General features: G+C 36.5%; 4 protein-coding genes, 1 long non-coding RNA gene and 3 pseudogenes across 7 annotated transcripts; 5 read left to right on the forward strand and 3 right to left on the reverse strand.

Annotated features, from left to right (window-relative positions):
* Window positions 1-303: 303 nt before the first annotated feature.
* Window positions 304-6092, forward strand: LOC143547221 (carbamoyl phosphate synthase small chain, chloroplastic-like; annotated as a pseudogene). Its single transcript, XR_013137737.1, has 11 exons — window positions 304-402; window positions 712-853; window positions 948-1073; window positions 1165-1253; window positions 1327-1387; window positions 2088-2155; window positions 2235-2359; window positions 2445-2517; window positions 4232-4579; window positions 5372-5537; window positions 5618-6092. The product of XR_013137737.1 is annotated as a carbamoyl phosphate synthase small chain, chloroplastic-like (transcript).
* Window positions 3055-4125, forward strand: LOC143547228 (ethylene-responsive transcription factor 3-like; annotated as a pseudogene).
* Window positions 6093-10314: 4222 nt separating the features above from the next.
* On the reverse strand, window positions 10315-12171 carry LOC143547179 (putative indole-3-pyruvate monooxygenase YUCCA8 pseudogene; annotated as a pseudogene).
* A 9203-nt stretch (window positions 12172-21374) lies between these two features.
* Window positions 21375-26457, forward strand: LOC143547180 (uncharacterized). Its single transcript, XM_077038664.1, has 14 exons — window positions 21375-21475; window positions 21577-21693; window positions 21785-21869; window positions 21962-22070; window positions 22218-22285; window positions 22554-22679; window positions 23317-24008; window positions 24092-24289; window positions 24360-24420; window positions 24632-24745; window positions 24869-24982; window positions 25079-25165; window positions 25561-25617; window positions 25953-26457. Exons 1-13 carry the CDS (start codon window positions 21375-21377, stop codon window positions 25576-25578), a joined length of 1890 nt encoding a protein of 629 aa, XP_076894779.1. The 3' UTR covers window positions 25579-25617; window positions 25953-26457.
* Window positions 26458-27724: 1267 nt separating this feature from the next.
* On the reverse strand, window positions 27725-30001 carry LOC143547201 (uncharacterized). The gene is made up of 3 exons (XR_013137734.1): window positions 29810-30001; window positions 28522-28608; window positions 27725-27994 (listed from the first exon to the last, which is right to left on the reverse strand). It is a non-coding gene; the product is annotated as an uncharacterized LOC143547201 (long non-coding RNA).
* A 4022-nt stretch (window positions 30002-34023) lies between these two features.
* On the forward strand, window positions 34024-36658 carry LOC143547181 (uncharacterized). The gene is made up of 12 exons (XM_077038665.1): window positions 34024-34354; window positions 34533-34626; window positions 34709-34885; window positions 34948-35037; window positions 35115-35177; window positions 35264-35338; window positions 35425-35475; window positions 35592-35669; window positions 35734-35868; window positions 36058-36165; window positions 36256-36321; window positions 36450-36658. The coding sequence occupies exons 1-12, from the start codon at window positions 34161-34163 to the stop codon at window positions 36513-36515; spliced, it is 1197 nt and encodes a 398-aa protein (XP_076894780.1). The 5' UTR covers window positions 34024-34160; the 3' UTR covers window positions 36516-36658.
* A 141-nt stretch (window positions 36659-36799) lies between these two features.
* LOC143547222 (uncharacterized) lies at window positions 36800-41177 on the reverse strand. The gene is made up of 8 exons (XM_077038703.1): window positions 40666-41177; window positions 39935-40147; window positions 39658-39858; window positions 38991-39098; window positions 38770-38907; window positions 38428-38679; window positions 37537-37857; window positions 36800-37442 (listed from the first exon to the last, which is right to left on the reverse strand). Exons 1-8 carry the CDS (start codon window positions 41164-41166, stop codon window positions 37275-37277), a joined length of 1902 nt encoding a protein of 633 aa, XP_076894818.1. The 5' UTR covers window positions 41167-41177; the 3' UTR covers window positions 36800-37274.
* Window positions 41178-47760: 6583 nt separating this feature from the next.
* LOC143547223 (phenylacetaldehyde synthase-like) lies at window positions 47761-52276 on the forward strand. Of its 2 annotated transcripts, XM_077038705.1 has the most exons (12): window positions 47764-48049; window positions 48860-48932; window positions 49011-49241; window positions 49919-50082; window positions 50171-50311; window positions 50414-50473; window positions 50553-50717; window positions 50809-50865; window positions 50935-50999; window positions 51108-51231; window positions 51527-51664; window positions 51986-52276. In XM_077038705.1, exons 1-12 carry the CDS (start codon window positions 47876-47878, stop codon window positions 52103-52105), a joined length of 1512 nt encoding a protein of 503 aa, XP_076894820.1. In that variant the 5' UTR covers window positions 47764-47875; the 3' UTR covers window positions 52106-52276. The 2 variants fall into 2 exon arrangements, with proteins under 2 accessions (XP_076894819.1, XP_076894820.1); XM_077038704.1 differs by having other exon boundaries at window positions 47761-48049; window positions 50809-50999.
* The last annotated feature ends 3208 nt before the right edge of the window (window positions 52277-55484 follow it).

A 55484-nucleotide genomic window follows, 5' to 3' on the forward strand; every position in this document is an offset into this window, starting at 1 on the left:
CATACCCCGGGTAAGACCCGCGATAGCTGAACTAGCTTAGACCTTGTTATTTACAACTGGGTCGGTTCTCGGGTCCGGGTCGGCTCTCGCGGGTCTGACCTATTTGCTTCTTACATAATTCGTGTAAGACTTGCGCGACCTCAACATGATTAGACCAAGGTCGATTTCCGTGTATTGAGAATACCACTAAAAAGTCCCGGGTTGGATTTGCTCACCTCTAACTTCCAGAATATTTAGCCCATTAAACAGCAAAATGCAATGCTCACCACAATTTAGCCCATTAAAACGTGTAGTGAAACTCACACGTCCACTTACACCGAAACCCTAAACCCTACTCAATCACTTCACCGAAGCCTGCGATTATCTTCGTCAATTCAAAATTTGATTCTACTCAACTCAATAGTAAGTCACTCATCTTCAGTAATCTGTTCAATTCAAATCGTTTGTGATGTTTCATTTCATTCAGTAATTATGATGCTAGTTAATTGAATTAGTTAGTTAGCTAGCTAGCTAGCTGATTCAGTTATGATGCTAGTTAATTGAATTAATCGTTATGTTAGTTAGCTCTTTGTAACGTGCTGCTTCTGTCCTGTTAAATTAGGGTTTTTTCGGTTTAATTTTTGTTAAATTCATACTTCAAGTTTATATGTCTACCGGTCAATGTATAATATAATAACATTTTGATCATTTTTGAATATTTTCATTTTTCAGCAAAAATGGCTGTCAATGCAATGTACCTTTCTGTGACTAATCAGCCTTTACTTTCGAGTCCGGCTTCATTAAAGCCACTACAAGTTAGATCATTTACTGTCAGATGCTCTACTGGTTCTGCCTCCACGGGTGCTACAGTTCCGGTACTCTATCTTATAAAAATTCCAAGTTTCATTTCGTGTTTATGACTCTAGACATTTGTGATGCTTTAAACCTTCATTTAATGTTTACGTGTATGTAGCTCCTTGGAAGCTATCGGATGCTAGACTTGTGCTTGAAGATGGGTCTGTTTGGAGAGCCAAGTCGTTTGGTGCTTCGGGGACCCAAGTTGGTGAAGTTGTATTTAACACTTCGTTAACAGGGTGGGATTGAGTTACACTTTTTAACTTAAAAAGATTAATTGTGTGTCGTGTTTATTTTCTTGATGATGTGTATTTGTATGTGGATCTGTAGGTATCAAGAAATTCTTACGGACCCTAGCTACGCAGGCCAGTTTGTGTTGATGACAAACCCGCACATTGGCAACACAGGGGTAAATATAGGTGAGTAAGATGTAGGATGTTAACTTGGTATTATAAGTTTTTTGTCATTATTGAAACATGTTCGTGTTTGTAGATGATGAAGAGTCAATACAATGCTTTCTGGCTGGTTTGATTATCAGAAGCTTGAGTATCAGGTATGCTTACATCTTAGGATGTGCATGATACGAAAATGATAAACTGTAACTAGAATAACTGAACCTAATGAAAAACAAAGGTTTGGTCTTACGTTTTTAAAATACCAATTTTTCAGTTTTGTAAACTGAACCCAAAAATCCGGTTTTAAATAATTTATCAATTAGTAAATGTCGTAGCCCAAAAAATTTAGGTCCAAATGTGTAATAATCAATTAATCATTTATGAACAAAAACAATTTTTAGTTCCAAAGTTTTAGGCCCAGGCTCATAATTTTGGGCCTTTTTTCAGTCTAAATGGTTAAACTGAAAAAACTGAACTCATTGTGAAAAACGAAAACCGAAGAAAACAATTTTGAAGTAATTTGTAAGAAAATAATAAATGGTGTAGCCCCAAATTTTATGTCCAAATATGTAATATAATCAATAATTAATAAAAAATCTAGGTTCAAAGCTTGGGTCTTTGTTGGGCCAAAATTTTAACGCCCAAATGATAAAACCGAAAAAATCGAACTCATTGTGAAAAGTGAAAATCGAAAAAATCAAAACCGAACGGTTTTCAAAAACGCAAAAAGAGAGTTTTCAGTTTCTGGTTTGGTTTGGTCTGAAACCAACCCATATGCCTACTTACATCCATGATTTATGATCTTGCTTCAAAGTCAACCCAATCTGACTCTGGTTGACTAAATATTTTCGTTTCCAGCACTTCAAACTACAGATGCACGGAATCACTTTCCGACTATTTATCAAAACGAAACATCATGGGAATATGTAAGTTCTCCATCTTATATTACATAACCTGTCTACCTACCTAGTATTCGATTTCATGGTTATTCCTTGTATTTAACAGATGATGTTGACACGCAATCACCCGTCGGTTACGAGAAGATGGAAGCCTGATTGGTGTCTTGAGCACAGAACAATCCAAAACCGATGAACAACTTTTGGAAATGTCCCGCACATGGAACATTGTTGGTAATTTATAATGACCTGTGTTGACCCGTTGACTAATTTAAGTAGACCCAAATTGACCGGTTGACTTGTTTGACATTTTGTTTAGGTGTGGATTTAATTTCTAGCGTGTCCTGCAAGAAACCGTATGAATGGGTTGAAGAAGCGAGGAGACTTTCCATGTTAGTATTTCTCTACTATTATTATTGACAGAATTACAAATTTTGTCCTTTAAAATAAGACGAATTACGGTTCGTGTCCTTTTCTAAGTTTCCTTGCAGGCGGTGTACTTTAAACTTTTTTTTCCTACAAGTTTTGTCCTTTACGCTAACTGGGTTAGAAAAACTCAGTTAAATACCCTCACGTGAGGCGCATGTGAGGGCATTTTTGTCTTTTCGCCTGTAATTTGTCTAATATATATTAAAATGATTCTCTCTCTCTCTCTCTTCCCATCCTCTCTCTCTCTCTCTCTCTCTCTCTCTCTCTCTCCACACCAACACCACCACTTCTTCTTAAATCCGGCACCATCTCCTGGAAACAAGCCGATGAGGCCATTCCGCTCCGGCGAGGAAGACGACAACACCATCTCCGGTCTTCTTCTCCGGCGAGGAAGACGGCAGCTTTCATGAAAATCATGACTAACCTGATTTTGACTTTAAGGTCAATTACATGCCTGCATAATTTTACATGAAACAAAAACCCATTAAAGCAGCCAAACAAAACAAACCCGGATCGGAAGAAAATCATCAAAATGATAGATTTTATTATTATTATTGGTTTCTAATATGAATCAATAATATTCATATTCACCATCTAATAATAATAATAATATAAACATCAGATCTACCGGAAACCAGTCATGCGACGAGCCGGAAGACCCAAGACCGTCGCCGGAGATCCGATCGGACCGCCGCCGGGCGAGCCCCGGTACCGCGGCGTCCGTAAGCGTCCCTGGGGACGGTTCGCGGCGGAGATCTGTGACCCGTGGAAGAAAGCCCGTGTTTAGTTAGGTACGTTTGATTCCGCCGAGGACGCCGCACGCGCCTACGACTCCGCCGCACGTGCCCTCCGTGGATCCAAAGCCAAGACTAATTTTCCTCCTTTAACAAACGAAACGATTGATGATATGATGATGACGTCAGATCGGCGTCACGGTCACGCCAACCCCGTGCTGACGATGAGCGGCATGAGCAGCACCGTGGAGTCCGCCACACGGCCGACTGTGAACCCGGTTCATAGATTGAAATTAAAGCCGGTTCAGGTGGATGACGATTGCCATAGTAATTGCGACTCGTCGGAGTCGGTGGTGGATGATTTTTACTGTGACGTGGATCTGACGTCATCTTCGTCACGGAAGCCGTTACCGTTTGATCTGAACCTGCCTCCGCCGCCGGTGTCTGATGAGTATGGACTTTGTTCTAGAGAGAGAGAGAGAGAAGATGGGAAGAGAGAGAGAGAGAGAATCATTTTAATATATATTAGACAAATTACAGGCGAAAAGACAAAAATGCCCTCACATGCGCCTCACATGATGGGATTTAACTGACTTTTTCTAACCCAGTTAGTGTAAAGGACAAAACTTGTAGGAAAAAAAAGTTTAAAGTACACCGCCTGCAAGGAAACTTAGAAAAGGACACGAACCGTAATTCGTCTTATTTTAAAGGACAAAATTTGTAATTCTGTCATTATTATTTATGAAAGTGGCCACTGTAGTCTAAATTCACGAGAAAATTGCAAAGTTGATTCTAATATTTTAAAATTTTCAAGCTTCATGTGGACTAAGACACTAAGTTTGCAATTTTAAAACCCAGAGACCGAACTTGCAATATAGTCAAATTACAGGGACCATTTGTGCAACTTTTGTTAAGTTTAATTAAGTATATTTTTTTAATGAAGGTGGTGGCATATGATTTTGGTATCAAGCACAACATATTGAGGCGGTTGGCGTCTTACGGTTGTAAGATTACTGTTGTACCCTCAATGTGGCCAGCATCTGAGACCCTTAAAATGAACCCAGATGGGGTTCTTTTCAGCAATGGGCCAGGCGACCCATCTGCGGTTCCTTATGCTGTGGAGACAGTGAAGGAGATTATTGGAAAGGTTCCTGTTTTTGGAATTTGCATGGGGCATCAGTTGCTTGGTCAAGCCTTGGGTGGGAAAACATATAAAATGAAGTTTGGTCATCATGGTGGAAATCATCCCGTTCGTAACCTTAGGAACGGTAGTGTTGAGATTAGCGCACAGGTATTTAACTATTTAAGAATAATAATAACTTTTTAATAGTTTCTAGTTTCTAAGTTCTAACATATCATTATGGCAAATACTACAAATAAACAATTTCCCTTTCTGTTTTTTCTTGTAGAAGTAACAATTTTTTTGCACGTGTAAAACCAACATATTTTATGTGGTTCTCTCATAAAGGTTCTTTTAACAGTATTTAGCACAAAAACGTGTCTCCACATGTTATAATTATACAGATCTGTGATTTTTTTACTTGTTAATATTAAACGAGGAAAGAATTGAGATGAATGAATGTTTTAAGTTGGACTATGAGTGGGATCTACTGGGTATGATTGTATTGTATATAATGTTTTAAGTTGGACACGTGGCAAGGCATAGTCGGTTCAATGTTCATCTTTTCTTTTCCATTTTATATTCAATAAGTTGATAATAACAGAATAATCTTTCAAAAACAATATAATAAAAGTACATGAGCTTGGATGACCCAACTAAAAATAAATAAAAATAACTAAAAACATATAAAATTGCTTGTATAAATTTAGAATCATTACAATGTTATCAACCAATGATTTGTATTGCTATTATATTGTAGTCAAATAAATGAAATATTTTGATTTTCAAGTTTAACTTGCTAAGTGACTTTTATGATTAAAAAAACAGAAAATACGTTGGTTTTTAATGCGCAAAAAATTGTTAATAAGAAAAAACAAAAAGTATGTTGCTTTTTATGGTACTTCTACTATTTATTGTGATTTTATAATATATTTGGTTTTAATGCGGGCAAATGGGTTGCAGAATCACAATTATGCTGTTGACCCGGAATCACTTCCGAGCGGGGTGGAAGTAACACATGTGAATCTTAATGACGGAAGCTGTGCGGGTCTTGCTTTCCCTCAACAAAAGCTCATGTCTCTTCAGTACCATCCTGAAGCGTCTCCTGGACCCCATGATTCAGACCTTGGCGCGCCATCTTTAATTCTTTATGATTTTTTATAGTCTCAGTATCAGATTATTATTAAAATGCTTCATATTCATGTGCAGTGTTTGATCAGTTTGTGGAGCTAATGAGAAAAGAAAAGCAAAGTTCATGATGGAAATCTTGATAAACGGCCCGTATGGAAAGAGTTTGTATTGACTGGGGTACTTGTGTGTCTATGGCTAAGTATTAGTTGTCGCAGGAACATGGAGTACTTTAATAATGAATGTTTTTTTTGAGACCTGTATGCATTACATGTTTTTATGCGTATTTTTTGACCACCATGCCAAGACAGCAAGTCGCCTCTGGACCCAGATGGTTTTTGATTTGCCAAGGCTGACCCAACCGGGTCTGGCTTTGACCGATGTTTTTATGCTTCTTGACCAGTGGCTTAGGGTGTATTGGTGTAAACAAGCTGAGTGGAGCAGAGCTTGTGCTCATCTTAAGCTCTTTTCGAGCCGTCTTTCTAAGATTATGCTCGGGTTGTTTATTATTTTTGTATTAAGTTGTTAGTTTATATATATAAATTATAATTTTTAATCAGTTAGTATATATATATTATTTAGTTATTTTATCACTTTAATATATAATAGTAAACATTTAATGTATCAAATAACAATGAATAAATTGTAGGCTTGTTTAGACTTGTGAGGCTACTCGAGATTGATCAATGAAATTTGGCTCGAGCTTGTTTTAGTTTGACTGGATTTGGGCTTTTAATGTATCTTCGAACTTGTAAATAAATTGTGTCGTCTTCACCTCTAGTATTGCTTGATCGACATTAGTTTGGTGTAGACCAAAGCATTATACCAGGTTTTATCAGGACACCTCTGTTTCCTTGTGTCTTTCTTTTACTAACCATCATATCCAAATCAATCATGAACCCTAAACGTTGCATCCAGGTTGATGTGAAATTGTTAAGAGCCATAATCTTTGATTCCAACTTGATCGTCCATGAACTTGTTTCAACCACTGTTGACCATCTTCGCCATCGTAAGAACAGTAGTGCAACATCACCTTTTGATTCATGTCTTTTAATCAGGTTTCTAAATTTGTTAGTTGTAAGTAGTGTTGTTTTAAATTCGAGATTCTGAAATGCCTTGGTTAAAATTTTTTTAACCGATTTGAAATCAGTACCATTTTTGATTTAGAATCCAATTCATTTTGTTTAATGCGGCTTACAAACATAAAATTTATCTTTCTTATGATGACAATTAATTTTGTTTCCATGAAATTTGGGATCCAAAACATACCATTACAGGTTTTTACATGGGATTGGGATATCATACAAGATTTGTATAGCTTAATCAAATTTATGAAGAATTGCATGACGTCAACATATATATTTTTTTTAATTTTAAATTTTAGTTTAGTTATGTTGTTGATGATAATAAGGTTACTCACAAGCATACCATACTTATTGTAATGATTTAGCTAATATTAACTTTGTAGGGTAAAGTTAAAATACAAAGGACAACAAAAATGAGAAGGGTGAGAAGAAATTCAGTCCATTGATCTTAGATTTGAATGGCTGAGATTAATTTAATAAATTAAAATTGATGAAAATGGCATTAAGGTAATAACCCATATTTGTTGACTTTCTCTCTCCACATGCAAGGCACATGCCAGTTCCTCCATCATTTTAAAATGTCCATAACTTTTTCATACGACATTATTTTTTAAAAAAAAATTCACCATAATAATAAGCGTTTTTTTATCTTTAATATGAGTATCATATTGTTATATAAAAAAAAAAATTAATGGGTTTTTTTAATTGTGTTTTTTTGTTGTTCATTGTGTCATTGTGTAATATGCTGTTTCTATTGTGTTTTACGTTTCAAGTCATTGTGTTATATGTATTCACCATTATGTCTTACGTTTTAGGTAATTGTGTTATACGTATTCACCATTGTGTCTTACGTTTTAGGTCATTGTGTTATACGTATTCACCATTGTGTTTTACGTTTCAAGTTATTGTGTAACATGTATTAAGCATTGTGTTTTATGTATTAGATAAAAAGACACAATGGTGTGCGAAAAGACACAATGACGGAAAAAGACACAATGATAAGCGAAAAAACACAATGGTGTTCGAAAAGACACAATGACGAAAAAAGACACAATGGTGTGCGAAAAGACGCAATGGCGAAAAAAGACACAATGACGAAAACAGACACAATGATAAGCGAAAAGACACAATGGTGTGCGAAAAGACACAATGACGAAAAAAGACACAATGGTAAGCGAAAAGACACAATGGTGTGCGAAAAGACACAATGACGAAAAAAGACACAATGATAAGCGAAAAGACACAATGGTGTGCGAAAAGACACAATGACGAAAAAAGACACAATGGTGTGCGAAAAGACACAATGACGAAAAAAGACACAATGGTGTGCGAAAAGACACAATGACGAAAAAAGAAACAATGATAAACGAAAAGACACAATGGTGTGCGAAAAGACACAATGATGTGATTTTTGTTTTAAATTTTATATAACAAAAATTATACTCATATTAAAGATAAAAAAACGCTTGTTATTATGATGAACTTTTTTTTTTAAAAAATATCATACGAAAAAGTTATAAACGTTCTAAAATGATGGGGGTATTAACATGTGCATTGCATGTGGAGAGAGAAAATGTGTACAATTACCTCTATACCCTTTTTCTTTTGGTCTCACTTGACACATGTCAATTATTTATGGCTTCTCACACTTCTCATTTTTGTTACACTTTGTAGAATAACTTGTACTTATTTTTCCGGCAATAACGGAAAATTTTGTGATTACATACGCTAATGGTCCATAATTAGTAATCTATCCATGAAAGTACGTTTCTTTTTTCTAGGTAAGATATCCTTCCGTAACTATCGACATATAAATATATATAAGCGGTCAATTCGTGTCTTAAAGTGTTTAACATGTTATAAACTAGTGGCGGTCCAATGATTTTGTCCCAATGGGGTCCCATATTTTCGAAGTTCAGAATTTTCACAACCAAAGATTAGAATTTTCGGGTTGCCCGCCGTTCTGGTTGGGACGAGAAATGTAATAAAATACAATATCATAATAAAAAGTTTTATACACCGGTTCCCTTTGCTATTAAATTTTGATGCCAATTTCCAATTGATAATATGCAACTATGGAAGGTTTAAAAGAAGATTATATATGAAAAAAAAACCCAAAAAATGGGTTTAGTTGAAAGAACCCAAATATTAGGTTTCGTGGGAATCGAACCAACAACTTAGGATGGATAGCAAGGGATTTACCACCACATTAAAGTTGATATTGATACTATGAGTTTCATCTACTTATTCTTATAGGGTCCTTGAAAAAAACTAATACCTCGTCTCTAAAATTTTTTTAAAAAACATTGGGTCCCGGGACCCCGATCCACTAAGAGTGGTCCGCCCCTGAAAACGATGTGCTTAACACAAGTATCAAATATGAACACGACTCGTTTCAAATACTGTATTTTTGTATTAACATGTTTTGTTGTATCTTAAACAAGTGCCCAATTAACAGCTCTATATAGTCATATCATTCACTTTTTTTGTTTCTATTTTAAAGCGCCTCGCTGTTTCGTTGAACAATACTGACAGGCATGAGTGATGTTATAATACATGGATAAAATTCAATTTTATAGTAAGGTGACATATTTTTTTTAGTGAAATTGTGCCCCTAATTAATATAGGATGGAAGATTATTTCTATTTGGCGTTCACATTTGATGTTATTAACTAATGTGGATGATTAAGAAACAAACTAAATATATAAATAAATAATTTAACTATATCAAGTAAAAGTAATAAATTTCATTCAAAGAATGCATGAAACACACTCAAAACATTCTTCATAAACTTCTTATGTGTGCTACACATGCACTTTATTTTTATGAAACTAAATTGAAGAAACACGGATCTGACCCTCGGGTATGGGTCCTGGATCAATGATTCTACAGGGTAAAGTACGATAATTACAACTAAGATATGAGTAAAGCTTCCCAAAGTCCAATGACTGGAACCTGCAAAACAGACACCGTGAGTCTCGTTACGGGAAGGACAAGAGGGGGATCTTCCTGTAACCACCCTCTGGCGTGAGAATCAGTAACCTTCGTAAATGAAGAAAGTACTGAAGTAAGCAGACTAAGTGTAGTCAGAATGCAAGTGAGTGAATGAATACCTCATTCCTTTTGACAAGGTATTTATAGCTGAAGGATGTAGGAAGATGATTGGGCCAGCTGTCCTCTTCCAAAAGATCTTTGATAACTTCCTGGACGCGTGTCCTCTTGTGATAGGTTGAGCTATACGTCCCATGTGCATGGGCATAACAACCTGGACACGCGTCGCCCGATGATAGGATGGATTGCACCTGGCCATGTGCACGGTTATAACAAACTGGCCAGGTGTCCTTTATTTATTGGCTGTTCAGTCACGTATTCTCCAAGTAAGAATCATGAACCTTCTTCTAGAGAGTATTTGAGTTCTGACAGCTGTCCCGCTGGCCTTGTCTTCCGGATGGTTAGGCGGATAGATATCCTATCCTACGGATGACTTTTGAGGAAGCCGGGATGCTTCCGCATGTGTTATGAGGACGTTCCTCCTTATTCGTGATATGCGGGTGATCCATGTGTCCCGCGGGTGGTTTATAAGAGGATTCTCTGTAACCCGCGGGTGATACTTAAGGGTATTTGGGTCTTTTTGGTATCCTACCTCTACATAAATAAATAGTAATAGAGGAAAATGCATGCAACTTGTAAATTTAAAAATCAGCTGAAATGCATCTTCTGTGTCTAAGAACCTTCTTTTTTTTCAGGTTCCATTCTTTATTCCATTTTATTCCTATATCTTTTGATATTTTCATTGCATCAGCAGTAGCACCAGCCAGCCCTTTCCTTGTAAACCCTGATGCATATAGCCCTCCTTTTCCCTTCCAATTGTTCGGAAACGATGTTTTCGGTAATCCATTTTCAGCGAAGAATTCATTCTCCAGTATGTTCAAGAGAAAGCGTAAGTTTAAAAATTCGTTTCAAAACTAGGGGTGATATATATAAGGGTGAATGGATACAAGTCATTTTCAGGCGGAACATAAACGTGTCGTGTTCATGTCAACAACTAGATGAATATTCAAGTGTTAACATGTTTAAACTATCTTTTTTTTTTATTTATAAAAATGTGTTTTATCTAAACTTTTTGTAATGGATATAAGTTAAAGTATAAGTAGACATAAGTACATAACTACATTTGTATTTTATGTTCTAAAATCATAATTTTAGAAAATTAATATGCAAAATATATAAGACCCCTATGAATCAAAATGATGACACAAGTGTTAAATTTTAACTCGTAGAGAGCTCACGGTGTTATGTTTTGCATGATATACTCGTCTGCGCTAAGAAGGTTTATTAACCCATCGTGAGGAATACTTAACCATAACCCTCGGACTAACGTGTTATACCTTGAGGGGTGGATTTGTGTTTCTTCACTTACATGAAGCCAAAATGGGACGTTGCTGAAATAGCCAGTTGCTAAGATTACCGAGTCGATCTTGAGGACGACACCACTGACTAGTTCGACTGTATTTCCTGAGAATCTTTTGATTCCAGGCACCACCGCAATGTCACCCGACCGGATTTTCTCAAGTGTTCCAATGTCAAGAAACGGGGTTTTCCCATGGTTGTTTTTGAGTGTTAATGGACCTAAGGCTGGTTGTGTATACCGTAACGCTACATGCTTCCGATCTTGAACCTAGCAGAGGTTAATATTATTTTGTCAACCATCAACAGAGGAAGCCATTTCATCAGCGTCATGGCTAAATCAAATGTGGATTTACCAAACATCTCTCTTGGTAAAACATGAAACTGAAAACATATATGTAAAATAAACAATGAATTAGAATCTTAATTTTTGTAGCTTTAGGGTTTTTGAATGTTAACTTAACTACTTAATTACCGAGCTTCGAACAACCATCGATGGCTTTGCATTATGGTTTGAGAGGTCAAGAGACACTTCCATGCCGGAATTCCCACAACCGACAACCAAAACTTTCTTTCCAGCATTTTTCACACCGGACTTGTAATCTTTTACATGGATTACTTCACCAGAGAAGTCTTTTAAACCTTCTATTTCTGGTATTACCCCCTCGGCATTTTCTCCAGTGGCCACCACAAGCATCTGGCAGGTATACTCCGTCTCAGACCGGATTAACTCGATTGTCGAGACGGTTGTAACCCACCATAGCTAGGTTACAACGTTCGTCATATTTAGCTGATTGAACACACTCGTTGAATTGTGGTTTGATGTCAAAGTGTTTAGCATAGTTTTCAAGGTAAGACACAAATTGTTTCTTTGTAGGGTATTCTAGGTATTCATTAGGGAATGGTATTTTTGGAAGTTGACAAAATTTCTTTGGGAGGTGGAGTTTGAGGCGATCATAGGTGCTTTTTTGCCATAGAGAAGCGATGTAGGTAGATCTTTCGATGACCACAAATGGAATCGTTTGGTCTCTAAGGCCAGCTAAGATGGCTAGCCCAGACGGGCCAGCTACTATTATGACTGGCCCGTTCACCCACACACATTGACGGTCAAGCAAGTTATTTTTTCGTGAAAAGCTAAACATAACTTGGAGATTTCTTGGGAAAATTGATTAATGACTTTGGATGAGAAGAAATAAAGGATGTTGACGTTTCGATACACTAAGATTAAAAGTTAAAGAGTCAGATCATAGCCAAGAGGTTGTGGGTTCTGACCTTGTCTAAGGTAAAATTAAATATTCTGTCGTTCAAAAAAAAAGGTTCACTTCTTGAAAATGTATAATACACTTTTCAATTATAAAGATATGAGCAATATAGATTACTAGTTTTTATCCCCTGTATTACGGGGTCGTTTTATATTATTTTTTTAATATTTATCTATTTTTTGAATTTTTATTTTTTTTATTGTATGAAAGTTAATAATATTCTTATGGTTTGATATTAAATTGTTTCACAAACAAATGAGATGTTATAACCTGATTTAAAAGCTATATGAGTTTGATGAGACCCAAGACATGTTTATTTTTTTTACTATAAAATTGGTTTTCTAATTATAAATAACATATATCTTTTTTAAATAAATTAGATATTAATTTTTAGTATTTCCTACTTTATAGGATTTTTGTATCAAATATTTGGTGAGATTTAATTTAATGAGATATTGTAACCCATTTAAGAAATATATGGGTTTGATAAGACTCATACCCGTAAATTCGGATCAAATACATGAGAAGTCTTCATTTAAAAATCAAGCAAATCCGGTGACTCCAAAAAAGGGGGAGCGACCACATCGCGACACATAGGATTTTTATGTTTTCGTTTATATATATTATTATAGATAGATATAGATTTGACTATGTATAACTTTATCAAATTACTTTTGCGTATATGACACTTGAATCTCACCCGCACGATACTTGTAGAGATATACATTGCATGTAATAATATACTCAAATCGTAATATCATAAATAAATGATATGCGAGTCTAGTTAATTCGAGTAAAATATATTTGCTAATTTAGTAACATCTAAAACGGATTTACAAGCACTACATAGGACGAATTCAACAATCAACATTAATAAAATAAAAATGTTGCAAGTGATAGTAAATCGAAGGATATACATGCTAATGAAGTAAATCCATAGCTAACCATTTTAAGAAGCAAATAAACATATATGTGGAGAAAGTAGAAACAATGCTTAATTAACAACAATAATGGAAGATGTGAATTAAGATTTAAGTGTAACGGTCCCAAATTTAACTAATTCCCTAATTTCAATGTATATGGTCTAATATTATCTCTGCAATTCACTCAAGTGCTAGAACTTGGCTGCATATACAGACAAATCGATCATGTCATTGTTAAGGACAAGTTGACCACTCGCAGGCGCATGAACAGGTGATGGGACGTTTTTTACGGCTGTCACTGTATCTGACTGTACAACTTTTTTCTCTTTTTCGAATTTCCCGTGTGACGTGGCAGTCACTGGTTGGATGATGTTTTTCTCTCTCTACTGTTCATATAGCATTGCATTAATTGCGATTGGTATAAATAGTGGGAGTTATCTTCTATTTGAAGTTTTATCGTCTTTATTCTCTAGCCATGTTTTTGCTTTTCTCTCTGATAAAGTATCAAACTTTCTTATATGTCGAACGTTCAAACAGAGGTTGACGAGATAGAGATTTTATGGGATTATTCTGACTATGAGAAGTTGTTAGAGACTTATGGTATTCCATTAGAGTGGGAACCAGAGTTCCCAGGCCCTGGTTCAATAGCCAGTTTCCCACCTCCTGGGAAAATGGCTTTGTATTCTGATTACTTTGTTCATGGGAACTTCCGTTTACTTATAACGAAATTCCTTGAAAAAGTGTTAACCGTCTATGGGATCCATATATCCTAACTGCATCCACGTGCTATGATGCGAATTCGTCACTACGAGTTCGTATGTATAACACGTGATATTGTACCTCATGCTGACCGACTTCCAGTTTTTTATCGTCTTGTTAATCGTAATGGCTGGTACGTATGTCAAGAAGTTTCCGATCGGCGTATCGGATACGAAGTTGAAAAGCTTTCTACGGACTGGCGGAGCAAATTCTTCTGGATTTCTGAAGACGTTATTCCTTTATCTATGATCCGCCGTCTGGTAAATTCTGCTCTCCCGGATGTTGTGACGGCTGCTCACGAAGGTCGTGACTGGTATCGTATTCTCATGACGGAACCAACACCTATGCGTGCATTGCCAGAGGAAGCCCTAGTGTGGGCAGGCATGAGCCGTTTGTGGCCGTCAGAATTATGGAACCTATTTTTGTGGACCTACATGAACGTAAGTTATTTGTTATCGTGTTTTTTCTTACTCGAGTATTCTTATAGATCAACTTTTATGTTTTCAAGTTGGAGTTCCATGCTTAATGCCCTTTTTGAGGACAAAGGGTGTGTGCGTAAAAGCATCCGCGAGGCGGGGGATCAACACATCCTTGCTAAGACTAAGTCTCGATTCCTTTTTCCAAAAAAGGTTCGGGCTGAGCCTATCACTACGGATGCCACCTTCGAAACAGGTGCGTATGTTTTAAACCCTCCTCCCCTTACTGCTGTTACTTCCGGCGGAACGATTGCCATCTTATCATCTAGTGATGATGATGAAGATGATTCTCGGTTTTCTGCTTCGGGATGAGGAAGAAGATTCTGATGAGGGTGCTTCTGAACTTTCCTTTGTCTCATCTTTATTAGCAGAATTGGAGAAAAAGAGAGCTTTTGCAGCTTCTCAGACGGAGCACACAAATGTGAAGGTTGTGGATACTGAAGCGGGGCCATCGATGAAAAAACGAAAGGTGCACCGTCCCAAGAAACCACAATATAGCCTTTCTGACCGCATTGATACCGTTGAAGGTATGTGTCTCTCTTCAAATACTGTATTCTTTCTATGAGCGTTTGGCTAAGTGTAGCTTTTTATGTAGATCCATTGATCTTTAGTGAGGATATATCTGAGAAGCTACCTACGCCAACTCCTCATATTGAAAAACCATCGTCTCCTTCTCCGAGGGAAGATGCTGAGGTTAATCTAACCACTCCGCCGAGTGGCCTTAATGTAGAAGGTCAATCGACCCTTCCTCCCAGTGAGACTGTTGTGGAAGACAGGGTGCCAACGCCGCCAGCTGATACTGCGACGGAGGAAATTCATACCCAATCTGGACGTGATACTCGTTTTGACTATCTGTTTCAGGCTGGGGGTGGTACTGGCGAGCAGGAAAACAACCCTGTTGTTAATGAGGAGGGTTTTCGGACTGAAGAATCTCCTCCTCGTCCTCCTCCACAACAACATTTTTCTACTCCAACTCGTCTTAAACCTTCGGGTTCCCGTTATTACGGGGATACGGGTCTGGGTAACACACATGAACTGTTTGTCCCTTCATGGGGAATTACTAATGGGTCTCGATTTTCTCGCCCTGGAACTTGCATGGATTTTCTCGAACATTGTATGCCACCTACTGAGATGGCGTATCAACGCGATCTTTCCCGTTATGATTTTCATACCAATGTGGCCTATCACCTGGCCAATGCTTTAGCCGGTAGCCAAGAAGTCCTGAGTGAGTGGCGCACCTTAGGCGGGAAAGTGGGAGAGGCTCGGCGGGCCACTGAGGCTGCCTAGAAAGAGGCTGAGGAGCACCGTATTGCCGCCCAAACTGCTAAGTGGAAGTAGGCTGATGCGGAGAATGCTCTTAAGAGCGAGCTAGATCGTAATGCTAGCTCCGCTCGCCGATGGAAAGAAGCTTGTGAGAAGCAAAATGCCATCCGTGAAGCTAATCGGGCAAAAGCCCAAAAGGACAAAGATGACTTAATCCGTGCTCAGGAAGCCAACTCTGCATTGGAAAATCAAGTGGCCCTTCAGGGTGCCCGAATTCATGATCTTGAGGCGGAGCTGAAGTTGCAAAAAGAGCAGGCCAAACTTAAGGATCAGAGTGCTACTGAAGTTCAAGGTGCCTATGACTCTCTTCTTCAAGCCCATGAGGAAGCTGTCGTGAAATCAAAGGAGTTCCAAACACGGTCAAACGTGCGGAGCAGGACCGTTAATGGTTCCTTACTCGGGGCGTTGATGCTGTAAGTTTTCTATATTACTTGTTATTTTACTCTCGCTTTTTGATACTGGGAACTTAAGTTTTTGTCTTAACAGGTAATCCGCCATATCAAAGGGAGTAAAGAGCTGAATGATAGTTTCGCCAATGTGATGACTGCTTCTTCTTCCCTTGGGCGTGTTGCGGGCTTTCATGAAGGAGTGAGTTACACCCGAAGTAACCGTACATTCAAAGATCATCCGCTTTATGGAGTTGATGTTAAGCAAGCCCGAATTACGCGGGTAAAAGAACATTACGATCTAGTGTTCCCGCTGCAGCACATGCTTCCGGAGTTTGCGTCCGCTGATGACGGCTTACAACTCTTGAAGATCTATCTTGGTGAAGAGTCTGAGGACGATTCTTCGGAAGATACCTCATCAAAGGGTCCAGAAGGTGAAACTTCCACAAATCCGTAGAATGGATTCGTAGGTTTTTGTAACTTGTAACCTTTTCTTTTCTCTTTTTGTAATTATTTTTTGAATAATGAGAAAAAAATCTTATCTTCTGTGAATATCCTTTTGTTCAAAGAAAATATCTTTTTAGAAGATATTTTTGAAATCTTCAATATTTTGAAATATTTGAAAGTTTCGGATAAATATGCTGATGTGGCGGAGGGAGAAATTTCTTGAGGGCAACTGATAAGACGTGTATGACGTCGTTGACAGTCTGGTTGCACTATCTTGAATTTCCCGCCTGACGTGTCAGCCATCTGGTGGTCCGCGGTTTCTCTCTCCTCTGGCACTTAATGGATCGCATTTATTGCGATGGGTATAAGTATGACCCTTGTGATTTCCATTTAAATCTTATCGCTTTCAGATTTCTCTCAAGCAGACAAAACTTTTCATCATTCTCTGAAATTTCTTCCCCTTTTCTGTGATTTCTTAATTTTCTTGAAATTGAAATGGCGAAAGAGAAGAAGAATACCCCTACTATCAGCGACATTGTCGTATGCCTTAAAGAAGAGGACTATAATGACGTCGTTAACGTTTACGGATTAACGACGGAGTGGGAGCCGGAGCGTCCTGCTAGTGGTTCTATCGCCACTAGTCCTCCTCCGAATAAAATGGCTGTCTACGTGGATCATTTTACCACGGGGAACTTCCGGGTTTCGATTACCAAATTTGTCGGATCGGTCTTAACGACTTACGGGATTCATCTGTCCCAGATCCATCCCTTTGGGATGTTGAGGATTCGACATTTTAAGTTTTGTTGCCAAACTCATAACCAAGAACCGACTGTTGGCATGTTTGCCGTTTTTTATAAGATGACTTTTCGCGATGGGTGGTACAGTTTTGCACCCATCGAAAAGAGGACCATCAGAACGGAATGGCTCCGCAGTCTTCACGGCTGGAAGCCCAAATTTTTCTAGATTCATGAGGACGTCATTCCTTCAAAATGACCAAACGCAAGGCGGACGCCCCCATGCCTGTGGTCCCGCTAGTGCCCATAAGGACCAAGCGTGGTATAAAACGCTGACATCTACGTCAACTTCCCTGCGCCCAATTCATGAAGGGGCAATAGTGAGTGCCAAGATGAGCTGCTTGTGGCCATTTCCAAGTCTGGAACCGTATTACAAGGAGACCAACAAGAGTAAGTTTGTTGTTATCTCTGTTTTGTCATTAAGCATTTTCTAACTTTGTTTTTTTTTGTTTTTTTTTGTGTGTAGGTGAAGGTTCCGCCTTTAGTACTTTGTTGGATCGCGAGGGGGTATGATGGTGCGACGTCCAATCGATACGAGGGATGCGCCTTTCCTTGAGCGCACCCGTTATAATTTTATATTCCCCCACAGCTTTCCGCCCGGAACCTAAAGTTTCTGAGGCGATGTATGCCAAAGGTGAGGCATATGTTAAAGATTGTATCCAGAAAGGTGAGGGCATTTTGAAACCCAAACCTATGACTGCTCTTTCTTCTAGCGGAGTGATTGTGCTCTTCTCGTCTAGCGAGGAGTCGTCACTTTGTGAAGAAGTTTGTTCAACTGATTTTAACAGAGCTGGGGACTCATCTGCAGGTCTTACTCGTCAACGTGCTGCGTCCCACCAAATGGCGGAGTAAGACGATGCTACCACTGTAGCAGAAGGTAAGAGACCTGTTGCTGAGGACGTCACTTCTGAGGGTGATCGTCCAGTTGTTGATGCAGGTTCTTCCAAAGTGGCGGGCAAGAGCAAGGTTAATCCCGTAAAGATTATTTCTAAGAAGAACAAATCTAAAAAGACAAACCCTTCCGCCTTGGGAGCGCGCCTGGACCAGCTTGATGCTGAGGATCCTTCGTTAGGTATGCAAAGTTTACCTTACGTTCTCTTTATTTATTTTTGAGTTGGAATATTTCTAACCCACTGTTAATGGTCTTTAATGAATCTGGATAACCTGTCTGAAGGTATTTCCTGTTTAAAGGATTCCCCTGTTCGTCCGCCACCACCGCCTCCTAATACCGCCGAGGACCCGGTAGTTGTGACGGATGATTCGCCTTTGAAGGGTAAGGGGGTCGACACGACTGATCATGCCAAGGTGTCGCCCTCTTATAATGTTCACCGTTTTAGGGATCAAGGGGGGATAAGCACGTTCCCTTATGCTTCCCAAACTTCCCCTACTCATGAAGAGGAAGACCCTACCCCGCATCAACCTAATTGGACCTTACGTCGGGATTCTACATTCCGTGACATGAACACATGTTATGAATTTCTGCGGGAGGGTCTTCCGCATGGTGAAAAGGAAAGACGTCGCCTCAGCGTCCGCCAGGAGTTGCTGAACTCTCGTACTTACTATGTGGCAAATTCTATTTCCACTACCCATGAGATAACCAGAGACTGGCTGGGGATGAATGAAGAATGAGATGAACTGGCGGCCTCTGCTTCTGATGCTAAAGAAGAAGCCCTTAGGGCTATAAACGAAGCTAGAGAAACCGGCCAAGCCCTGGAGGCGGAGAAGGTTGCTCGCTCCGCAGCCGAGGAAGCTAAGGTTGCCCTCCAGGGACAACTGGAAGAACATGCCAAAGCAATGGCTGAACATGCCAAGTTGATTGGGGCTCTGCAGGCTGAATCAGCGGCCAAAGACAAGCGTCTTTCTAATCTTAATGCCAAAAACTGTGACCAAGCTTTGGAGTGCGCTGGTCACAAGATGGAGCTTGTGTGAGCCAAGGCAGACCGAAAATGGCTATTGGCAGAAGCTATTCCCAAGGTACGTATTCTATTATAGCCACAAATAATCTAAGTGTTTAGAGTTATTTACACTAGATGATTTTGACATGTCATTGCTGATGTCCGGGCTAGTGATGAGCTTGGGAATTGTGTTGCTATCCTTCTCAAAGCTTGTACGTCACCAGCCCAGTTGCCTGGTGCACAATGTGCCATTGCTTGAACTTCTACGGGCTTGGGTTCGAACCCGATTTCACTCACTCAAATTTTGGGAAACTGTAACATCCTAAAATTTATAATGTTGAATAAAGGAAGTTATGTTTAGTGATTTCGCGTAATTAATTAAGGTCGGGTAAGGAGCGGACCATGGACTTGGATTAATTGAGATGGGTTAAATGAGAATGGGATCTAAGGGATATAAATATCCCCTAAACCCAAAATATCTTCATTTCCATCTTATCCTTTCACACTTCCAAAACACACACACACCACACACTACAACCGCCGGCCGGCCGGAAGAGAGAAAGGCGGCAGATCCGAGGGAGAGAGAGAGAGATTAGTTGTGATAACGAGTAAACAAGACCCAAACAAGCTCAAAAAGGTATGATTCTTGATCTTTGAAGTTTAAAGATCCGAGCTTTTAGTGTATAAACGACCGAAAATGGTCGGGAAGCGTAGTGGGTGATGTTGGACCGTAACAAGGGTGTTAAAATCGCTCGAAATGTTGGACAGAAACCGAAACAGCGGCTATCTGGGCAACTTCGCCCTCATATGGGCAACTTCGCCTTCAAAGCGATGAACTTCGCCTGCAAGCCAAGTTCGCCTGATGAACTTCGCCTGCAAGCTAAGTTCGCCTGATGGCAACTTCGCTGTAAAGCTAAGTTCGCCTAACTGGCAACTTCGCCTGAAGCTAAGTTCGCCTGATGGCAACTTCGCTGTAAAGCTAAGTTCGCCTGATAACTTCGCCTAGAGCTAAGTTCGCCTGAGGTTTAACTTCGCCTAAAGCCAAGTTCGCCTGATAACTTCGCCTAAAGCCAAGTTCGCCTGATAACTTCGCCTAAAGCTAAGTTCGCCTAAGGTTTAACTTCGCTTAAAGTCAAGTTCGATTAAAAAATAAATTAAAAATCTAATGAAAAATGTGTTAAGACAGTTAATGGAAATAAAATTTTTCCAAGCTGACCTGGCAGCTCGACCCCAGCCAGGGGCTCTGCCCCTTGGACCCTGCTAGGGGCTGCCGCCCCTAGACCCCGCTGCCAGGGGCGCTTCCCCCGGACCCCCGTTCGTTGTGGGTCATATAAAGATAGAAATACATTATGAGAAGTGATAGTTAATTGATACGTATACTTGTTATACAGTCAGCCGTGCACAACTGAAGAAAGGGATTACGATTAACGGTGAACGTAACCGTGTTCAGGTGAGTTTCTAGCCCCATTTATGTGTTACGTTTTCGGGGCTGTGTGCATACTCAATATGTTTGTTAATACACTTATCCTAAGAGATAAGTGTATGCCTTATGTGGATAATGTGAAATGTATGAATGATTGCTTGATGGTACGTGAACGATCTTCGGATATTGCACGTACTGTCAGGTTGTAACGCTATGTATAAGGTAAGTATGTTATGTATGTTTATGTGTATGAACATGATAGGGATAATAGAAGAAAGAAATGATAATGTATGGTTGTATGGTTACGAAAAGGGTACCGAGCCCTAATAATACTCGAGGTATGATGTATGGTTGTATGGTTACGAAAAGGGTACCGAGCCCTACTAATACTCGAGGTATGATGTATGGTTGTATGGTAACGAAGAGGGAATCGAACCCTACTAATATTCGAGAACTAGGGAACCAAACCCTACTAATATTCGAGGAAAGAGGGTACCGAGCCCTAATAATACTCGAGGAAAGAGGGTACCGAGCCCTAATAATACTCGAGGAACGTAGGACGTAATGCTCTTTATAACGTAAGATATGAAAGTAAGTTAATACAAAAGAAAGTAAGAAAGTATGAAAGTAAGAAAGTATGAAAGTATAAAAGTATGAATGAAAGGATATAATTTTATATCCTTTCATAAGAATCAGTCATCTGTTAAAAAACCTGAAAGTGGAAGAGTGAGGAATCCCAAAAGTGAACTACTTTCATGGTAGTACTTCAGTTATTCTTATATAACAGTTTGATTCTTTTGAACTAAAAACTGAAGCTTAGTTATTAAGTATTTTAAACTACATGTTTGTATGGTTTCAGGGTGGAGGCTGAGTCATTGAAGTGTTTATCAGCCAAATATTGTCCTTTAGTTCCTTCTCCAAGGTCAACAATTGCAGTAGCGTTTTGTGCAGATGGCAAAATTCTTGCTTCTACTCAGTATGTTATTGCTTATTAGTAGTCTTTGTTTTCTTCTTTTCAACTTGTAGTTGTTATACTTACTGAAGTCACTTGTTTTTTAATTTGTTAGTGGTGATCATACTGTTAAAATAATTAACTGCCAAACTAGAAAATGTGAAAACGTTCTGACTGGGCATCGCAGAACTCCTTGGGTGGTAAGGCATTAATTCATTAGTCACTATTTATGTTATTGTTAGAATTTGTTATGGTCTTTTTTTCTATTTATGTGCTAATTATGCCTTTACAGGTTAGATTTCATCCATCGCGTTCAGAGATACTTGCAAGTGGAAGTTTGGATCATGAAGTTCGACTTTGGAATGCAAGTACATCAGAATGCATCGGGTCTCGTGATTTTTGTAATCATTAACCATATTTCCTCTCTTCTTTTTCGAGAACAAGTTATATTTTATTAAAGAAAATCCTTTTTTATTGTCATTTGTATAACACAGTTTTCGATATGCATATGTGCATGTTCTTATATATGTGTTCTTGCTTTGTGGCAGACCGCCCTATTGCTTCTATAGCTTTTCATGCTGAAGGAGATTTTCTTGCAGTTGCTGCAGGGCATAAGGTGTTATCGAATTTTATATAAATAGTTATATAAATTATTGAATTTTATAGACATGTTAGAATGCGTTCAAAATTATTAAATTTTATATAGTACAAGAAGTTTGTTATTATAATCATAATCACACCCTTAAGAAAAAGCGATTTAAGAGGTTTTATTCATTAATAATACGCTAGGGGTGACCTGTTCGACCCCTTTCTTTCTAATTCAATTCGACTCATGTACATTTGATTAGATTGACATTAGTTTTATTTCTTTCTTTATTTTTCAGTTGTATTTTTGGCATTACAATAATAGAGGAGAGGCTAACTCACCTGCTATTGTATTGAGGACAAGGCGCTCTCTTCGTGCTGTGCACTTCCATCCACATTCTGCTCCATTTTTGTTAACCGCAGAGGTAAGATTCTTTTCACGAAGGGTCATGTAACAAAATGGGTTAAAACATGCAGTTTTTTGGATCACTCAAAACGGCTCAGGTTGACACAAAACACTTTCTTTGTCCATTTCTCAAAACTGTTTATAAATAAAAGTTCATTATATATGATCAAAAACTTCGTTTTAAAATGTGCGATGCGCTCCAATGCGTCTTAATCCAAAAAGCCAATGCGTGATGCGCACGCATCACATATACATTCCGTTTAGTTTTAAAAAATACTTAAAATTATATTTTAACTCATTAAATTTTAAATGCTAAAAATAAGAGATTAAAGTAAATAAAGTAAAAACTAGCTATAGTACCACCAAAGAAGTCCTATGTATAACCAAAATAAGTTTTTTTTACCAAAGAGGCTTTATGTGTACATGTAGTCTATGTCTAAGGTACAAGTAATCTATGCAGGAATTCACTTTAACTCAGAAATGTGCGCATCAGACTGCATCACGCATTATGCGTTTTAGAGCGCATCATCCTCGCATCATGGAATTGGAGCCTATCGTATCATGCGCTCCTGATGAGCGCATTTTAAAACCAAGATCTCAAAAACTATATTATTACAATATATTGATAATCTGATATTTGACTTGTATTTTAACAGGTTAATGATCTTGACTCTTCCGATTCTACAATGGCACCTGCAACATCTTTGGGTTATTTGCATTATCCTCCTCCATCTGTATATATGGGAAACATGCATTCCATTGATCGTTTAAGTTTAGCTGGAGAGTTACCATTGATGCCTGTACCTCTCTTCTGCTCTCCTCATCCAAATCCTGATTCAACGCCCCACCTACAAATCGCCAGTAGACCCGTTGGCCCGGTCAACACACAATTAGAATCCTCTGATCGACTTCAAGTTCTTGCAAGCGCAACAGAACTGTATGAACAAATTATGGCCTCTAGCATGGATACTTCTGGTGGCGGGCCCACAGACGAGACTAGGCAAGTAATTTTTACAGACCCTGTGTGTTTGGAGTTACCCTTTATGCAAGGATGGTTAGTTGGTCAAAGCCAGGCTGGCACTTCATCGACCACATTGCCATCTGAGTCAGCCGAGGTGCCATATGGTTCAAATGGTGCATCGACATCTGCATCACAATATGATGGTGATTCATTTCCGATAACGAGTCGAATACAGTCTCAACTTTCTGCATCATTAACCGCAACTGCTGCTGCTGAATTACCTTGTACTGTAAAGCTAAGAATTTGGCCTCATGATTTTAAAAACCCGTGTGCATCTCTTAAAGCTGAAAGATGTCGGTTAATAATACCACATGCAGTTCTTTGTAGGTAAGGTTTACAGGCAGTTGAAGTGTATGAACTGAACTATTGTATGGTGAGATGTTGGTTTATGTTGCAAAGTGTTTGAACAGTGAAATGGGGGCCCATTTTTCACCTTGTGGGAGATATTTAGCTGCTTGTGTCGCATGTGTGCTTCCTCAGTTTGAATCCGACCCGGGATTACCAACCCAACTTCTTCAAGAACGGGCTGCAAGTTCGCCAACAAGGCATCCGCTTTCTGCTCGCCAAGTTATGTATGAACTTAGGATATATTCACTTGAGGAAGCAACGTAAGAATCAAATTTCTAAGTTTTTAATATTTTTTATTGTAATCTGAAAAATTATTATCATCTCATGTAGTTTTGGTTCGGTGCTTATATCAAGGCCGATTAGAGCTGCTCATTGTTTAACATCCATTCAGGTTATTTACTTACAAATTTGAATCACTGTCATTAGTCAGATAATCTTATAATAACTTTTAGGGCAAATACTATATAAATTCATATACTTTCTATATTTTCTCATAGAAGTCCCCTATAAAATATTCAACATATTGGTTTTTTATGTGCAAAAAATCATTGAGGGACTTTTACGAGAAAATATAACTATAAAAAATCATTGTGTTTTTGCAGTTTTCGCCCACTTCTGAGCACATATTGCTTGCTTACGGTCGACGTCACAGTTCTCTTCTTAAAAGCATTGTTATTAATGGGGACTCCTCATTATCTATTTACACCGTTCTAGAGGTAAATTCGTATTTAACTTTGCACATATCATCTCTTGAGATCATTATTATGCTAAATTGAAGATCTAGTGTACATGTTCTTTATAAGTTATATGGTTATTTACACTTTGAAATTGGGTTTTAGGTTTATAGGGCCTCAAATATGGAACTTGTGAGTGTGCTTCCAAGCGCAGAAGATGAGGTCAATGTGGCTTGCTTTCATCCTTTTGCTGGTGGTGGTCTTGTTTATGGAACCAAGGTCTGCATGTGGGCCCGCCTCATTTTTAAAAGTGTTTGAAGTCGACCCCTGTTTTGACTCGTGTTAAATATGATTTGTTTCAAATGATGTTTGCAGGAAGGCAAGCTTAGAATTCTTGAGTATGACGGTACTCATGCTACCAGGCCTGATCACTTTTCTGAAGCACAACTACAAGCAGTTGAGGTAGAACCGTAATACAGGTTGTCTGAAATTCTTAATACTTCAGTTATACGTTTTTGTTTTTGAAACCCGTCTTTTCTTCAGTATTGGTCCTGTTACTGGAAGTCTGAAATTAGTTTTTGTTTTTTTAAAGAAAGTAAAAGTAATATCATTAGTTTCCACATAATGATGACTTTTTATGCTTATTTTATTTACTGTTAACATGGAGGGAATATTGTGCATTTTCTTATTGATGTCTGAATTTGTACCTGTTTGATATATTGAGGGTATTATAGTAAAATCGACGGCTTTTCTTCACTTTCTCTCAAACAAGTTTAGCAATTACAAACTTTTTAATTCTGTAGGTGCAAATGATTGAATCTTTTGGTGATATAGTTTTGTATTTGATTATGTTGCAGGTTCAGGCATACGCTTAGGAATGTTAAAAACACCCACAGTGAGATTTCACATCTGAGGTATATTATCATAACCGAATAATTTCTTTTTTACTTTGCATAATTCGGTAGTTAAAATATTCAACTAAAAACACAAACACACAAACACATGTAAAATTATTATAAAACTATAATACATGGTGCTCATTTCTCTTTTATCTTTTAAGTTATGACACTAAGAATTTTTTTTCAAAAATTTTAAAATAAACAGGCCTGGCTCGTTTTTAAGATAAATTTAAACCGACGAATTTCATGTTGCATTACAAAATTCACACTCATAGCGTAAAGATGTGCTTAGACCGTTAGTTAAACACAAAACGCCCCTTTTAATGACGATGAAACGATTGACCTTGTAGGTCAAAGTGAGCACTTTCAGTTTTATATTTGCGGAATCAGCGCCTAGTATTTTGAAGGCAATGCAGATGAAGTCAGGTTCACCGCTTTTTGTTATTTTTTTTACGCCTCACCCATTCTGTGCATTATACAGTGAACAGTAATCACCTTGTTGTATACCTATAAGGTAGTCATTTCTAATGGCTAAAGTTGTATATCATTGACAATACTTGCAATTGTAAACATTTCTTGGTCTTGGTCACTGTTTTAAGTCAAGAACATCCAACTTTTGAGTTTGTGTTCCAAGACACATCAATGAAATGAAAAAGATTGATTTTTCAAGAATGGTTGCATGAACCCATGAGTCATGTGTTTTAGGTCATCCCAGTTTATATTTACTTATGAATATTAGTTGAGTTTAGTGATTTAGACAACTTCAATACATTTTATATACTTCTCTCCCATTATCAATTAACCAACACAGATTTTTATATATTTAGCTCGAGAATAGAATAAGCAAATAAATGAGAATAATCAAAGAGATTTAAAATGAAATTAATTTCCTGTTTAGAATTCATAGTTATAAAAAAAAAGCTAAAAATCAAATAATTAACTTTAATCATGTCAAGAGTTATCACCCATATGGGTAAAAAAAAAAGATACATCATGAATATCCTTAAACAAAGCATTCGTTGAATGCTGAGTGCTTCACCATTCTATACCAAGCAAAAAAACATTAGGAATCAAAAAAGTCGAAAATCGGGCCTGTCCCTACAAAACCAGAATCAAGTGAGTAGTCACCGAACCCCGAGTCAATAGGTGGGTCATCACAAAACCAATGATACTGATGGTCAGCTAACCCACCCACCAATGATGAGTTGTCTGTTGAACCTTGGCCCGTACCGCCATCTTTCAAATTCTGAGCTTCATTACGGGTCAAATCTGAAACAGTCTTACCAGGAGCATGATAACGGTGGCACCGGGTGGGGTATCGAAGGAAATGGTGGGGCCGATTGGTAATGCGTGGCTCCCGGAAACAGGTTAAAGTTTGAATGATTGGAGACTTGAGGTTGTTGATGATTAACAGATGCATTTGGTTGTACAGTACCTAAAGATCTATTGACATTTCCAAAACTGCCCCTAATTGGGTTTTGATTGGCTGTTGGTGTATCCGTAACGACATCTGTTTGCGCAACCGCTCGTGCAACCCTGCCGCATTTGTTCGTGCAACCGCAACTGTCCGTGCAGCCCTAGCTGCATCTCTTCGTGCAACCGCAACTGCTCTTGCAGCCCTAGCCGCCTCTCTTCGTGCAACCGCAACAGTTCGTGCAACCCTAACCGCACCTGTTGGTGCAACATTAACAGCATCTGCTGGTGCCACCCTAACCGCACTAGGTGCTGCCACCCTAACCACACCTGCTCTTTTGAAAACCGGTTTATTAACCGTAGAGCCGAGGTTAAACTTCTGGTGAGTCCTAATTAAAGCTTGAGATGTCGAATCAGGACGTGATTTGTTTCTTGATGTAAATGGGTTGTTTCTCTGGTGTTGAAGGTTAGCCGCGTTTGGAATATGAACCGGAGGTGGTGTGGGTTGAGTTACGGGTTGGGCAATTCTAGAGCCTGGGTTTGGAATGTGAACCGGAGGTGGTGTGGGTTGAGTTACGGGTTGGGCAATTCTAGATCCCGGGTTTGGAATGTGAACCGGAGGTGGTGTGGGTTGAGTTACAGGTTGGGCAATTCTAGATCCCGGGTTTGGAATGTGAACCGGAGGTGGTGTGGGTTGAGTTACGGGTTGGGCAATTCTAGAGCCCGGGTTTGGAATGTGAACCGGAGGTGGTGTGGGTTGAGTTACGGGTTGGGCAATTCTAGAGCCCTGGTTTGGAATATGAACCGGAGGTGGTGTGATTTGAGTTACGGGTTGGGCAATTTTAGAACCGTTTTTGACAGTTTTCCTCTCATTTATCCAAAACTCGTCTTTATCAGTGGCGTGACAATGGTCTGTAGCGGCAGTGCCATTGCCCCAATAGACACATGGAGCAAGCGAGTCACAGACATAACAGTAACACTAAAAAAACAAACAAAGGTCAAAAGAGCTTAATGGTAATAGTGCAATTTGTTTGTCATTATGATAAAAAAAATTCATTTTTCTTATTTTTCATGAAAAGATCACTGTAAAAAGCTAAGTAAATTGGAAGCAGGACTAATTTTTGTATAATAAAGCCCTTGAGTCTGAAAAAAAAAGCCCTTAGAGTCTGTAAAAAAAAAGCTAGTAAGTATAATGACTTGTTACTTCTTAATCGATCAAAATTTTATAAAGTGGCATTCTACATTTTTGCTAAAAAATTATATCAACCAATCTACAGAGTTAACAAATCAATATACACTTTTATATAAAACTACATGCTTTTAGACAACTATAGGGACTTCAATATACAACAATTAGTTTAACGAGTTATTCGTCTACTTTTATAGAAAGGGGAGCTTTAGTATATCAAAAATAACTGTAAGTAATATAAAAGTATATTGATTTTAATTTAACGATATTAACCACGGTTAAAGTAAAAAAATTAGTTAACTTTGAAATAAAATTACCTGCTCACAGTGGCTTTGATTTGGGGTAGTTGAGAATGGGAATTTGATACAAAGATGCCTAGAATGGGGATAATCTCGACATGCAACCTACAAAACAAAAGTGTCTTCATATCATTAGATATTTGATGCCAGTTTTTTTAATACTAATCCTATTTAATATATCAAATCACTCAGAAAATTCAAGAAAGAAGACAAACTATGTTGGTACTTAAATCAATGATATTTGTGAGGGATGTTCTATGCGATGTTCTTAAACGAGCCGGAATTTCGGCTAAAAAGGATGCTCCCGTAAACTTTCTTACGGATCCTCTTGAAGGAAGATCCACATTACAACCGACCGATATTCTTGTTTTTGGGTGGGTAGGGGGAAAACACGCTTGTGTCGACCTCACAGGAGTGTCCCCTCTTGTTGGACTTAGGGGCAATGGGTTTGTAGCAGGTCAGGCAGCATTGAAGGCGGCATCGGGCAAGGTTGCTAAACACGAGAGAGCTTGTTTGGAGAATCAACACGTGTTTGTCCTCTTTGCCTTTGACACTTTTGGTTTCTTAGCTCCGGATGTTGTGGACCTTTTGAACAGAGTTCAGAAAGTCGTGGATAGTAATTTATCGGCCCATAAGAACCGAAACTTTGTTTTTAGTAGGATTGGGTTTGCTATCCAAAAGGGGGTTGCGGCGCAGCTTGTTGCCCGCTTACCTGCCACTTCATTATAAATCGTTTGGTTGTTTTTAATTAATTTAAATTCAATTTCGATTTGTGGTGTTCATTAGGGTTCGATTTGGGATTTTTGTTCTCGTGCGTTTACAAGTTTCAGTTGAGATATTTGGGTTGCGTGGATTTATACAAATTTAGTGGCGACGACTATGATTCAAGTCATGAGAACTTCATTCAAGGCGTGTAGACGTTTTAAGGAATTTTTATCATAAGGTGATTTGGCACATCACAACACTAAATTAATGAAAAGCTAGTACCTTTTGGAAATTTGCCAAAATGTTTCAACATTTGCAACAAAACCACCTAAGCTTTTCTTTTTATTTACTTTTTTTTTAAAATGTTTTTAATTAACTCACGTAAGTAACCAGTTAATCTAACACGTTATAACGCGCGGTGTGAGTTTGGACATTACATGATAAAGAAAAAACCTTTTTGGGTATCTTTTGGTATTTCTTTATACAGAGTGCATGGAAACCAATAAAGTTAAAATTTTTATTTAGAATCACATAAACCCTAACATAATAATAATAATAATAATAAAGATGAAATTAAGGAATGAATGAAAGTGTATCTAACCTGACCCTTTTCACTAACGACAAGGAGGTCATCGGAATCGTCATTGCCGTCACCGGAATTAATATTATTAATATTAACATTATTATGATTGTGAATTAGTAGTAGTTGTTGTTGTTGTTCATTAGGATCATTATCTAGAACCACGCAGTCATTATCATCATCATCATTGGAGGAGTCAACAAGTGATTTGGGTTTGTTACAATCAGCTTCTTCATCGGAACTTAGTTCCACCATCACCACCGTATTGTTCGACATCCCAAAATTTCATCAAAAAGACTGATCGCAGAGAAAAGAAGGCGGTGACGTTAGGATCAAAGAAAAAAACCCTAGGCTGCTTCGCTACGTGGGTTTACAGGCTCACCGACTCACTCGGTCACTACGGACGACGGGTGGAAAGGGAAACGAATACAATGTCACCAATTCAGTTATGTCTTCCAAATCCAATGCAGCTCCAACAGAAAGGGAAACAATAACCCAAGCCCACTCAAAGTGAGTCACCGTCATCCCATTTTATCAGAACTCTCTCGCAAACTAGACATTTTTATTAACTTCAAGCTTAAATAAGTCCTGAAATAAATCTTTGAGGGTCTAGCCAAGATCTAGTTTTATTGCCCAAACCCACTTTCTGGATAAACAAAACCATGCAAGTCAATACCCAAAGAAGCAAAACCATTACTGATCTTTAAGATATTCTGCCAAGCACCACAAATGGAAGATCTTACCATCCACGTATCGAGCAAACGAGTGAATAGCATTAACCCCTTTTACCCACAACAAATCATTATCCGAACGCCATCTTCACCACCATTTTGAAAGTAAAGCTAGATTCATCATTTTCAGACCACCAACACCTAGACCTCCAAAAAGTTCCTCCTAATTTCCTCCAATTCTACAAACCCCCCCCCCCCCCCCCCTTATCTTTTTTGTCTCTGTCATCCTCCTCTAGCTGTACATGCATGAAAAGTAGAAAAGAAAAATAGATTTGTAGCAAAGGCTAATTTATTAACACATAACCTAGCTTGATTGCATATTCTATATATCTAATCTCTAAAACAACCCTGATATACCAAATAAAAAAAATTCGGTTTTTAAGATAAAAATCTCATTAACACAACTTACGATATCTTGATTAAGATAGAAATATATCAATTAATGACGGTAGAGTGAGATTGTTGTTGATAGTGAACATAAAAATTATGAGTTTATGACTCTCAATAGTCATATTATAAATATGAATTATTATTGCCCAATAAGTAACGGTCCGAATTATTAAAATTCAATCGGGCTTTTTTTAAAAAATAATGAAGTATATAAAACTTTTTAAAAGGAAAAAAAGTTAATTAAAAGGTTATTAGTTTTTGGCATTCTATATTCATTTTTAATTTGTAATTTTGTAACAAAATGCATAATAATACATACATGCATATTTCTTTGGCACAATTCCTGTTCATCGTTAATCCATTTGAATGCCAAGCTTTTATCCATGCATGCATTCCAATGATCATGCAAACGTAACAAAAAAAAACCATAGTAATCTCATGATCAAGAAATACTTCACAAACCCTAGTTTGTGTTCATGTTTGTCCTTAATTACAGGTGCATTTAACATCAATCTTTTAATTGCTTCCAATTTTCCTTTTATAATTTTTTTCCTATTTCATTCGCCTTTTGTTTTCGAACAAATCCGAGACATTATTTCATTCGTATGTTTTCAGTTAATATATTGTATGCATGTTCAGGATATTAATTTGTGGAAGAAACCTCAACATGTTATTATTCTCCATGAATCCTTGCAACTTGAGGCAGTATGCATCTGCAGATAATGATTCAAGTTCATTTATGGTGTTTGCATGATCAAACAAGACTATTATTATTATTATTCAATGATATGTTGTGTGGTTTAATGTGAATCACATTAATATTATAAGGGTTTCTCATTAAGCTCTTCTAATTTGAGGATTAGTATATATGACACAAGTGTAGATTATATATATCTTTCTAGAATGACAAGTGTAGGTGCGGGCCATAGACGTTGTAGAAGCGAAATTGTGACATCATTCGATAATCATAATAATAACAATAATAATAATCAAAGCAATGGTTTTCAAAGATTCAAGACTCATATGCAAAGAGCCTTGCACTGGGGTGCTGGTCAGGATCAAGCCTTCTTCAATCCAGAGGTTTTAGCTCATCCGAAACGCCACTGGGGTCAATTTCACTCAAAGCCCTTGGTAATAATATTATTATGATCCTTATTGCTCATAATTTGCCTCAACTTTTTGTTTACATATATAATGTCTGTCCCTTTAGGATACCACAAAGTTTGAAGATACAACCACGCTTTTTGAACATTTTCTTATCGCGGGTATTCATCCAAATGCTAATCTCGAGCCTGTGGAGGATGCATTTGCCAAAAGGAAGAAATGGGAGGCCAAATCTGACAAAGCAGATATTAGGATCATGAATCTTCGATCACCTCCTGTTGCGATGATGGAACCTCAGGTCTGCAGTTCTTGCAATATCTACTTATGCATGTTTTTTTTCGCATAAGTTGAGATTACAATTTTGAATGAAGATAAATGTCTGCAATGTCTTAATGATAAAAAAAATATAGTAGCAGAACATAACTTGAAAGTGTTGTAACTTGTATCTATATAATTGATATAAAATGTGTCTTTTATTTTCTTATTACTTTCAGATACTTTTCAAGTACCCTCCAGGGAAGATGTTACCTATGGGCTTATCAGATTTAGCATCCTTTTGTTTTCCTGAAGGTGTCAAGGTGATGTATTGCTTAACTCCAAGTCTCTTTTATAAATAACTAATGATGGAAATATGATTATGAAGATTATATCATCTTAATAATAGTAATCTGTTTTTATATAACAATGATGTAGGAAGTTTTACGCGTTAAATACATTTCTGGCAACTTTCAACCCGTTTGACCCATTTACTTTCTTCTACTTTTACCATTTGACCTGTTAAAGACATAAACATAACCCGAATCAGCTGTATTTTTCTATAATTTTCTGCTATGACAACGTTTAGACATTTTTCATAAGAACAATGTTGTCTTCCATCAGCGTATATGACTATTATGGCTCTCGTTAGTATATTGTGGTTTTATTTATGATCCGAATGGTATAGATAGGTATTTTTTTCAAAAGAGAATTTTGTGCTTTTTTCAGGCATGTATGCTGACGAAGTCCCCATCGCTAAGTGAACTAAATCAACTCGTGTACGCACAGGTATGGGTATGTGGAAATCATTTCTATTTCCTCATATTAAAAATATTTTTTTTTAAATTATGTTAACATTCTTTTATTGTATTTCATGAACAGAACCACTTAAGCAGAGATGACTTATCATTTATATTTTCACTCAAGGCAAGTTGTATTTAGTTTTGATATCTGGTTGGTTTATCACTAGGCTTCCATTACAAGAACTCAAATAATATCTCTCTTTTCATACCATATAAAACCTTGTCGATATATTAACGCCGAAAACAGACAACATGCCAATGTACTTTAAAACCTTTTTTACTATGTGTTTGAAACAGATATATCAGTTACTATATATATAGGCTTTACTTTGTATATAATAAATCTGTATCGATGCAGGTGGCGGACAGTGCAACTCTTTATGGTGTTTGCTTACACACACAAGAATTTGTTCAAAGACCACCCGGGATGCTTGGTGTTGCATCATCCCTTCCAAGAGTACCGGGACATGGCAGTCGGTTTTTAATTACCGCACCTCGTTGTTACTGTTTATTGACAAGAGTGCCCTTCTTTGATCTGCATTATGAGATGCTAAACAGGCTAGTTTTTTACCACCTTCGTTCATATCGAAACTTTATAGGTGGCATTTTTGACCAATGCCCGGGTCAATTCGGGCTATATGCTTATTATTTATAAAAAAAAGTTTTATTTTATAATATAATAACTTGTAAATTAGCTTATGTAATATTTAAACTGTTTGGTATTTGAAATATTATATTATTAAAAAATTATTTTAACTTTTTATAATTATTCGACGACCAAATATGATTAAAAAGTTTATTTTAGTGGAAATTTTAGTCATATTTGACACAATTATATTAATAAAACAATATTGTACCAAATAATTTCCCGTTTTGACCCGTGAGAATTTTGTCACCTCGAGAAAGCATGTCGAATTTTAACTACCAGGCTGTAAATGCATGTGATTTTGCTGCAGTCTTGTTGCACAAGAACGTCTGAATCGAATAACGCAGTTTGTTAGTGAAGTGAGCCTTGATCATATTCCTTCATCACCTAAACTAAATAACCAAGATGATGAGCGTGGCAGTCCACATAAGCACCGGCCGTGGATGGATTCTGCAATACCAGTTGATGGGACACTAGCCCTTTCGCCTACTTCTTCTGCAAATTCACCTTCAAAACGCGAGTGTTATGGAAAAATGCATGGTGATCATGATGGCATTCGCAAGGCCAGTATTAATGCATGTGTTGTTCCTGTTAAAGGCTCACTAGAACGCATTCGCAGCTCTGGACCGCTCTTCAGGTTAGCAAACTTCATTCTGCTTTTTTTTTATCTATTAACGGGTCAGATAAAAAGAATAGCTATGTAGGAAACACATCAAACGGGTCAAAAGTCACACAAAGACTTCTACAGTTGATTACTTTTCAGTTAATATTATAACTTTTCAGTTGTTAAAAACCATGTTCTTGTGTTTAACCAGTTCAGTGAGAGGCGTTGTGACAGAAGATGAAGATGGAGTACTTTCCTGCAGCGATAAATACGCCTCTGATAAAACGATTATGGAATGGGCTAAGGTATGTTGACTTTCTTGCTTAAACATTATCAAGTTTTTTTCTTAATTAATAATTAATTATGCCAAGTGTTTGGTGATGGCAGGAAAATAAAAATGAAATGTTACAGATAGTTTGCGGTTATCACGCTTTGCCAGTTCCATCATATGGAGGCAAAGTACATTTCAAGCCACTCGAGCATCTACACGCGATTGAATATTATAGAATCGCTTTTGCCTTTGAAGAAAATCCCAATGCTGATATGTCAATGATTCCTGATAAGGTAAAGCGTCTTGTTAACGCGTTGTTCAGATTCACTCGTGCTGACGTGTCGTGTTTGACCAGGTCAAATTCAAACTTGCTGCGATTGAGGAAGCTGTCTCGTTATCAAACTGGACAACTATTACACTCTGTAGAGCTCTTTCTCTTCAAAATGTAAATGCTTACATAGAACTATAATCATCTTAATTACAACTGTTATATACGGGAATAATGGAATATAATCATGTCAGGTTTTAATATTGATTGCTGCGGTGCTTTTGGAGAAACAAGTTATCATCACGTCTCCAAATCTGGTAATCTTTTTTCTGAAAACTATTGATGAATACTAGTTAATGATTGTTATTTCAAACTTATTAATTGCTAGTTGTTACATATGTAGGGTGTGTTATCAGCCACAGTGTTATCTCTTATTCCTATGATTCTTCCATTTGAATGGCAGAGCCTGTTCCTTCCAGTAAGTCTCTTTTTAATTCATAAAATCTTCTAAATTGTTTTAATTTAATGATTTGTATTTTTATTATAATTGTTTTCATTTTTCAGGTTCTTCCAAGGAAAATGTTTGATTTTCTTGACGCCCCGGTTCCCTTTGTTGTAAGTTTCATAGCACGATTCAGTAAGATTGTTTAGGAATATATATGAAGTTGGGTGGATTTTAAATAAGAATAATATTTTGAACAGCATCTTTGTGTTTTGTACTTGTTGTGCAGGTTGGGATACTACATAAACCAACTGATTACAAGATGAAATCTAGTAACCTTGTTCATGTTAATTTGGCTGATGACCAGGTATAAAATTTAAATAAGGAAGAAGTATATTAAATTTACCTGACACGTTAACTATTTGCGGCAGGTTGAGATGTCCTCCTTGCCAGCACTTCCTAAGCAAAGAGAACTGATGACCAGACTCGGGCCACTTCATGCTAGACTATCAAGTGACAAAGTTGCTGCTAAAAAGCATCCGGTATACAAGTGCAATAAATGGCAGGTCATTTTCTTTTGCGCCCGCCTTATGTATCACATTTAAAGCAATTGATATAACTATTTATGCAGCTCGTACACTTGTTTCTCAACTTATAATCCCATTTGTATATTAGTGAAATACGCACATCAAAGTTGATTTTAAAGTATTAATTAACAAGTGGGATGATAAGTAAAGTACGATATTGTGACACAGATTGATGCTGCAACGCAATTCTTAGCTGGCGTGAGACAGCATTTGGAGTACCTTTGTTCAAACTTGTCCAGCCATGCAATGACTGGCATGCAATACGATAATGTACGAGTAAAATAACCCAACTCTTAACTCTGAATTATAATGGTTACTCAACCATTGATGGCTACTTGCATGATCCTTAAGGTGTTGTATCTGCAGGTTCCTGTACTTATCAAGGAAAGCTATATTGATTCATTCGCTTATAGAGACCGCCAATTTGTCAGGGTACCATCATTCTTCCTTAGTCTTAATTAACTCGTTCAATCATGTTCTTTAGCCTATTAGTTCTTTAGATATTGTGTAGCTACCTCAATTGCAAATTGTGGGAGTTCTGAAAATTTCTAGTTTTGCAGGAATTTGTAGATACACAGATGTTCTCGGTTCTATCAGACACTCGACTATCTAGACCTGAGTATTAATTATGGCCCTGTGCGATGGGTTTATTGTTGTTGAGTTTTATATGTTAACAATTGAATACTAAGCTTTTTGTAAGTATCTAATTGGGAATGCTAATAATACAACACTTTTCACCACCATTTTGGTCTGTAAGTTGGTGTGTCATGTATGTATTTATGTCATGTATATGGAGGCGTTTGGGTGTTTAAATCGAAACGGACTGTTTATGATTATTTACAGGTACAGCATATAAAGAATTTGAGAAGAGGTTTCGTTAAGGAAAACAAAGTCTTAACATATAATTTTACCTAATCACTGACATAATTGTAATTTGTACTAAATTAGAGGTGTCTTGATAGTGAAAAGCAACTCTCCAATCTCAATGAAAGATCAAGGAGTGTACGTAAAGTTGACTCGCTAACATACACACAAACCAGTACACACCCAGTGTTATCCAAGACTGTTTTATGTACTCGCATGCCTAAACAAGAGGTTTTAAATATAAAACATGTAGTGTAAGTTAAGTACATGATACAAATTCAAAACAGCCTTCCATTCGTTTGGTATGAATCACAAACATCTTTTGGCGATGAAGGATCAGTCAAAGAACTATAAATGTTTTAAAACATATCTGCATAAAAAATGAAAAATTAATGAGAATATCCGCCTAACAGTATAGATTTTGTAACCATCCTTAACACATTAATAACATTACAAGTTCGAAAGATTATTTCATTTCCAACCAACCCCCTAAAACCATGGAATAAAAAGGCTTACCTAGATCACTTATCTTCGTCCTCAGAATCAGACTTTGCAAAAACAGGCTTAGGTTGAGTCTCAGCATAAGCTGGAGCAATGAACTTTGGATCTTTTTCTGCCACGTCAGCATACTTCAATATAGCTTCTCTTGGATCTTCATACATCCATGTTTCTTTAATCATCCCACCTTGCTGTAATACCAATTAAAACATTAGTACTTTCACAAAGAAGGTGCAAATAATCACAAGTTCATGAATAAACAATCAAAAAACTAAAAGTCAATACCTTGAGAAGATACTGAGTCAACAAACTTCCTTTAGTCACACCGACCCTACCACCAAACCCGGGACCGTTCATTGGAGCCTCAGGTTTATGAGACTTGAGTGGATCTTTCAAGATCTTCTCACGTTGACGTTTAAGGCTCGGTTGGTCTCTAAATAACGGAAGCGCATGCGGGTTGTGAATCACAGGCTCAGCCTGGAAATCATCAATAGACTTTTTCCTAGGTGCACGCGCAACACACACAAGCGCACCCCTTGTACTCAGTGTAGGGTCATACAATATGTGGGTCCCGCCTTGGTGTTTATCACCCACAGTTGCAAAAATCTACAAACATACATGTGTTTTAGTACAAAATCGCAAACATCATCAATAAAGTATAGACTACTTTCTGTATTTTGTCATAGAAGTCCCTTGACAAATATTTAAACATTAAAAGTCCCTCAACATATTGAATTTGGACACGACACGCGGCAAGGCAAAGTTTGTTTAATGCTCATCTTTTCTTTTCCATTTTAATTCAATAATAATCTTTCGAATACAATATAAAGTAATAATACACGAGTATGGATTGGATGGCGTATGTCACAATAAAATGAAAAACTAAAATCATAAAAGATGGTTTTTATGATCTTAAAATCATTAAAACAAATGAATTCTATCGCTATTGTAATGTAATTTGTCATATAACGTTTCATGTTTTCATCCAATCATGATTTTTTTATTCAAATTTAACATGTTAAGGAACTTTTACAATAAAAGTGAAAGGTATGTTGGTTTTTTAATGCACAAAAAATTGTCAACAAATTGTTACAAGAAAAAGACAGAAAGTATGTTGGATTTTTATGGTAATTGCTCTAACATATAATAATTTAAATAAGATTCGGTGCAAAGTACCTGATTAAGTTTTGGGTGCCAAGAACACTGCACAACACTCGAAGTTGGTGATATACCTACTTTCGATACAATCTCAAGCTTTTGTCTATCAAATATACATAACAACCCGCCAGTTGTACTATCCCTTTCAACAGATGTACCCGTTAATATTAGTTGTTCATCGGGACTAAACGCCACATTAGTTTGTGCATAGTGATTTGGAAGGTCTTCAAATGACTTTAGTGACGTTTTCATTTGCCGTAAATCCCAAACCTAATACACACAACAAGTTATAAGTAAAATAATAACAGATTGTTGGATAAAAGGTAAACAGTTCCAAACTTAAGACATACGCATTGTTACCTTTAATGAACCATCAAAACTTCTGGAGAGTAATATTCGTCCATCACTAGAAAATTTAAGACCGGTGATTTCATCTGAGTGACCATTGGCTACATAAATGTCTGGTCTACTTCCCCACCCAGGCTTTATACTCCATATCTATATGTAAATATAAACTATTTTATAAAACTATCTTTCCATAAATATATAAATAACAATAATCGAAAAACGCTGCAAAATACCTGTATAGACCCATCACCAATACCACCTGCAATTGACTTCCCTTCACGATCCCAAGCACACGTGGTAACAGGAACCCTTCCAGGCCTTGCAAGTTTAGGTTTTATCACCTATAATATAGACAAAATTATAATCACAATCAGCTATATCATTTCTTTTCGTAATGCCAGATGTTACAGTAGTGACTCATTTCTTATGAATGGGTTGACTCTAGTGGTGTTTAAAATTTGAATCAGACTTGAAAAACTCAATAATCAAATCGAACATGAATTTGTGAACTTCTATTCGAAATTCGAATTCAAAATATGCATTTTATATTCAAATACTAAATCTGTAAAATTCTTAATCCCAAACCAGTAATCAGCTTTATGTTTCTCTATTTAATTTCTAATGCAATTAGTTCGCTGATTTGCTTAATGGTGTGCTAATTGATTTTGGTTTCTAAAGCAGTTTGTCAACTAAAGAGTGTTCAAGTGTTCGAATCGGACTTGAAAACCTCAAAATTCGATTCGATTCGAGTTCAGTAATCAAATCTCAAATCCAACTTCAAAATTCCAAAATATGATTAATTCGAGTACTCAAAATTCGACTCGCTGAACAAACCCTAGTCAATTCAGGTTATGTTTTAAAGTTCTAAATAGTAAAATGATATAAAAAAAGGTAAAATACCTGCTTTTGAGAATTGAAGTCATTAACATCCCATATACGTAATGAACCATCTTCGGATGAGGTTAAAATGGTCTCTTTTGTCTTTGGATGCCATTCTCCACATGTCAATCCAGTTATGTGGCCTTTTGTATTCTTTAGATCGCGAATATACATATCACCTTTTATAAACTCTCCCAGTGTCAATCCATCACGATCATATATCTGAAATCACCAACAAAGAAGTAGATAATTGAGCTCAAATTGGACCCTTTTTAGCTAATTTGTTAGTTTGATGTACCTTAGCTTGTGCAGATCCGGTAACACATAAAAATCGATCAGCACTAGGGCTCCAGCTTATGCTACGAACTTGGTGTCCTTCAGCGGGTTCGATTTGTCTAAATGATTGCAGACGAGCATTCATTCCTTGAAAATCATACATACGAAGTGTGTAATCATAGCTTCCAGAAAGAACCCTTGATCCAGAATGGTCAATTGCTAGAGCAGAAACAACCTGCAATTTTAGGGTCAGCAATCCAATATAATCAGATTTTAGAAAGAACGAATGCCAAACTTGAATCACTTTAAATAGCCTGATTGATACTAGTTGCAACAGATCAGAGCTGATGGATCACCATTTTACTAAGATAAACATTAGAGCTGTAAACGAACCAAACGTCCGGCGGAAAGTTTGTTTACATTTGCTTGTTTAATAAACGAACTAACATGAACAAATGTCGCTTTTGTGAACGTTCGATAAGGTGTTTGTTTATGTGTGTTTGTTCATGCGTCTATATGTTTATGTTTGTTCATTAAAAGCTTTTAAACTTTTGATACAGTTGAGTTTTTATTATTTAATTACTAACTTAACTCACTAACTAACCTAAATTCAATCCTCGGGCCAAATGTTAACGAAGAAACACGAACAAATTCATATCCTCTAATGACCACAAAACAAACAATTGCCTAACTTCATTTCATTAATGGCCATATATATTATATAAAATGCAGCAGATTCTAAATGAACTATACCTTGGTGTGACCTTTGAGAACAATCTCGTTAGTGAGAGGTATCCGGTGTCGATTTTCCGGCTCGTCATCGTCTGAGAACTCCTCGTCGCTATCGAAAGCGGCGGGGGGAGGGCGTGGTGGGCCGATAACTGGCTCATCGTCATTATCATTATCATTATCAGAATCAGCAGGAGGCGGTGGAGGTCTAGGAGGCCCAATCATCGCATCATCATCATCATCTTCTCTGTCAACAGACGGCGGAGGTCGAGGCGGACCAATTGTCACGTCATCATCAATCGGAGTGCTAGGTTTAGGGTTTTTACGGAGGGAGTTTAACCAGGAGGATGATAATGAAGGAAAAGGCGTATTATTATTATTATTATTGTTGTTGTTGTTACTGGTAGAGTCATTGGTGGTCTGACGGCGAGTGGCGTTGTGGATTGATTCGATTGGGGTTTGGGATTTGGATTTCTTGCCGAAGGATAGAGGAAAATGAGCCCTAATTCCCTCCTCATCCTCCATTGATTATTATTATTATTATTTTGATTTTGATGGAACTAAACTACTAGTGGTGTTGTGTTTGTGTGAAACAAGTATTATCGGTGAGGTCGGTCCTGCACTTTAATATTTCCTTTTTCAACCTAATTCGACTCGGGTAACCGGGGCGTTCCTCGTATTCGTCTTTGATTGTTCGGTTCCATCAAGTGCACAACCGTCATTACATCGGGTATTGATTTTGGGTTGGTGAAGTCTAGATTCTAGAAGAAAAGGGCGATTGTGATTGCAACGGTCTAATGTCATTGAATCCTTAAATTAATAATATTTTTTTTATAAAGAAAACATATAAATGAATAGGGATGAGATCCGGACCGTACCGGTACCGACCGGCCCCGGTCCTAAAAATCGCGAATTCTTGGTAACGGTACCGATACCGAAATATTCGGGTCGGTACCGGTATTGAAAGTAAAAATTCGGGAAATACCGGTCCCGTACCATACGGGTACCGAAACTCAAAAATTTTGTACGGTACAAAATCGGTACCGATTTCGGTACCGGTGCCGATTTTGCGCATCCCTACACATAGGGCTGTAAACAAACCCAACGAACACGAACAAGGCCTTGTTTGTGTTCGTTCGTTAGGGAAATAATGTGTTCACGAACACTTATCGAACGAGATTTTATGTTCGTGTTCGTTCATTAAGGAAATTAATGTGTTCATGAACAGTTCACAAACACAAATAAAATTGACAGAGCCTGGAGATTAAGACCGATGTATTTATCAATGTGAATAATGAAAGCATGTAAACGAATTCATGAACGAACACGAACAAGGGCATGTTTGTGTTCGTTCATTTAACTTTAAAGGAACACGAACACTTAATCGAACAAATATTTATGTTCATGTTCATTTATTTAAAAAATGAATATATGTGTTCGTTTCTAAATGAATATAACTGAACAAAGATAAATAAACATTTATGATCACAAACAAACATAAATGAAACACTTAAATGAACACAAATTAACAAATATAAAACTTTAAGTATATGACTCATCCAAATAATATTTAATTATAATTTATTAACACATAAACAAACATAAATAAACAGACAGAAACGAACATAAAAGAACGTTCATGAACATAAATGAATGAAACATACACTTTTCTTCAATTTTTTGACACCAAACATACACTTTTTGCTACTATATTTATACCATCTTTTACATGTTTTTCTACAATAGATACGTAAAATGGAATCGAGAAAAAAAAAACGAGAACCAATTCAACGGATTATACATTAACGGTATTATTTGTGTTTTCTTTAAGTTCTTAAATTTTAAATTTATTGATATTGTTAAAACTATATACTAACGTGCACGGGCTAGTGGAGTGGCCGATGTTAATGTGAACTAAGGCATTAAACTATACCAAACATTTAGAAGAAGCATGCTCCCCCGGCTATATGCATGGGAGGTTTGAAGAACCATGATACATGAGAGTCTCATCTATGGGCGATGAGTTTTCCCGTCAATTCAAAACAAAACGGAAATCATCTAATTCCAACAACTACACATGTTTTGTGGACCCTTTCAAGACCACTACCGACCTTAACGAAGACTCAACCCCGACACAAAAAGGGAAAAAAAACGGTTGAGTCATCAAAAGATACTAATGTGGGATATCATCCTACAAGCTAATGATTCTGTCTTCTAAAAGAGAAAACAAACAATAAAAGAGAAGAAAGATGAAAATTTAATGACTTTACATTTGCAACTCGGGAGGCTACCAATGTGGGTTGTATGAACCGGGCTGTACACTTATTTAACCATAAAGATGCTGGAATTAATGCTTAACCCAAAACGAAAAGTAGCGAAACACTGTGGATGGGATTGTGATTTAAATATATAGAGTTTTTTTTATTTTAATTGTGGATTAATGATTTTTTTTTTGTAATTTAAATTAATGAAATTGATGTCTTTCAATTTATTTTATACGCTAATTTTGTGTGTGTTAAACAAAAACTATCTTTCAATTTATTTTTGATAAATTTAGTTTTATATTAAAATGAAATACAAAAGTTCATAAATTTCCACACCTCTTTTAAATCTTCGTAAACCTTCTACTTTTGAGGTGACAATCTTTCTTTGATCAATTTCATTCTATATTCACCTACAAATCTATACACACCCGTTTAAAGTGTACCCACACCAATGGGGTTTTCCACTCGTTTGGATGACATGTAATGGGGTGGATGGGAAGATCACATACGAGGATTGTTACGGGGCACAAATCCGGTTGAATGGAACATAAAAACAAAAAGGAAACCAAATAAAGAAGTTTTACACGTATCGTTATAAAACTATAAGTTAAAATTATTTACATATATCATGGAATCGCCGATTGGAATCTTGAATATGAGCAACTATTGTGTTCTTAACCCGAGCGGTGGTAAAACCCGTTGAGGCAGTAAGTCGACGCGAATTTGGTCGATATCGGTTACGTGTATTATTGTATTGTACCGAAACTAATACGGAAAATAAAACAAAAAAAGTTATAAAAATTGAGGTGGACCAATGGGGTAGCGCCGGTCGTTAAAACTCGAGCGTTGGTAACACCACTGTTGATCCCGATCGTTGGCAAAACACGCATTGAGGCGGCGAACTGATGCGAATTTAGTATTATCGTGGCACTCATACAGCGTATAGCTTCTGATACGAAAAATAACATGTTAAAACAATGTTTATCAAACCACTAGAACCCGGACATTGCGGCAATGAATTGACGTGAATTCAATGGGTATCAGATAAGTTTGTTACGGTATCGGTTATAAATCCAGATAATAAGTTTGACAAATTAATATATTTAAACAAACAAAAATAATTAAAAAAAAAATCAATTGAAAGAAAGGATGTCTCACATTAAAAAAAAAAATTAATCACCAACAATTATTGCCATGGAATTGAGCCTCGAACCTGCACACCTTCCTCTTCTCTGATCTAATATTTCATAGGCATTAAGAAACAAACAACCACCACCATACCATATTGAGTCATATTTTTCCTCCTTATTCCCTCACGTGATTTACTTTCTAAAAATATGTAACTTTGACACTGCTTACTGTTAGCCCTTTTTTGTTCTCTCCATATACATGGAACTTTCCTTCAGTACTTATTGTTCCTTTGTAAGTTTGTTTTGATTAAGAGAGAAAATATCAAATACAAGATAAATTTTTTGTGCTATCATATTTTAGATTAGGGGTGTCCAAAATACCATAACCCGATTAACCCGACCCGAACCCGTATAAGCAAATTCGGGTTGGGTTAAATCGGGTTAAAAAGTATTAATCGGGTTATTCGGGTTCGAATTGTTAATATGGTCGGGTTTCGGGTTCATTTTTGGGAAAAAGTCGGGTTTCGGGTTAACCCGAATAACCCGATTAATGGCAATACTTAACTTTATATACAATGATTAAAAGGTGAAAGAAGCACTATAAAGGCAATAATGTTTCATTTATGTTGTGTTCATTAAATAAACGAACGAGCATGAACACATATTTCACTCGTTCATCTATGTTTGTGAATATTTGTTTATGATCGTTCATTTAAGTTTGTTTACATTCGTTCATGTTCGTTTACATATTAATAGAAAATTATTAAATATTATTTGCATTTAGTAATTATATCATCCTAATATGTTTTATATTTGTTTGTGTTTATTTAAATGCGTTCATTTATGTTTGTTAATGTATCTTTGCGTTCGTTAATGTATGTACATATATGTTCATTTATTTTCGTGAATTCTTCGTTTAGATTTTAAATGAATAATCATGAACACAAATATTTGTTCGATTAAGTGTTCTTGTTCATTAAAAGTTAAATGAAAGATTATGGACGCCTTTGTTCATATTCGTTCGGTTCATTTACAGGTTTATATGTGAAATTATAAGATAATTACTTGTAAAAGAAACTGAAAATTAAGTGGAATGAGAAATTTTGCAACCAACAAGTTACAAACACATAAAACAACTTAAAATTATAAAGTAACATGGTTAACCCGATTAACCCGACTAACCCGACCCGAAAAACCCGAATAACCCAAACCTGACTAACCCGAACCTTAATAGAGTCGGGCTGCGGGTTAGATATTTTTTAAGGAAAACCCGACTAACCCGACCCGGTTAACCCGAAACCCGTTCGGGTTGACCCGATTAACACCCCTATTTTAGATACCAAGACATCACAATTGATGGTAGACCAAAATGATTTACCTAAAAACAAAACAAAACAAATAAAATATTCAAAAAAATTCTTTTATGGCACCAAACCTCTTAATTATACTATACTAGTCAGGTGCTCGCGCGATACAACATGAAACACATGAACGTTATCAATGTCAGTACGTTCCTCGCAACAATACGTGCATATCCCAATGATGGTATGTGCGTGACGTGACATCAGACACGTAACTGGTGTCGGTAATCGCGTCACACAACGCCTACACGCGAGTAATTTGGTACGCATAAACAAGGTTATCCACGCAACTAATGGCTGAACGTGCGTAACTGGTGACGAAAATCAAGAAGCAAAGATGAAATGCACAGTAATTTCAAGTAGACCACTTTTTAATCCAACCCGTTTGGACGCGAAACCCATTCCAACCATACATCGTTTTAACCCAAATCTCGTTTTGTCCAGGCCTCTTTTGACATGAACCCATCGAGAACCGAACCAAATTAACCATTTTTTGTATCGACATATTCTAACCATAATTTTTTATGACCCATGAGTCGAACATGTCCGACCTTTTGCCGGTATCAATTGATAATCACGTAACATGTTAAATTAAAGATACATTTTGTAGTTAATTTTGGAGTTTTGTCGGCACTATAGCAATATGTTACTCAAATTAAAAATAATAAAATGCTCGTTTTTATAGTGTAATTTAAAAAAAATATATATTAACGTGTGAAAAAATTATGGCCGTTTAAAAGTCGTGGGGGTAGTTTGTTTAGAATAAAGAGTAAATGTGTAATTATTATATAAATCAACAAAAACTAATTGAAGTTGAAAGACTACAATTGTAATTTATTTTTGACAAAGTTGAAGTTAACTGATCATTATATGGTTAAAGACAAAAGTGCTCTTATAATCTTATAATTTGATGCATTATATGTTGTACAAGTTGCATTATAGGTTGGACCTCTTAAAAGTTAAGAGTTCTTGCCATTCTTTTTATATATAGTATAGATATAGATATTGACATAGATAAATATATATAACAAGTCTTATTACCCGCGCGTTGCCGCGGTAAAGTCTGTTAAAAGAGTGTTGTTTATTGCAATTGTTTTTGTAGTATGCGCTGCAACATAACATAGTTCCTGATCGAGCTGGGTTGACCCAGAAAAATTCATAACAATAGCCAAAAAGAATCAAGGACTTTTAAGTGGTTTTCATAAGATTACTAAAAGTAAAAATAAAAAAATCAAGGACTTATAATTGTTTCCTACACAGCCTAATCTGCAATGAATTTCTTTTCTCCATGAATCCTTTGACACTGGCTGGTTGTGACAAAAGCAAATCCGCGGATCAACGCCTATAGCTTTGGCTAATGATGGATCAAGAGCATGTTCAGCATCAACAAAAAAAAGATAATATCAATGATATGACAATCTCACATTCATTATTGACATAATTTATCCTCTTATTCATCATACATATCCGTAGGTTATTGATAAAACCTATAATCTCTCATCTAATTCATGATAGCTATCAATGGGTAATGGATCAAAACAATTATGACAAATGTTGTATATATAGAGATTTTTTTTATTTGTAAATTTGAGATTCTAAACTTTTAATTTTTTGTACTATATATTTTATTTTCTTTTTACCTTTAATTTTGTTTAGTTCTTTAAATAACGGACTTTATTTATTTTGTTTATTTAACAAATCCCGTGTAATACACGGATTTAAAAGCTAGTATTTTATATATAAATTTGTTATTAAACAAAATGTTACGAAATGACTCTTTAGTGGTATGGTTTATAAAAACAAGTGTTTCATGTTCAAATGTTGAGAGTGACTAGTTTTTTAAAGTTTTAGAGGCAAATAATTTTTTTCTTGCCAGTGCACTGAGTTTTAAAGTTCGTGACACGTTCTTTTATATCATTTACAAACACACTTCACCGAACTCAAACAAGAAAACCCCATTCTTTTACATGTTCGGTTTCTTTTCATTTAGAATGTGATCGGCCATTGAGCAAGTGGTGGAGTAGAAGGGAGAGAATTGGTGTTCGGTGTGATCTATGTTCAATCCATGTCACCGTCATTTAGTTATGACGGCACCAAGTGATGATGGGAGACTAGACGAGCAGGAGACGTCATTAGTTTTATCCTTGAACTGAACGGAGTTTACCTCCTCACACCATCATGCCTTTGGGCGAGTGTTCACGGGTAAATGAGGGGTTTTTGGTTTTTCCCAAATCAAAGGACTAGTGTTCCCCGATGTAATGAATTTAGTAACGTCACATGCTCCAAAAGAAAAGGTTGAACGAGTCATTGGCAGGCCAATTGATGAGATCATTTAACACACAGATAAGCCGTGAGTGTTTGTAGTTAACCCCATTGTCATTATACAGAAAAACCCATTACAAACCATCAAGAAAATGTAAGCTTTTTGTGACTACTGTATTTCAATCTTTTTGTGGATGCACGTAAGGTGTTTGATGAAATGTCTGACTGGGTATTTGGTGACAGGGAGAATGGATTGAGTGACAAGGATAATGGGTTGGGTCTGAAGGCAATGGATGCAGAACAACTGAGAGAAAATGCACACAAAATGGTAGATTTCATTGCTGATTATTACAAGAACATTGAGACTTACCCTGTTCTTAGCCAAGTTGAGGTACCTACTTCAAACTTAATGTTTTAAATCTGTTGTCGATTGAATTATACTTTACAGCAGTATTAAAGTTGATTTGGACTTGAAAAAATGATTTGTAGATTGAAATATCTCTCTAGGCTTATTTGCCGGTCAGTGGCGGATACAAGATTTTTTTTTTAAATGAAAATGTTCAGTTCGTGTGTTGGATCTTGGTTTTAAAAGACGCGCCTGAGATGTGTGGCATACTGGAAAACGCCTCATGGCTTATGTGTTTCTATAGTATGTAAAACAGATGAGAGAGACGCAACCTCTGGTTGTAAATAAAGCTTATTTAGTTGTACATTGAGCAACGCGTCGCGCTTTCTTAAACCAAGTGTTAGTTACTTGCATAACAGATAACGAAACAAGTATTGATGCTATGTAACAAATATTTAGGAGCCTAAAATGGCTGTTTGGTTGGTTTAATGTAGCAAGGTAATGCATGTTTGATTGGCCTGTTGGAAATTGGAACGAATGAGATAATAAGTAATATAAAGTTTTATCTCCACTTTATACGTTATATTTAACAAAAGTTACTAAATTTTTCAATGTAAAACTAACACGAGTAAAGATAATAAGAACTAATTAGAACCTCATATATATATCATGATTAAAAGACACATTTTCTAGTTAATTTTGGAGAATAAAAGGTAACTTGATTAAAGATTTAAAATTCCTTTTTTAAATTTTTTTTGTTATCAAATATTACACAAATCAAAGTATGTTAGATTGTAACTCTTAACACCTTTTCATTCCATTTTTTCTTTGATATAAAAGTTGTTAATTTACCAGCCAGGATATTTACAAAAACTTCTTCCTGATTCTGCACCACTGCACCCTGAGCCCTTGCAAGCACTTCTTCAAGGTCAGACCATCTCATGATAACAATTATCCCATTACAGCAATTACAAACATCCAAACACCTAATGTTTTTCTGTTACAGATGTCGAGACAAAGATATTACCAGGAGTTACCCACTGGCAAAGCCCGGATTACTTTGCATATTTTCCCTCAAACAGCAGTGTTGCAGGCTTTCTTGGAGAAATGCTTAGTGCTGGAATCAACATGGTGGGATTTAGCTGGATAACTTCTCCTGCTGCAACAGAACTTGAAATGATTGTTCTTGATTGGCTTGCTAATTTACTCAACCTTCCTCACGATTTCCTTTCAAAGGGTAACTAATACTTTGTTATTCAGTTCTGTTTGATTAATTTAGTCATATAAGAGGTTGGTATCGGTTCGTTACGATACCGCTGCGGTACTGGTAAGTGGCACCCGGTATGACAACCGAATCTCAAAAAGATATCAACATGTGTTTAACATTGATCAAAAACCATAGAAACGGATAACTTCGTGATATGCCCAAAAGGATATTGACATGTGTTTTACATCGATCGAAAACCATAAAAACGAATACCGGCGGTATCGGTCCGGTTCATCACAAAATTTATACTAGAATGTCAAGAAAAACAGTTTAAACACTCCTGCGTATTTAGCATTTTTAATCAATCAAAATTTAAAAATAAAAACTCTGTGACTAGACTTCAAAGTAGAAAAAAATTGTGGTCAATTTATAAAACAATGAAAACTATACTAATTTAAATTTCTAATTAACCTCTGCGGCCAAACTTTTAAACACACAAATTATGTGGTTAATTTATAAAATATGAAAACTATACTAATTTAAATTTAAAAAAAAATCTGTGGCCACAAAATTTTGGGGTCAATTCAAAAAAAATGAAAAACTTTACTATTTATAGCACAAATCCACATACACCAATATTAATATAGATTGTAGTTATACCATTATTTTGTGTGTGATTAGACATATAAAAAGTTGGTTAATTATAGGGCCAGGTGGCGGTGCTATTCAAGGGACAGCAAGTGAAGCCATTCTTGTTGTGCTTTTGGCTGCTAGAGATAAAGTTTTGAGAGAGGTTGGTAAGGATGGGCTTGGAAGGCTTGTGGTTTATGGTTCTGATCAAACTCACGCGTCGTTACAGAAGGCGTGTCAAGTATGTTTCTTTTCTTTTTTTTTCTACGTTATCGTATTATTATTCTCAAAATGATTTTACTTTTGAAGTGATGTATTTTATATGGTAGATAGCAGGAATTCATGCAGAGAATTTGAGGCTGCTAAAAACAGAAAGCTGCAATGGATATTCTCTCTCTCCTGAATCACTCACCGAAGCAATCTCACATGACATTGCCTCTGGTTTAATCCCTCTTTTCTTTTGTGCTACAGTAAGAAACAATAACACTCTTATATTATTAACCTTTTCATTTATATGAAAATTATGGTTCTGTATATGATGTTTAACACATGGATTAAACTAATATACACAGGTAGGTACTACATCATCAACAGCTGTGGATCCTTTGCTTGCACTCGGAAAGATTACAAAGGTAACACACACACATAAGTTATATACATTTTGTGTTGTATGTATATTAAATGAAGCTGTCTAGGTTAACTGTTTGACAGAAATATGGAATATGGTTTCATGTGGATGCTGCTTATGCAGGAAGTGCTTGTATTTGCCCTGAATATCGTCATCATTTGAATGGCATAGAAGAAGCCGATTCGTTTAACATGAATTGCCACAAATGGTTTTTAACCAACTTTGACTGTTCAGCACTATGGATAAAGGTTTGTGTGGACCTTAATTTTAATTTCATAAATTATTCTTACAAAACATATCATCTAAAATAACGATCCGATCTTTTTCTCATCTAAACAGGACCGAAGTGCCCTAATCCAATCTCTGTCAACAAATCCCGAGTATTTAAAGAATAAAGTAAGCATATCCATCCTACGCATTAGCATAAAATTTTCTAGAAACTTATTATATGTTGTTGTACATCAGGCTTCTCAAGGTAGTACAGTTATAGATTACAAAGATTGGCAAATTCCTCTTGGACGCAGATTTAGGTAAGAACTATTCACTATTCAGTTTTCATGTTAATGGTAAAATGGTAAAAGAGTATGTTTCGTGTTTAGGGTAACCTCTGTAATTTTCATTTGTGTATTGTTTCGTAGATCTCTGAAATTATGGATGGTATTAAGGCTGTATGGGGTTGAAAATCTTCAGTCTTACATTAGAAACCATATCAAATTAGCTCAACAATTTGAAGATTTTGTTGTTCAAGACTCCAGGTTTGAGGTAAGACTAGATTTTTTGTCTTTTATTATTATTATTATTATTATTTTATGTTTGCAAGATAAATTTACCTATTTGCTCACCATCATCATCATTACAAATAAAATGAAGTCATATTTTCTTAATTAAGGGCAATATTTTGTATGAAAACTGAAAACAAATGAATAAGATTGTTTAACAACTTGTAATTATGACAATGAGTAAGTTGGTGTTCCCATTTAAATATTGTAAGTTTATGAACATGATAACTCTATTTTCTTAGAAGAAAACTGTTTTCCATGAACGTTCCCATTTTCAGGTCGTTGCTACCCGGACATTTTCATTAGTTTGCTTTCGTTTTCTACCTGCCAACAAAACCGAAGAATATGTCAACAAAGTCAACCGTGATCTCTTGGATGCGGTCAACTCATCCGGGAAGATCTTCATCTCTCATACGGTATAATTCTTCCTTTTGTAGAGAGATTCAAATCTATTTGTTTCTACATGGTTGTTTCGAATGTGCAAATGATATTTGAATAATTCTATTGCTAATTGAGCAACCGCGTAAAAACTTAAAAAGAAGTGTTTGCTAAAAAGAAATGGTTAAACTAGTCAAAGGGTTTAAAAGTCATCCATACCATAACATAATTAAGTGCTTACGGCCGCCTAAATTTCTTGTAACCGTTTTGTAATAGTATTAAGTATAATTCTTCATGAAATTAGAAAAAGAATAGACAAGAAAGTTTTGACCGTCAACACAACTCGACTCATTTTGCAGGTTCTGTCTGGTAAATACGTGTTAAGGTTCGTTGTAGGAGCTCCATTAACAGAAGAGAGACATATTATTGCAGCTTGGAAACTTTTACAAGAAGCCGCCTCTTCTCTTTTGGAGAACTAACTTTCATGGAAGACACAAATAATTATTTCTTTATTTTGTTGCTGCAAAAGCAAACCCATTTATACAATTTATTGGGAGCCTTAAGTAATTGATATGTGTAACATGTGTTTAAAAGGCATTATTAAGTTGGTAGGTTGTCTTTAAGATATAAACTTGCATTCTGAAAATAAGCCTTCAAAAATAAATGGAAACACATATTGTAATTATGTGTTGCATACTAGAATTAATATTTTTAGTACTGAACTTGGAATGTTTTATCATTTTGTATGATGGCTGAATCAATAATATTATTTTGTAAATTCTTTTGCTTGTTTATTTTTAAAATGTTGATATAGGTGGTAAGTTTAGTACATTTTTATAAGTCACTACGATTAGACCATGTGTAGTCGTAAAGTTCCACATCCAGGGGTTATGCGCCACGTGACGCCCAGTCAGAGTTATGGTTTTGTACAAAAACAGGCTGTAGTCATAACTCTCCACATCAAGGGGTTATGCGCCACGTGGCGCACAGTCATTATAATTTTATTTTATTTTTAAATAATAATTCATTTAAATAAATTAACATAAAATTAAAAATTACATTAAACTTCCAAATAAAAATTACATTAAACTAAATTAAAAAAAAATACATCAAATTAAAATAAAAAAACATAAATAATACTAATAAAACTAAAACTCATTTATATTTTTCTAAAATTTTCGCTCGTCGATTGGCTTTTAGAGATTGGACTATCGGGTCGTCTTCGGATAGCTCGTTTGATAAAATCTCGATGTCTTTGTCCATCTCATTCCTTCGAAGTAGGTCGACGGCGTCCAAATTTACTTGAAGTCGTTGGGTTCCAAGTTGGTGTAAATCTTGGAGTCGATAGTTCATTAATTGGAATTGGCTTTCCAATTCGGGATTCGAACCCGTTGCCGACGACGAACCGGCCCCTTTCCCCTTTCCTTTGCCTTTGGTTCTTCTACCCCCCGGCCGAGGCATGTCGGTAGTATTCACGGGGTCATTATCGCTTAAGTTGAAGTTTCGAGCGTTGGAACGGGGCGTGTCTGGATCAACCGAAGATGATGTTTTAGACTTTTTTTTACGCAGACCACCTTCGCCTTCGGCTTCGGCATCCAACACCAAGCCCCATTTTGGGTGAAATCTCAAGAGGTCTTTCCAAATGCCAAAGTAGTTGAAGGTCCCGCCGACCTTATGTTGAAACTCAACCAACGCGTTATCCATGACTTCCGCGTCCGAGACACCGCTACTCCTAGTTCGATTCATCCGAGAGAAAACCGTATGGAAAGCCATGCATTTGGTGTTTATGTCGCCCCATTTCGACAGCAACGAATCTTTTTCTCGACGCGAGTCCCCGCCAAGGTTGTGAAACCTCTCTATAATTTTGTGCCAAAATACCCGCATTTTTTGATAGTTCGCTAAAAAAATAAAAACATTACAAGTTTAATGTTTGTTATAAGAAATTTTTAAAAAATATATATGCATTTTAAAAACCTACCGCATTTGGCATCTTCCGATATTTGGCACCAAGCACGAGCACATAGTACGCACTCGTCGATACTCCACGATATCACCGTCTTTTTAACCCGAGGTTCGCCGGCGGGCTTCTTTGCGTGTTTTTTCGAACGTCCGCGTTGGCTCGAACCGCCCTCGGGTTGTGTCTCCGGCACGAACTCGACCTCGGGTTGGGTCTCCGGGGCGGGTTGGGAACCCGAACCCGCAAAAATGTTTGTCAATGGGTTTTGGAAACCGGGCACCGCATTTGGAATAGAGTTTTGTAGAAGTGCAAAGTACGCGGCCATTTGCGGGTCATACATTTGCGGGACGGGTACGGTTGACGTCGGGGCGGTAGATTGGTTCGGTTATGGATTTTGGTTGGCTTGACGGGCATATTGACCGAAACCGAGAATATTTTGGTTGTTGTTTGGAAACATGATGGTAGAAATATTAGTGTAAAAGATATAAATATTTGTGTAAATTGGTAGATTGGAAGGAATGTGTTAAAAAATATGAGTTTGGTTTGTTTATATAGTATAAATATAATAATTATTTTTTTTTAAAACTCCAACGGCTCCAAACCAACGGTTACTTTTTTTGATTCTCGTGCCATTCTCGCGTTTTAGATACAACGTGTAAAAAAAATTTCAACATAACGCGGGGGGGGGGGGGGGGGGGGCGGTGTACCCCTGCGTTTTCACCCAAAACGCTAGCCACAACGCACCATTACACATGGTCTTATACGTTAAAAAAATTGACACCATTAAAGATATTTATTTAATAACATAATTACAATTCATGTCAAGCTCAATATATATTTTGAGTTGTGTTTACCAAATTCTGCTCTGCTCTCTCATCAGTAAACACAAAGCATAAACTACAATTATTTTAAGTTTAAATAAGAAAAAAGAAAAGGAAATATATTATGCTTTTCAAAAAAAACCAAGAAGCAAAACGACTCTGCTGGGGATCGAACCCAGAATCCTTGTTGTTAGCTTTAGATGAATAATCTAGTTAACATAAATAATGGTATGACCTTTTTATTTTTTTAATAGAATTCTCATTTCTAAATATTTTATAATTTTATTAGGTCATCTATAAAGCTTTACTTACTCTTTATTAACTCGTTAATACTTTTTGTTAACTCCTTGGCTTCTTTGATAATATTTTACCCTTTGATGATTTTATTCTTTTCTTTACTGACCCTTATTGACCTGATAATAACAGTATTTTGATTATATTAAAACTCTAATAAACAAACATATGGTAATTAAAATCTCATTTATATAGTAAGATTCAGGACATGTGAGATGAGGATATGTATTTTTCTCAATTCATGAGATGTGATAAAAGAATAGAAAGATAAAAAAGATGAAAAAGTTACAAACCGACAAGAAAGTATCTAACATAGACACCATGAAAAATTACAAACGAAAAAGTAGAAACAATAAGATATCATTATATCATGTAACTCACCCAAAAATTGGTCACCAGACATTTTTGTAACTTAACTAGGCTTAGGCTTGATAAATGGAAACTTTAACTAAAATAAACATTTGGCACATGATCTAATGGTTTAGTGGTATGTTGTTTGTTTCCGACAGAAGTGACGTGGATTCAAATTCTTACAAATGAATGGATTTTAAATATCAAATACCGATAAACATTCTCAAAATGTTACACCACCCAACTTAAAAGGCTTTGCCTAATCTACATCTCAAATTTATGCTTTCTGAACAAGCAGAAAGTTAAGGGAGGTCGAACTAAGTATATGGAATTGAATGACTGTAAGAGTACCCATGATCTTCGAGTATATGGTATGTCAAACGATATAAGGCCTACTAAAACAAGAATAAGCCTGATTTCTAGAATAAAGAACTT

Source organism: Bidens hawaiensis, unplaced genomic scaffold (genome assembly GCF_021521415.1).
Source record: "Bidens hawaiensis isolate Kalapana, Puna unplaced genomic scaffold, B.hawaiensis_p1.1 tig00014658_1, whole genome shotgun sequence".
Classification (NCBI taxonomy): Eukaryota; Viridiplantae; Streptophyta; class Magnoliopsida; order Asterales; family Asteraceae; genus Bidens; species Bidens hawaiensis.

Coding starts and splice junctions, on each gene's coding strand:
- LOC143547180 (XM_077038664.1), top strand. CDS start 21,375: ATGAAAGGATATAATTTTATATCCTTTCATAAGAATCAGTCATCTGTT. Junction 21,476..21,576: donor AAAAGTGAACTACTTTCATG/GTAGTACTTCAG, acceptor GTATGGTTTCAG/GGTGGAGGCTGAGTCATTGA. Junction 21,694..21,784: donor AAAATTCTTGCTTCTACTCA/GTATGTTATTGC, acceptor TTAATTTGTTAG/TGGTGATCATACTGTTAAAA.
- LOC143547223 (XM_077038704.1), top strand. CDS start 47,876: ATGTCTGACTGGGTATTTGGTGACAGGGAGAATGGATTGAGTGACAAG. Junction 50,083..50,170: donor CGTTACAGAAGGCGTGTCAA/GTATGTTTCTTT, acceptor TTTATATGGTAG/ATAGCAGGAATTCATGCAGA. Junction 50,474..50,552: donor CACTCGGAAAGATTACAAAG/GTAACACACACA, acceptor ACTGTTTGACAG/AAATATGGAATATGGTTTCA.
- LOC143547222 (XM_077038703.1), bottom strand. CDS start 41,166: ATGGAGGATGAGGAGGGAATTAGGGCTCATTTTCCTCTATCCTTCGGC. Junction 40,148..40,665: donor TTCTCAAAGGTCACACCAAG/GTATAGTTCATT, acceptor CTAAAATTGCAG/GTTGTTTCTGCTCTAGCAAT. Junction 37,443..37,536: donor TGACTCAGTATCTTCTCAAG/GTATTGACTTTT, acceptor TTGGTATTACAG/CAAGGTGGGATGATTAAAGA.
- LOC143547181 (XM_077038665.1), top strand. CDS start 34,161: ATGGATTCTGCAATACCAGTTGATGGGACACTAGCCCTTTCGCCTACT. Junction 34,886..34,947: donor TGTCAATGATTCCTGATAAG/GTAAAGCGTCTT, acceptor GTGTTTGACCAG/GTCAAATTCAAACTTGCTGC. Junction 36,166..36,255: donor TGCAATACGATAATGTACGA/GTAAAATAACCC, acceptor TTGTATCTGCAG/GTTCCTGTACTTATCAAGGA.